This window comes from Populus alba, chromosome 8 (assembly GCF_005239225.2).
Source record: "Populus alba chromosome 8, ASM523922v2, whole genome shotgun sequence".
In the NCBI taxonomy this organism is placed as follows: Eukaryota; Viridiplantae; Streptophyta; class Magnoliopsida; order Malpighiales; family Salicaceae; genus Populus; species Populus alba.
Window position 1 is genome coordinate 14,260,608 of NC_133291.1, and position 71,862 is coordinate 14,332,469.

Sequence of the window (71,862 nt, forward strand, 5' to 3'; positions counted from 1 at the left end):
TGAGATCCGAGTAGAATCTTTCGGGTCAGGATTCGGGTTGCCTATTTCTCTCCATGTTAATCTCTCTAGCCTCTATGTCTCGTCTTTGATACGCTTCCCCTGGTTTCCGGGATCCTCCCGTCATTTTACAAAACTGGAGGCAGATCAGGAAATCAGGGAAAAATACGGGGGCGAATCAGTTAAATTTGTGGTGGTGTTATCAGTTATGTAATTCCGGGTTGATTTAAAATGGGTTGTATGGGTAATTAGGGAGTTGTCTAGGGTGGAGAAATGAAAAGGAGGAAGTTGGGGGGGGGTGGATGATGTAATATTTGGGAGTTAGGGATGTGAGACAAGGAATTAGTGAAAGTCTTTGTTAGGCCACCTAAACTTCCCTTCTGTACTTTAATGTTATGCGAAGAGATCAAAATGGAGTTGAATTAAAGTAAGGAAAATATATATTTAATAATTGATCTTTATTATTCTCTAAATAGTAATATATATTTACTGGGTTTAATTTTGTACTGCCCAAGAATATGCATTTTTCTGATTGGTTGATTTCCTGATTTACCTAGTTTTGTGAAGGAAGGGAAGATGATTAGATTTAAAGAAATTTCATTCTCAATAGGACAGATAAATGGGTTGTCGGAGGGATGTTCCAGGCAGTTTCCCTGAGCTTTCGGACAGGGTAATCTAGACCAGAGCCGGCAGCCGGCTTAAGCTAAGCTAAGTCCTAGCAAGATCCAAGACTGAGCAATGGCAAGAGACTCTCAATTATATTTTATAAAATGAAAACTATCTAAGATTTTATTTGGCACACAAAAATAAAAAATAAATAAAATATTTTTTAAAATTCTAATTCTAATTTTATTTAAAATCCTGTTTATTTTAAGCTGGCTATGTCTAGAACACCTATCTATAATGGTATGGCTATTGTCTCGGAAAAAAAATACGAGGCTTAGGTTATTGGATCAATTCTATCGATTCTTAGAGTGTGTTTGACAGTGTGGTAGTGGTTGTTTTTCAAATAGCTTTTCGTGCTGAAATACATGCCAATAATGTTTGTTTATTTTTTAAAAATCATTTTTAACATCAGCACATATCCAAAAAGTACAAACCGAATTCAATTTTAGCAAAAAAAAAAAAATTCAAAATTTCGGCAAACGCAGGTTCAAACTCACTACCAAACGGTCTATTAGTTTATTGAATATATTTTATTAAATTAATTAAAATTAATTATTTTTATTAAAATATTGTTCATTTTTTAAAGTATAATTTCTTTAATATTGACCCTACATTTGAACTTGGCTTGGACAAGTCACTAAAAATATTATTTTTACGAGATGCTAAACAAAATGTAAAAAAATTATCTTTAGATTATATCGAGTGGTTAAAATAATTATATATTAAATATATTAAAATACAAGTAGTTTTTTTAAATAATTTTTAACTATTAAAGTGTACATCAATTTAGCTTTTTTAAATAATAGCATCTTCACTGTATATGCTTTAATGGTGCAGCTGCATGGATGTTTCTTGCTTTCTTTCTTTTTTCCTGGCAAGACAGTTGCGAGAGTATAGTTTAAGATTTGATCCAGTTTAAAATTCAGATTCGTCGAGTTAATTATTATTTTTAAAAAAAATCAAAATGATATTGTTTTAGTAAAATAAAAATAAAAATTAACGGATTTGTAATTGAGTCAACTTATCGGGCCAGCCGGATTACATATTTTTTTTTAACCCGGCTTGATTTCAGTTCTGAGTTGATCAAGTCTAGAATCGACTCATCAAACCGAATCGAGTTTCAAAACTATGCACGAAAGTGAATAAGTGGTGGTTGAAGTGTTTTTTTCCTAGAAATTATCTCTCCGGGCTGGACTGCATTTTCTGTGGAGGAAAGGTGGTGGAGCTGTGGTCCTACGTATCGGTGCTCAAGTGCTGCGTAACGTTAGCCAGAAGACATAGAAATCTCGTCCAGTTTTGGCATTGTGGGCTTTCCACTAAACAGAGATGGAATATAATTGATGAAGGAGAAAATGATGGAAAAGCTAAGCCAAAAATCATCAAGGAATATCTTGATTTCTCAAGGTTGAATCCATTAATTATCCCATGGGTGCACTAATTAGGGTTTTGGGAAGCTTGTGTCTCTAAAATCACACGAAGGAGAAAGGAATTTCTAAGTCCTCTCATTTGTTGCTGGAGAACAAATCCCTCTTGGAAAATGAATAATTTTGTGGAAATGGATTGTTTTTTATTTTTGTTGTGTGGTTCAAAAACATGTTCTGTTGTTTAGTGTACAGTAAAAATAATTTAATAATATGCATACATTCACTGGTTTTCTTTTAATTTCAACCTAATAATTATTATGAGAACTTGTTTTTTTTTTTAAAAAAATATTTTTGAATTATTTTATTTATTTATTTTAAATTAATACTTTTCAATATTTTCATATTATTTTGATTGGCTGATGTTAAAAATAATTTTTTAAAAATAAAAAAAATATTATTTTAATGTATTTCAAAATAAAAAATACTTTAAAAAATAACTAAAAATACATTTCACACCTAGGCCATCTCTCTAGATTCTGCTGCCTCTGTCGACTTGTCAACTTACAAGCTTCAAGTTGGTGACTTTGTTCATGCTTTCTTTTCCTAGATAATGTTTGCAGTGTTGGTCCTGTTGGATAGCTACATCGTGGAGGGCTTCTATCCTTGTTTTGATCGTCCACCGAGAAGGTTTTGCTCATGGCGTTGCCTCCTGGTATTGGTGCCATCTCGGGCACCGTGTTCATGGTGTCAATAGAAAGCAGCCCTAACCGGAGCCTCCTTCAATGCTAGGAAAGTGGGAAAAAGGCTATCATTTTGGGTAGTCTGAAGCTACTTTAACACAAACAGTCTCGATCTTTATCATGTGTAGCAACAAGAGGGTAAACAAATAGAAAGTTTCATAGTACTATCTTCATTACATACCCATCTATACGTATCATATTGGATTTGTCCTGTCAGAAATTTGTGCAAATAATGCACTTTGAATTCGATAATCCATCAATAAAATCAAATCACAGATAATCTCACTACAAAAATATCAGACATTTATCTTATCCATGAAGATTTTCAAGTGTTCAGCTTCCATAAACCTCTAGAACACCAGGGATTTGTTATTCTTACAACTTTCTGCTTTGCTTGCTGGGGTTCTCCAATTGCAGTCCCTTGATAACCCTCTCGTGCTTTTATGATATCAGCTTTAACTATGTGATGATCAGAAGTTCCTTTGGAGGAGATCACTGAGTATGATCCTGGAACAAACTTGTATGGTGAGTAGGGTGATGCCAGCATGTAATCCACTCTTGTGCCATACTTGCATGTCCCTTGTACATCTATTTCAACAAAATTCATGACACGCAAACTTTATGAACATCTCGAAAGAGAAAAGGGAAAAAGAAGTACAGAAAACTGGTAAATTTTGGCAAAAAAAACCAAGACAAGACTGTTCAATTACTTTGGCCTTTTGCAACGATGACTACTGGCTCGCATTCCCCTGCATAGTCTTTTGCATCTACGTATCCTTTTCCCTTCAGAAAATTTGTCACTTCGATTCTTGGTGTTGGCTTTCCTATGTCCTCGTAGTACTGGAAAATCCATCATGGCGGGTTAGAAGGTGTAGAAAACGCTAGCATTAATGCAGATTTTCAAGATATTTTTTGTTGAAAATTATACCTTGACAATGTCCATCCATCTCTCGGATGAGTAATCTGATCCATCAAGAGAGTTGATACCTCCTGCCAATATGTGAGGAGTCATGTCGTTTGATTTTATCATTGCTCCTATCTGTTTCATTCTCCAGTTTTCATCCAAGTGGTCTAATTGGGTGCAGTAAAAGTCTACTTCTCCTGCCCATGGCACATGGATTGTGGCCTTCAGCACATTCCTGCATTTGAAACACAAGGTTTTGCGCGTTGCGCTTTGAGTTTGAGATTCTCGAGGAAGAGTGTTTGCAAATATATTTCTAGAAAATCAAGCTGATGCTTGTACAGAGCAGTAATTCATCTGTTTAAGTGATGACAACTTGTCCTAGAACATTCAGACAGATGAGATCTTCTAACTTAGCTGTTCATAAGAGAAGCATACAACTTCGAATATGGTCCATGATCAATGCCTGTCCATCAGAAATCGCAGACATCTGCCTTTATAAAAAATGAACTTACTAGTTCCAGAAAAATTAATCTGCATGTTTAGTATAACAGCGAAAAAAGCAGTACCTGAAATCTTCATCATTGGCAATCTTCTGAACTTTCCACCTTTTGATTGGCCACTTTGACAAGATCGCATTTCCATATCCCGGTGCCCAGCTCTCTGCAAACACGTATTTCATCCCCAAGGAAGTAGCCAAATCTGATAGAGGACTCATGCCTTTCTCTTCATCTGCCTTGACATCTTGCAGGGCCAAGATATCAGAATCCACTTCTTTTAAGACTTCCATAATGCTTCTGCTGCTTTTCCAGCCTTCTTCACTTATGAACTGAGTCATATTAGCCGGCAAGCACACAGGAGACCTCATCACAACATTGCTTCTATAGTTTCTGCTAGCAACAATGTTAGAAGACCCCCCGCTTTCATCCTCCATAAAGCCAAGCAATTTACTATTTGCTAATGAAATCTCATTATCAGGAAGATTAATCGAAACCTTTAGTTTTGATCTTGAAACCTTCTTTTCTGCCGGGAATTTCTCTGGATTTTTCAGGCTATCATGCAAGGGAGATTGCTTGAGTATGCTCTTGGGATAATAGCTTACGGAGTTTCCTTGAGCATCGTATTCCACCGGACTCTTGTATGCCATATAGCCGTCATGTTCTTGACTGATCATGATTGATTCCTCAGCCTTGGGAACTGCAGGTGCAAGAGAGAACATGGCAACATTGAATGTGGCAATTCGAATTGGTCTATCAGAGCTAGAATTACCATGCTTTCCATTTAGATGAATTGAAGATTTACGAAAGCCTGGACGCCATTTACATCGATCTTTGGAGCTTATTTTTCCAAACCTTTTGATAATAACTTTTGGCCTTGGACGCCTCCATATCAGCAACCGTATCCTTGCACAGAGCTGCCGCAACTTCCTGCCTATCAGACCCAACATGTAAGATGCTTCTTGCACAGATCCTTTTTAAAAATTTGCAACGCAACAAGTTTCAGGCTTTTAGCACTGTGTCACAGCATAATTAGATACGAGACTAACTCTGGAGCTAGAAGGGAGAGGTAGCAGGGAACACAGGCTTGTAGCGTAACTAACAATGTGGTAGTGAGGAAGTAGTTGTAGAGGCAAAAAAGTGCTTCCTAGTCCTAGTTTCAACTGCTCCAAAGGAGTGGGGTAGTTTTTGACAAATTAGCAATGTTGTTGATCTTCTTTTGAAACCCTCCAAAAAGCAAACCAACTGCTACCATTGAAACGAAGATATAATTGGAGGGCACAAGATATAAAGTAATAAGATGCAAGACTTTCTTCAAGTCTCCAACACAATAATGACAAAAGTGGCTTCCGAATGGCTTTGCGTACCAGTGCAGCTGAAATTAGATTTTCTTTAGCAAGTCTGATGAAGTTTCAAAGGATTTAATCCAAATTTGTTGACTAAGAAGTACGAGTTAAGAGATGAAGCAATCACACATGGAGTTTTCCTCTATGCTGATTCCTTCAAGAGGATTTTGTCCACAGTTGGATATGAAGGCCCAACCACAAATGGGCATTAGTCAAGATCAAACAGGTATATGAGTGCGACTACTGTTCTTGGGTTCTTGTATCATAAGTTTTTCGTGTCAAATGACGTTTTTTTTTTTTAAAAAAAAAATAATTTTATTTTATAAAAATTAATATTTTATTATGTTTTTATATCATTTTAATATGAAAAAAATATTTTTATATTATTTTAATATATTTTCAAACAAAAATACTCTTTAAAATCAACCATTACCGCACTCTTAAACATCCTTTATTCTTCATACTTTGTCAAAGAAAACAATCACAGCCTTTACAGGCATGAACGTGTGGAATCAAACTGCCGTCCGAAGTGGAGAGTCAATGTTCAATGAAGGCTGGTTTTTCCTGTGGCTTTCGTGTCTTATTGTTCATTTCCCTTTTCTCCTTGAAAGCTTGTGGATAATGGATTCTTCGAACATCCAAGAGACGTGTAGTGGTAAAAGGAGTGTGGATTAAGAACACACCAAATTAGTGCCTTTTGCATTTCCAACCATACCAGACCACCATGATGAACAGATTCACTTAATAACATGTTTTAACGCAGATTAAAACCTGAAAGGATGAATTGCTATTTCACTGGTAACAGAGACAAAACAAGACAACATGTCCACTTCGTCCAGAACTTGAAATAAAAAGGGTCATATTTAATGCTGTCAGCTAATCATGGTTATTACTCAAGCTCCAGCATTTTATTACAATAGTAACCCTCAAGGGTTTAACTTACAAACCATTTCCCCAGACAACGTAAAAGATTCTTCCAAAGCGTAAACTAACAAATCTTTCTCCACATTGGGCTATTTCCCAGCAACCCGTGCAATGTCATAACATCACCCACATTTCATACCAGTTTCATGACATCAATTTGCTCTATAAGAATGTAAGAAATAACATCTATCATTTCGCCGTTCATTCCTCAGTAAACAAGGTATCCAAAGGGCTAGAAGTTGACTCTGCATTTCTGGTCTCATCAAAGAATCCATTAGATGCATTTTCCCTCCTAGATTTCCTTTCCTGGATTATAGATTCTTCTGTTTCTGTGCAATATTTCCCCTGTTTCACAGGTCTCTCAGCTACAATAAACTTATGTCCATCTCGGCTTCTTTCAGAAAAGCCTGCCCAAACTGCAGACAACCACGGGTGAGAACTAGGACAATTGTATACAAAAGTTTGAATCTTAGTTGTTTTTTGATTTTTTGTTTGTGAAGGGAAAATATCTACTTCTCTATACTAATTTAGTTCTTGGTGCTATTAGGTTGTCAATACCATTCACTACATGATAATGGTGACATATGCAGCTGAAAGAAAAAAACAAAGGCATGTGGAATGAAGACGCAAAAGATATTTGTCCATGATGTAATTTGTATTTAAGAAAAAGTTAAATGCGAAAAAGAAATGACAGAACAGAATGTACAGGAAAAAGAGACTTCTCAAATTCTATAACTTGGAATGGATAGGTTCAATGTATGACATGAAACTTTTGACACAAATTACTTGCTAGATGATGATCGTTTTATGGTTCATTGGTTTATCCTCTTGGGGTGTTCCTTAACATATAAGACCTAAGAGATTCAAGAAATCTTTATCAGAAGCAACTACCATGATGTAAGCCTACAGAACATTTTCAAGAGTACATTTTACTTTAAGTGTGGAATTTCTTAACCATCAATAACGGTGATTAATGCATTTAAATAATCACTTCTGCCTTCAACGACCATCTGAATCCCTACACAAAGATTATTCTCAAACGAAGGGAGCACTATGCTCCAGAGTGTTAAAATTGCAATTACAGTATTCTAACATCTGAGCAATTTTTACTTGTTAAAGGAGACTAAAATCTTGCAAGAAATAAAAAGGGAAAGAAATGTTGTGCATTGATTTCTTCCAAGAGAGCCTGAAAACATTCAAAAAGAAAAATAAAGTACGAAGAGAGTAGCAAAATGTCATAAATTTATACTACACAAAAAAACAGAGTCATCAAGCAGGCCTAAAACCTAAAAAAACAATCCAAGTGCAAGCATCAATTTCATGCATACCTCCAAAATGATGCAGAACAATAGAAGCTGCAACAGTAACATTTAATGAAGCCGTACCACACCCATACTGTGGAATGTAAACAAAAAAATCGCATATCTCACATTCCTTTGTCGAAAGCCCAGTTCCCTGCAACCAAAGCCCTATTCAGAAACCAGAACCACACCATCCATTTCCATAAAAAGCAAGCAACTTTTCCATAGAAACAAAGAACAAAAAAAGACCCACAATCATGAATTCAATGATTACCTCGTTACCAAGTAAGAAAGCAGTACTTCTCTTAAAAGGGTGTTCATTGACAGGCAAAGCAGAATCCGTAATCTCCACGCCGCAAATATCACAATCTTTCTCCTAATTAAACAACATAAAACCCTAAACATCAGATATTCGCGATAAAAATCTGGAAAAGAAACAAGATTTGGAAGAGAGACAAAACTTTGAGGAAGTTGCGGGCATCAGAGAGAGAGTGGAAGTGGCGAAAAGGGAGGTGTGAAGTGGAGCCATGGCTGCCAAAAGAATTGAAGTCTCTGCGGCCAACAAGTATAAGCTCTTTGACGCCAAATGCAGTGGCACTTCTTGCTAGTGTACCCACGTTGTGTCTCTTTGCTATGTTGTGTACCACTACATAGCTTTCTCTTACCATTTCTCCTCCTCTTCTCTGCTTCTCAGGTTCGTGAAGGTTTTTAGGGTTTTGCAATTTTTGCCGGTGCTTGAAACGACAACGTTTGCAACATTACTATTTCATTTCTTTTACCGAGTGATATTCATTAATAACTTTCATGAGTATTTGAGTTAGTTTATTTATATTTTAATTAATTTTATAAAATTTAAAATTTAAAATTATATAGATTTTTAATGATTTTTAAAAAAATTAGCTTAACCTGAATATTAATTAAGTGTTAACTTGACTCAAAATTAGTTAAAGAATAAAATAAAATAATTTGATAAAATAATTTGTAATTCGGTTAATTTGAATGATTTTAATGTTCAATTTTTTTCTAATTAAAATTAAAATTCAAAATTATTAAGTTTGAGTGAGACCCAATTAAATTAATAACAACTTTTTTTTATTTAAAATAATATCAAATTAAAAAACAAATCTTCAAATCTATATTCTAAGCATAGTATAAAGAAAAATATGTATAAAGGTAAACTAGACATTATCTTTATTTTTATAATGTTTGTATAAATTTATATTTATTTAATCAAACCAAATATAAATCAATCTCATTCTCGTCATTTCATAACATTAATTTATGATGCTGACTTTTCTCTTCCATCTTGCACAACAATTAAACTCAACATAGAACCTATTTGATAGTGTTATGTTAGGTGAGAGATAATTGAGACTGTGTTTTGCTTTAATTGAAATTTTAAAAATATTTAATTAATTAATACATATCATAAATTTATATAAATCTAATCTCTTTAAATCTATCTTTTCAAACAATAAATGCAACTGTAAAAATTATTACAACAACAATAATTAGGGGTTAGAAAAAAATTAAAAACCAATTAAATTAAGAAAATCAGGAAAAAAAAATAACAAAAAAAATCAAACTGTAAAAAAAATTGATTAAAATTTTTCAAAAACTGATTAGTTTAGTTTAGTTTTAGTTTTATAAACTTGAAACCGAAAAAACCAAACCCAAACTGAAAATCCACAAGAAAAAAAACCGAGTCAAACAAAAAAAAACTGAGTCAAACTTATTTGAACTGGTTTTTGTTAAAAAAACCAAATCAAATTAAAACCGATTACTTTAAACTGGTTTTATTTTTTTAAAAATAATTTAATTTAATTATTTTTTAAATAAAAATCAAATCAAACAAAAAATAATCACCTCTAATAATAATAATAATAATAATAATAATAATAATAATGAAGTGATGGACTACTCTAGTGATAATGAATAGAAGAAGCGCAACCAAAAGGTAGCCGCAAAGCAGGCCCATCACTGTCCGGTTGGATTGCCTCTCTGTCTCAGGCCATCGGAGCACCTCCACTGGCAGCAACTCTTTGCCTCAAAGCTCAATTCCATTTACTCAAGCTGAAATAGCGACTCTGTTACTCGTCTGACATTGAGACATTGGCAAATGGATAATTCATATCTTCCAGACTGCCAACTGATAGAAAAGCAGTCAGCAGACGCAACACGAAGGAGATGTAGAAGCCATTTTTCACCTTTATGAAGGAAGAACAAAGTTCACCATTCCCATCAACTTCTCTGGTTTTTCAAGTTAAACATCCCTAGGAAGGCATTTCATTTCAAGCTTTCCTGAAGTGATTCATACAAGGTAATATTCAGATTTTGATATGAAATTTTTTATTATTTAATTTTATGCTATCAAGTATAATTTTTAACTTGATTATTGGATTAAACTATTACTGTTACAAGAGTTTCTGTATATATTATTTTATATTGAATTAAAATTTTAAGTTAATCGAAATTTAAAAAATGATTATTTTATATTGTCAAAATTACTAAACAAATCTTATCAACTCTGATTGTCTAGACTTTCATCTACTATTTGGACTATATCTAGAGTTATAGAAGAAATTCTGCTAAGATTATAATTGAGTTGGAAAGTATACATTCATGAATTTCTGGTGATATATGATAGGTCTGCTAATTTATACGGACAAGAAAGAACAACGTGGTTGAAGTCAAGATTAAATTTGTCAGGAATGTGTTAAAATTAGAGAAATATTATTTCCTTGTATATTATGGATTCTAGTCAATACAAGAATTCCTTAATGATCTTGGAAGTATGTGTGGCAGATATTGATTTACCTATTCTACAAGAATTTTATGTCAAATAAAGATATTTATAGCAGTAACTATGGTTGTTAAAATCGCAAGTTAACTCGTAAAATTATACGATTTTACGAGTTAACTTATATATAACGTGTAAAATCGGGTTAAAAACTCGAAAACCATTAAACTCAGTCAACTCGGTAAATTCAGACTGAGTTGACGAGTTTGACAAAAGTAAAAAAAATTAATTGACTCCCCTCCTCGTCCATCACTCACTCCCCATTCCCATTCTCTCCTTTGCCTTTTATCAAAACTCAAGTTCTCAAATCCCAACCCTAGTTGTGGATAGTTCCACAACTTTCACTCTTTCTCTCTCTCAAGACACTCTTTTCTTTTCTTTACTTCATTTGCCTATGTTTTTCCTCAGGTCTCTACTCACCATCTTTTATGCTCTTGTGTCTCGTCTCTCTGTATCAGGTTAGTTTTTTTTCTTGGCATACTTGTAACTTGATTCTTGAAGACTTGTTTTTGGAGATGAGTTTGCTGTAAATTACTTAATTACTACCATTGTTCTTCCTGGATTTAGTTTCCTGGCATTGCTTTTCATTTGCTAAGTTTTGTTTTCTTTTATTTCAATGTTGGGTTCTCTGAGGTTGTTTTGCTGCAATTTAATTTCCTTCCATTGTTTGAATTATTGTAGGTGAGGAGGAGAGCTAAATAGTCTAGAAGTTGAGTTGTTTATGTGTTGGATTTTCATCAAAGCATGTCATGTTCTTGTTATACTATTTTCTTTTAAGTAAAGTGTCAGCTTAATGATTATTATGAGCACTTGGAAGTTGGAACAATAGCTCTTAGTTGTAACTTCTATGTTACAAAAACACTTGAAAATAAAATTTTGCTTTTATCTTTCATTTACCTATTTGAGAGGGAACTTTTTCAGTTGCAAAAATAAATAGAGCAATCATATATTGTGAACTCTTTAATTTTATGTTGTTTTTTTTTTTTCCTTTTGATGATTAAGTTGTATGATTTGCGTTGTTTTTTTTTCCCCACCCTTTTGATGATTAAACTGTATGATTATGTTTGGATTATAGAACAAAAGAAAGGAATAACATGTTTGAAGTGGTGCTATATAAAGGATATGTATTGCGTAGAATGATTATGAATATAAAGATACGCTTGATTTATTCCTTGTTTAGATATTAGTTCTATGGTGGTTTTACAAATATCAAATCATGGGCTGTATTTATTTCTTGTTTAGATATTAATTAAAACTCTAGGACTGGAATATGCAACATTCATCTTGAGATTGCAGATATCCTAATTTGCAAAAATAAAATATTATGGAAATATAAAGCATATAAATCACAGCCACACAAGGTAGAAATAGATCAAGTTAAACTCGAAATGAGATTCTCATTTACAGATTTCAAGTTCTTAGTTACATGTATCCTTCTACATCATTTCACTTTATTTCGATCAATATCCTCAGTGATTCAGTTATTTAAGAATTTCAAGGATTCATGTTTATGGAATTAATAATTAGAGTAACTAGCATTTATCTATAATTCTTCAAGAGATGACAACTTGGATACAGAGCATGAAATGAGTTATAGATATTGCTAAGTAGAAAACACCTGGGTCAGAGGCCTTCAACACTACATTTGCCAACACAATCAAAATGATTCTAACTACTATACCATCTTTCTGTGACTCCAATTATTTTGTTTAGCCATAGCTACACATACATTTCACTGATCCTTTCTAGTTCTTGTCATTTCTATTTGAATTTCAACTCCCTTGTATTCATCATTTGCTCTTTTAGCATCTTGAATTCTTTGGGTGAGTTTATTTTCCATGATTGTTAATATATAATTAGTTTAAATATTTTACTTATAATTTTACGATCCGAGTTTATTCTGTGTAGTGTCAAAAAAGCGTTTTTGACAATCTTGGCAGCAACTATTATCCATAGTTTGCAAGATTTTCATTTCCATTATGTATTGTATGTGGTGGGAAAGAGGCTTTAGATTCTTTCATAGTTTTTTTCTTTCTTATTTTTTGCAGGATTTCCTTATTCAAAAGAAAAATTATGAGAGGCTATTTAAAGAAGATATCTACGTCACTTTCCTTTCTATTTTTTAGAGTATACTTTTAGTTAAACAAGAAAAGAAACTTCAACATTCAAGACAATATTTTTCAAGCATGGAAAGAGGTTTAATGGACAACACAAAGGGATACTCTTTTATCTACAAGTTTCATATTCGTCTACAAGGGATCCAATGCAAGGAGATATAGTTTTGGTGTTGTTTTGACAACTTGTATAATCTGAATATTTTTTAAGATTTATTTATTATTTTAATTAATATTTGAGATAATTATATTTCAGTTTTAGAGTTTTTTATTTCTATTAGGTTTGTTTTGGTCCAAAATCAATGTTTAAGCTTATTTTAGGCATTAGACTTATGTTTAACTGAGTTTTTAGTTAAGACCTAGTGGTTTGCAGTCCAATATAAAACCAATAGAATTATTATCTTAAGACTATATTATATATTTTTTTATTGCAAGTTTAGATAGCCTTAGAAATTAAAAAAATTTAATTTTTCTTGAGCAAATCTTTTTTTTGCTAGGATAGAGTAAATTCAACTTATCAAGATATAACCGATCTTGTGGCATTCCCAGTCATTCAATATATCTGATTCTTAATTACAAGTTCACTTCATATCAAAGTTCAATCAAACCTGATTATTCAGCTTTCTTTAAGAAATTATCATGTTTATTGTAGGTTGCGTTACTATGTAATCACAAGTTTCCCTTCAATATGGGAAAAGCAATACTGAAGCATAAACATTGCACTGTAAGCCAATTTGAATGTCTTAAACTCTTTCAATAGGTATGACTCGGACGCATTATTCAACTCAAATGAGACCCGCAATTGTTGCTCAAAACACTCAGCTCAGCTCCATAACAAATTAAGAGCGAGCATATCGTACAGGAATACGCTGCTGTATGGGACCTCTACACGAGGGGCAGTCCTTCATCCCTTGTTTCTCATGGAGCTCATTGCATGTTGTGCAAACCACCTGATGAGCACATGGGAGAAATACTACAGCCATCTCTTCCGAGAGGCACATCACACATTCCCTTTCTCGTTTCACACCTCCTGTCTCAGAGTAGTCATGGAAATCGTTGGCCACTTCTGAGATCCATGGAGTCCTTGACTCCTTTTGAGCAGGATTACTTTTTATATCTGCAAGTCTGCTAGCATAGCTTCCATCAATGCCCCTACGAAGTGCTGCAATTTTTGAAGAATCAGTCTTCAGTCTCAATTGGGAGATTTCTTTTTCAAGCTTCTGAATATCATCCTTGTACTTCTGTAAATTGGTTTCTGCTTTCAATTTGATCATGCCCTCCTTGGATTTAGCTGAAGCCTCGATATTTTCTATTTCTTTTCTTAATAAACTGGCCTGCATAAGCAGTTCTTCCTTTGCCTTCTCTTCCTGTCGCCATCTAGCCTGTGATATTTTTCACTTTCAATGAGAAAGGGCCTAGTAATAAGCATGCACGAATAGAATGTGATGTGTCGAACCAATTTGCCAAGCACACTATATACTTTCCAAAAATTACATATTAAAACTCCACAATCGAATACAGATGTTTAACATTACACCATCAAGCTTCTGGGAATTATGCTTCAGGGGTAAGATGGTCAGGCAAAGACAAACAAAAATGCTCCCTAAAACACAGACAAACAAAGGATACCGAAATGACAAATAAATAAGACCTCAGTTTAAAGAAAGGGTTTGCAAACCAATTTGAAGGTAAGAACATCTGGAGGAGAATCCAGCGGGACAGTGCTGCCAGAAATAGAGGGATGAGAGACAAAGAAATACAGTTGGAAAGAATCTGTAAACAAAATTTTGATCACCATACACAGTAACCCTGACATTTTTTGGTTAACAAAAATCAACAGGAAGTCTACAAAGGATCAATGTATGAAGTCCATCTTAACATATATTTACAGCTCTAGTGCCAAAGCATGCAGGTGCCAGCAGAGAAGTGTCGTTCATTCTGTCAGCAGCAGTAGCATATATTCTAGCATAAATCATTACCTCTACATGTGCGCTTACCACATCAACTAGCCTTCTAATAGAAGTAGCCTGATAGTGTATGTCGTACACATGCCAATGAACAGAACTGCATGTAAGACATTACGCATGCGCATGAAAATGTAGTAAAGATTCTCAGACCAGGTATCAACCTAATTGAGCACTGTTCACCATTCCATCCATAATTCTTTTTTTCTGAGCAGTGAAACAACCTATATCTCAACCAGCTAAGCTATGAACCGCATGGTAAGTTACAATGTTTGGAAACGGTCAAAAAGTTGGCAATGAGAAACCTGTCACTGGCTGCACCACTCAATGATTGATCAAACCCCCCCATGCTACGTAAAATTCAAATGATTAGCAGACGATTGTTATAATATATCCAGCGTGTAGCCTCTGAAAAAAGATGGAGGAAAAGGAAATTGGAGCCAAATTCTCAGAAGCATACCTCATACTGTTCCTGTATTTGTCTAGCCTGCTCAAGATCCTGTAGTAGCTCTAAAACCTTGTGTCTTTCGGTTGCAAACTCTTCCTGGAGCAGAGCTTTTTGCTTTTCCCACGACTGAAACTTCATTAGTGTTTTCTTCTCCCTCTTCGATACTTCCTGACAGCTTGCAGCTGACTCAACTGCACGTAACTTAGCGGCCTCCATTTCTTGCCTCAAAGCAGCATTCTCCACCTCGAGCCTCTGGACAGCAGAATTGGCTATCTCCACCTGCCCGCTTGCCTTGCACAAAGCATTTTCCATTTCAGTAAGCTTCTTCATGGTGCTTTCCTCCAGAGTTTGCTTCTCTTTCTTATGCCTTTCAACCTCTTCCTTCTCTTGTCTTAGTGACTTAAGTTCAGCCTTGTCCTTACCCAGCCTTCGAGCAGCCTGCATAACCTTTTGATTTGCCCATTCTGTCCATTCTTGGAGCTGATTTTGTAGTTCCCGTGCCCTTGGAATAAGCTTCATAATCATCTCATCCTTCTTGTCACGGGGGACCCACTGTGTTAGAGACTTGTCATACAATATCCCAGCATAACTAGACATAGGTGCCTCAGCACTGCAGCTAGTAGGCACTAAAGTTGAGTTGCTTTTTGCAGGCAGTGAAAGAGAGAGCTCGGTATCAGCTGCTGCTGATGCAGGTGGGGTGTTGACTGTAGGTAGAACTGGAAGGACACTTACTGGGGGTAATGCGGATGAGATATCAGTCTTAGGGATCGAAGCGCTTGTACTAGAAGATACTGAATTAAATGTTACATGGGAAGAGGGATTACTAGGAAGATTCAGGTTCCTGTTATCTTGAGGCACATCAACTCCCATTGCCTTGCTTAATCTTAATGAAGCATTCTTTATATTAACAGAAGTAGAGTCTGAAACAGATTTCAATTTTTTATCCAAGATTAAACCACCCAAGCCGCTTAGTTTCCCTGCTCTCGAAGCTTTAGACCCATACGTCCGATAACTCTTCTCCAAATGAACTGACTTCTGTCTAAGTATATATTCTCTCTTATTAACACCAGAATGGACCTTCCTACTGACGATAAACTTTTCTTCCAGTATAGTAGATTGAGATGATCCTGCAATGTTGGAGGATTTATCATCGACTGTAGAATTCAATCCCTCTTTATCTGATACTGGTCCATTGAGAACAACACAGTTCTTAGGTTTTGTATTTTTGAGAACTCCTATCACATTGGTGCTTGTCTCTGATTGAGAACAAGGATTTGGAAGGTTTAGTTCAGAACATTTAGCTTCTGGTTTCAACTGGGGTTGAGTAGAAACAGGTGTGGTCCCATTTGAAGCACCATCAGTAGCAAAGCTGCTCAAGGGATCGCCATCCATTGCACAAGCATGAGAAACATTCATGTCACAAATCAACAAGCACCACATTGCATCTCCAGTGCTGAAGAAAGGCCTGACTTCCCGAAGTACACAAACCAATTCTGCCAACACATACCTCCCCAGCTGTTGTAAATCCTCAAAACAGTGCTCTCTTGAAGGTTCAATATCATGACCATTCCTAAGAAGTGCTAAAGTATTATCCACTATATTTGACACGGTGTATTTACACCCATAACAGAGACCAGACCTCAAAATAGCCTTCGTAGCCTCTTCCTCAGTATAACCACAAGCAACAATTTTCTTAATTGCACCCTTAAATATTGCATCCAAATTGCTCAAAACAAGTTCTTCTAGCTGAGATTCTGTAAGATCACTCCAATCAGCATCATGGGATTCCTCTGACTCTACTTCCCCTCTAGGCTGGCTTGGCCCTACCTCAGATGAACCTAAGGCACTAGACAATCCAAGGTCAAGTTTTAACCCATCAGAATGGTATTGGTTTACACCACACAGGTCACAGGCACTGGACTGCCCATGACCTGGGGCGGTTTCAAATTTCTCAGCAGAGAATTCATAACCTGGACACTCATTCTGAGCTGGAGACATAATCTTACTCGGGTCACCCAAAGGTGGATCTGCACGGAACTTCCTCTTATTCCTGCTTCCCTTTTCTTGGATGGACGCCATTGGCAAAACTTGAATGGGACAACTACTACTACTTGCTTTAGCAACCATTGACGCCATTTTAATCTGTAAACAAACAAAACCAATATCGTTATATCAGTCAAACCTTACCGATCATCTATCCGTCAACCGGCGATGCACCCCCCCCCCCCCCATTTAATGTATCAAAATCAACAGAAAGGACATTCAAATAATCATAAAAAAAGCAGCTAAATCAAGAATCAATACAAATGAAGCAATCAAAAATCATTTCTTCACCATTTTATCTCACTAACAAACAATAACCCAAATCAAGAATCGCAAAATCAATCAATAAAAAAGAATTCCCAGATACAAAAACGAAGAAGAAGAATAAGTAATCAAAAACCAATGAATTAAAAATAATCCCAGTCGACAAAAACATGATACTCAACACCAACCATATAAATTTGAGCAGGGAATGGAACAAAACAGCTTAAAATAAAGGAGATTTATCGATTGAGGCAAACACAAATGATATAAATAGATAGATAGATAAAACATCTATAAAAGAAATAAAGATTTGAGACAAGAATGGAATGATCGAGGCGTACCAGAACTGTGAGCTAACATAAAAATCAAAAGGGTATTAAAAATTGGAGACCAATCTCAAAGCATCACAGAAATGGCAGAAATATATGTAGTTATTTCTCCTCTATTTTTTTTTAGTTTTTCATAATTGCATTTGTTGCAAATTTATGTAGTCCTAGAGTTTCTTTTTGTATTTGTTTTTTTTTTTTTTTTTTTCCATTTTCTCTATTACTAATTTTAACCATACCAACTAACCATGGTTAGCTGTATATAATTAGAGTGTTTTTATGTAGTTTTTGATGAGCATTATTAAAATCAACTTGGTATAATGGGTCGGGACTTGACTCAAGTTAGATTAAAAAATTAGATGAAAAATAACATTTTTTAAATTTAAAAGGAATAATAATTTGATTAAAATCTAATTAAATTTAAAAAAACTAAAACAATTTTATTTTATTTTTTATTTTTTAAATTGAGATAACATTATCATGATTGATTCATGTTAATTAATTAGTGTGACTTGAATCATAAATTTTTTTAATAAATTTGGTTTTGATATGTATGAAATAATACTATAATCTTTTGATAAATGATAAGATAAAAAAAACAATAAAATTACCCTATTTGAGTTTAAGTTTTATCATTAATTTTTTTAAAAGATAATATAATATATGTTCAATTGATACAATTTTTTTTTATTTAAATGCAACATAAATATGATAAGATTATTCTAAATATGTGTTGGTGAAGACAACATAAATTAAGTAGATATTTTTAAATATATAATATTTCTTTTAGAGTGTGGTTGGCCTAACTTTAAATCTATTTTTATTAAAAATAATAATTAGTTGTGGTTAAGTTAAAATTTACTCAATCTCTTAATTTAACAAGGGCACCTACTTATTCTTAAAAAAAAAAAAAAAGAAGAAGAAATTAATCCAAACATGGCACCTACTCACAAATTGTTGTCTTTTATCTATTTTTTATTTTATTTATTATCCTTCCAAATATTCATGCAAGGAAAAGAAAACGGAAATGTCCTATCAAAACGAAAATGTATTTTTAACTCTCGAGAAAAAATAAAAATTAGGAGATTGAATGCATTTCTTTCTTCTTTCTAATTGCTGGTAGCAATTCCATCCACGCATCAAGTTTATTGATAACTTATTGGAGTCACACAAAGAAACACCATCTCCTTGATTGTGATGTATGTTAAATCATAGTCATTAAGCACTTGATCCAAAAAAGCTGAGGATTTGTTATTTTTTTTAATTAATATAGGTGTCCGAACTAGCTTGTACGCCGAACTCGTGATCATTAAGAAGCAAACTCAAAGCCTTAATAGTTGAGTTGCCTCTTAGGGTTGAAGATTTGTTATCTTATTTAGGTTGGATTTGTAGTTAAACCAAATAAAATATTATCTCGGTTAAGTTTTAAAAACTTGGTTAATTCAATAAATTTTAACAGGTCAATAAATTTTATTCTAAATATGTGTTGGTGAAGACAACATAAATTAAGTAGATATTTTTAAATATATAATATTTCTTTTAGAGTGTGGTTGGCCTAACTTTAAATCTATTTTTATTAAAAATAATAATTAGTTGTGGTTAAGTTAAAATTTACTCAATCTCTTAATTTAACAAGGGCACCTACTTATTCTTAAAAAAAAAAAAAAAGAAGAAGAAATTAATCCAAACATGGCACCTACTCACAAATTGTTGTCTTTTATCTATTTTTTATTTTATTTATTATCCTTCCAAATATTCATGCAAGGAAAAGAAAACGGAAATGTCCTATCAAAACGAAAATGTATTTTTAACTCTCGAGAAAAAATAAAAATTAGGAGATTGAATGCATTTCTTTCTTCTTTCTAATTGCTGGTAGCAATTCCATCCACGCATCAAGTTTATTGATAACTTATTGGAGTCACACAAAGAAACACCATCTCCTTGATTGTGATGTATGTTAAATCATAGTCATTAAGCACGATTTGATTAAGAGGATTGATCCAAAAAAAGCTGAGGATTTGTTATTTTTTTTAATTAATATAGGTGTCCGAACTAGCTTGTACGTATCTTAACTAATTCTATAAATCCTGAAGTTAATAACCATGTAAGTCTCTAATAGCTCTAAGAGGATTCGAACTCGTGATCATTAAGAAGCAAACTCAAAGCCTTAATAGTTGAGTTGCCTCTTAGGGTTGAAGATTTGTTATCTTATTTAGGTTGGATTTGTAGTTAAACCAAATAAAATATTATCTCGGTTAAGTTTTAAAAACTTGGTTAATTCAATAAATTTTAACAGGTCAATAAATTTTATTCTAAATATGTGTTGGTGAAGACAACATAAATTAAGTAGATATTTTTAAATATATAATATTTCTTTTAGAGTGTGGTTGGCCTAACTTTAAATCTATTTTTATTAAAAATAATAATTAGTTGTGGTTAAGTTAAAATTTACTCAATCTCTTAATTTAACAAGGGCACCTACTTATTCTTAAAAAAAAAAAAAAGAAGAAGAAATTAATCCAAACATGGCACCTACTCACAAATTGTTGTCTTTTATCTATTTTTTATTTTATTTATTATCCTTCCAAATATTCATGCAAGGAAAAGAAAACGGAAATGTCCTATCAAAACGAAAATGTATTTTTAACTCTCGAGAAAAAATAAAAATTAGGAGATTGAATGCATTTCTTTCTTCTTTCTAATTGCTGGTAGCAATTCCATCCACGCATCAAGTTTATTGATAACTTATTGGAGTCACACAAAGAAACATCATCTCCTTGATTGTGATGTATGTTAAATCATAGTCATTAAGCACGATTTGATTAAGAGGATTGATCCAAAAAAAGCTGAGGATTTGTTATTTTTTTTAATTAATATAGGTGTCCGAACTAGCTTGTACGTATCTTAACTAATTCTATAAATCCTGAAGTTAATAACCATGTAAGTCTCTAATAGCTCTAAGAGGATTCGAACTCGTGATCATTAAGAAGCAAACTCAAAGCCTTAATAGTTGAGTTGCCTCTTAGGGTTGAAGATTTGTTATCTTATTTAGGTTGGATTTGTAGTTAAACCAAATAAAATATTATCTCGGTTAAGTTTTAAAAACTTGGTTAATTCAATAAATTTTAACAGGTCAATATATATAAAAAATAATAAAATAAACAAAACATAATCAATTTATTTTAAATAATTGTTCTAGTTCATGGTTTGACCTGGTAATCTAATAATACATGATCCTTTCTAGAATAGATTTTAAATTGAATCAGACAATTATGCATAGAATATTTGGCCAACATCATATTTTATTTTCATTACACTTGCTAGTATGTATTTGATAAAAAAAATTTGGTGTGTGTTTGATAATGTGGTGCACAATAATTTTTAAGAATGATTCTTAGTAAAAAAAAAAAACATTAAAAATGATATTTTTATTTTTATTTTTTTAAATTAACATATCAAAAACATAAAAGAAAACCTAAAAATACTTCAATTTAATGTTTTCTAGACAAAAAATAATTTAAAAAGTATTTTAAAAATAGTAAAAGCTACCACAATATTAAACAAACATTTAATTTGGAATTTAATTTTCAAACTTTGATTTGCATCTAAAATCATGGTTTAAAAAAAAAAACATCAAATGATACCCTTTTGAAAATCAAGTTCATAAAACTATAGTTCTAAATGGATAATGAAATAATCATAAACTTATTCTTCTTTATTTATATGGCAAATTTAACCATGACAACCAAAAGGCATAGAGTGTCCCTAATTCATATAGTTGGAGAAACCGAGAAAGCACCTATTAATCTTTAATCTTTGTTACCCGGGGAAAAGTTTTACCCAATGCAAACATGTTTTTAATAAAATTAATGTAATAATTTAGTAAAAATAGTGAGATAATTATAATTGTTAAATCTAGCCTGGTCTAACATATTGATGTGGAAACAGAAATTTACAATCTGATTTAATTTAAATTTTTAATTAAATTAAATAAGATATTAATTTAACAGAACTCGTTAAATCCAACTAAATTTTTGATAATCTAGCTAACCTAAACAAACTGAATCTACCTCACCTATAAAAATCAAAATAGGATCCTTTTAATAAAAACAATTGATGTAGATACCAGGTACTTTATCTATGTCAGCTTTTGAGAAATTATATTATTTTAATCTAAATATGGGTCAAATTCAAAGTTTTGATAAACACAAAATCTACACTCTTGACTCATAATTTAATTTAAATATAGCTAAAAGTATTTAGTTGCCTATTTTCTGAGAAACAACAAGCCCAAAGATTTATAGCTCAAGGAGGAAATTGTTTTTTTTTTTTTAAAAAAAAAATATTAGAAAACAACATGATACACGTGAAATGTTCCTTCCACTTTTCAGAACTTACGCTTTGTTTTTGTTCAGAAGGGAACATGATACACATTCCAACTATTTTTCCTTTTCTTTTTTCTTTTTTGCAATCTTTTTAGTTGAATTTGATAGTCGGAAGCATCGGAAAGCAAGTGAAAAATACATGGGAGTGTGAATTGGAAAATGAGACTGACTGATGAGACTTGGACCCTCCGCCCGCCGTAGCCCCTCCTTACTTGGTGGGGGTTATGCCCCCACCTTTCATAGGGTAGGTGGGAGTCTAATTTCAATATTTTTATTGGACTTTTAATCATGCTTTTAAAAACAGGTAGGACTGATAAGATTTTTTTTAAATAAAAAATTTAAGTGATTCGGTAAAACTCAGTTAGAAAGCAGGTAATAACATATTAACTATTTATTTATTTAATTAAAATAATATTATTTTGATTTATAAAAAAATTAAGGTTAACCTAAATCTTGGACTGGGTTCACCATTATGTTGAGTTAAATTTTTTTTTTGATCAGATAAAAAATTAACTTAATAATATGGTTAATTTGGGCCTAATCTAGTTAAAACTGGCTCTTAACTTAATAATATTTTTTTAAAAAAAAATTTTGGCTAAAAAATATTATTTTAATTTTGATTTTTTTTAATTTTTATTTAATCTGGATTTATTCTTCTAACCTGTGTTTTAAATATAATTCTTTTTCTATACCGGGTTGGACTTTACATTTAGGCCATGGATTTGTCTTTTTTTGGAAAATAAAATTGTAATGCTATTAGTCACTATAACAATCATTATAGGAATTAAAATGATGTAATTATACTTTGAATTTGATATGGAATTATAAGGGTAGCTTATCACCTCCATTAATTGTGTTTGACATAATTTATAAAGGAGCTGAAATTTTTAAGGAGGGTAATATTTAACTTTAAAAAAGAGGTTAAATTTTTTTATTTTTATTTTTATTTTTGTGCCTTTCTCTTCGATTTGTAAATTTAATATTGATTTTTTTCTTTTAAAATACTTATTTCAGACTACAAGTATAATATTATATATTTTTTTTTTTATAACAATTCTTAATTTAAATATTAATTTGATTTATATTAAAATTTAGTCACTTATTATTTTTAAATGGCTCACCCAAACAAATTTAGGCATTGAGGATAGCCGACCCCACAATGGCTGAGCTACCACAACAAGCACCAACATCTCCATTTCCACCACCTCGTCAGCAACCGCTTCACCAGAGCGATGCAGATGAGGATGATGACAACGTTAAGCAACTCAAACAATGCTCCTCTCTCTACCTATCCCTACAGGTATTATGTCCCGCTAAATTAAGAAAAAAGGAAAGGCTCTAAAACCCTAAACCCAGCAAGGGCATTTCTCAGTCACTGATTTGAATAAACTTTTTTTTTTTTTTTTCCTTTTGCTTATAATTTTCAGGATTGCCTTGTTAATTCCAATAGAAACTGGAAATCTTGCCAAAAGGGTATATGCTAAACTTTATTTGTTGTTCGGGGTTGCATCGTTGCTCATGAACAAGTGCTGACACTCGTCCTGCTTGTTAAAATGTTTCACAGAAATTCAAGCTTTGAAGGCATGCAATGAGAGGATGAAGAATGACAAGGGGAAGTGAAGATTCGTCACTCAGAAGCTCCAAAACCGTGGCTAACTCTCGGCTCACAATAAACTCTCCCTTGACTTCAGCATTCATAACTCTCCGATTGGCAATTTTTGTAATACATTGGATTACAGTAACCATTTGAGCTATTCAAGAATTTTGGAATGCTTCTCGTATTGGGATTCAATCGAAAAGAAATATAACATTTGCTTCCCTTGGTTCACAGTGGTATCATACAGTAGTTTATTGTTTCCAATAAATAGGCAAGTAAGAGATGAGAAAATACTTGTGTTGTGCAGCAGAGATAAATGGGCACTGGGAATTACGTGTTAATTATTTGGACTCCATACTTTATCAGCTTGTAGGCTTGCAAAAGAAGAGAAGAAATTGATAGAAGAAAAAACAGTTATTCTAATTAGCAAGTGTGTTTCTAGGATTGACTCTCTGCTGTTTCCTTTTTTATGCCACCAGTTAACATCTTAATTGGCTCTTCAAGTCCTTGTTGCTTCAAGACGATAGATGCAGATGCTCCTTGGCAATCAAAGTAATGCCTGCCCTTTCTTCTCTATTGAAGATGGTCATGGTGGACAATCTTCATGTTCATTCCGGTATGTTTGTCCAATCCTCGCCCCACATACGCAATTGAGAATCATTGTTTTTCTTAAAAAATCTCTCTCTCTCTCTCTCTCTCTCTCGCCCCTCCTCTCTCTGAGAAATCATCATAATTTGAGGCATTTTGGTGACTGTCAAAAACTGCTCTGAGTCTTTAGAAACCATGATTTCTGAGACGGACATAACCATTTGTTGAATAAAAACCCTTAGCTTGGAAGGGATGCGTAGGCAATTCCATCTCATTGCCCGCATGCCCAGGAAAAAGTAGATTATTTTGATGGAAAAAATGGAGATCCTTTTAAAAAGCCTTGTATCTAGAAATTTATTCACCAAGTTCCTAATAAAATAGGATGCCATATCATGTACTTTTACACAACAACCCCTCAGAGGAAGGGCCAACAAGGGCGACAATAGATAAAAGAAATGGAGGCTTGGGCTGGGATTTGATATTTCTCATATTTCACTCCTTATTTCACATATTGTTTTTTGTGCTTAGACTGGTTTTGGTGGCAGGCAAAGGGGCTGGGTTTACAGTAGAAATTGAAAGCCTTTATTAATTAACTCCAGAGAGGAGATCACTGAGAAGAAACAAACTTGATAGAGATGCTGTTGACACAATGGCGTTCGTCTGTTGGAGTCTTGTGACCCTCGCCCTTGAATACATGACCCAGATGCCCCCACAGGCTGCGCATGTGATCTCAGTTCTCCTCCCATCAGGGTCCGGCTGAAACTCAAAAGAAGAAGAAGAAGAAGAAGAAGAAGAAGAAGTTACAGATCGATTTATCGCAGCAGGAAGACCTTCATAGAAAGCAGGCCGAAGAAGAAGAAGAACTTACAGATCGATTTATCGCAGCAGGAAGACCTTCATAGAAAGCAGGCCAGCCACAACCAGAGTTGAATTTGGTGGTGGATTTGTAAAGAGGTGTCCCACAACCACCACAATTGTAAACTCCTTGCTCAAAAAACTTATCATATTCTCCACTGAATTTCGGCCTGCATGTTTGTGTTTATATTTATATATCATCAGATCAAAATCACTTGAAGGTAGTATGATGAGAAGAGAAGAGGGGAAAGAATCCATGACTCACTCTGTTCCCTTGTTACGAAGGATGTGAAACTGCTCGGGGGAGAGAACCGCCCTCCATTCTTCCTCGGTTTTCTGCACCGAACCTCCTCCTGCCATCACTGTTTTTTATTCTTATAATGGAGCTAATGCAGAAAAATATGCTGTTATGACTGTATATATCCTATCCTAGCTTGTATCATAGTAGTATTTTAAGAAAATAATCAAAAGTAAATATTATTAATTATTTTTTAATAAAACTTAAAAACAAGAATCAAGAATATATATATAAATTATCAATAATATTTTCTTGGAGCAGCTAGTAGTGTCTGTATGGTCATGGTCATGGAATGTACAAAGACTGAATATAGAACCAAATTCATTTTTATATTCAAGCCTCTCATTCCATCTCTGTACTCGTCACGGGCTTGGGTTTGGACCACCATACAATTTTGCTCTCAGCTACTCTCGTCGTACTGCAACTCCTCCTCACCAATCAGTTGGGAATTGCAGCTGGTAAAATGAAGTAGAAGTGCAGGGAAGTTGAACATGTGAAAGGCTTGTTCATTGTCATCTGTATATGAGCTTATGCTTAGCAAAGCAAGCCTCACTAACGAATTGAAACACAAGAGATTTCCTCAACTTTCAAAAATCTTATTGTTATTTTGAAAATGATCAAAGAAATAAACATGCGTATACACTTCAAAACTGCTAACTGAAGTATGTTCTGCAGTCCTGGTTGCATGTTTACCTCATAAGTGTTGGAAATCCGACCGGTGATATTTTGATCATTGTTCATTGAAGGTTAAACACACTAATATAATATTTAATGTGGTTCGGTAAATTACCTACATCCACGAGAGAGGTCCATATTATTAGAGATAGAAAAATGATACAAAACAAATACATGGAGAAGAAGGATTATATCCACTCAAACTTAACTCACAGCTCTCCTTACTGTACATGCAACTCTCTTTACTCTTCACTTTCTCTCTTGGTCTCTCACATTTTGCACTCTCACATTGCTCTTAAATAATTATGCCTTTTTTATAGGCATCAAATGGTAAGCTTCTCCAGCACACTTGTCAACTTTGGTGGGACAAGAAAGCCTTAAAACATGCCACCAATTGTGGCACTAATGGTGCTTCCACTTGTTTGGTGGTGGGGTATTGCCATAAAATGATAATATCCTAACAATCACCCCTTTTGCCATTTGTGTGGGCAATTGTCCTCTTGCTTCTTCAGCACAAGCTTGTATTCTGCAGCTTTTCCAAGTTTACCATTCTGAGAGCGTCTTCAACACAACATTCCCCTTCGAGCTTATCAACCATGCTTGGTTTGGAATGATTTTTCAAACCTCACACTAAGGCTTACAACTTAAACAGAAATTCCTAAGTGCGACAGTTATTGAGTATTTCAATGTGACCACGAGCTCACCACTCTTCCAAGAGTCTACTCATCTTAGAGTTACATCTGCCCTCTATTCCACCTTATGAACCACACCTTACTTCTTAATGCTCCACAAGTCACCCATTTATTGTCCAAGGCAAATGTCTTCTAGCTCATTAATCTTTAGCATGGGGGCAATATTAATGAAGTCAATCTTGCATTTGTCTTCATACTCATTATAGCCACTTCATTGGCTATCCATACACATGTCCACTCATATCTAGCCATCACATCGGCTCTAGGGTTGTACCTATAATTGGGCTCCTATTATGGCCTTCACACCTTCCATTTGAGGTGTCTCCGCCTGTTGTGCGGTGGTCTGAACTTGGGCTCATATTGTAGCCCTCACACCTTCTCTCGAGGTGTCTCCGCTCATCGTCAGGTGGCGGTTTAAACTTGGGCTCATATTGTGACCTTCACACCTTCTGTCTAAGGTGTCTCCGCTCGTCATGGAGCGGTCTCATCCTCTTTTATTTAGGATGATTTTAGTGGCTCTAAGATTCTTTACCACCATGTGGACTTAGGAGAGATCACCGCCACTAATCACATAGAGAGAGAAAGTTGCGGTACACTCCTTGCAATCATCCACCTCGATTTCTATGTTTAGAGCTTTTACGCCTTTTTGCTTGATAGCTTCATCTATATCAACTCCCTTTGGTGTCTTGGCCTTTCATCATAGGTGGTCGCCTTTTATCACAAACGTTTGCACCCCCTCAATTTGGTGCCTCCACAACAACACTCTTTCCATCCTTGCATGCATTGGAAATGTCTTCGCCTATTGCCTTTATCAAGAGCACAAGAGACTTCCTATTGTATAACTTTTCACACAGTCTCTGCTCTGAGCTTCATCTGAGAACTCTTATTCTCCTTGCACTTGTTGTCTCATTACAGTACCTCGTTGGATCCTACGGGTACTCCTGTACAATCTCCGTGTGCCCTCGTGCAATTTCTGTTCTCCAGATTTCTCCATATTCCTTGCTTATGTTTGACAGAAGCTCATCCTGTCACAACACCTATCCAAGTTGAAATAGGGTGCCAATCTTTATCCCCTTGCTGTATTTCTCTTCCATTATCAGAGTCTTCATCAATTCTCCCCTCGAGAAATTACATTCACCGAATCTAACTTCTTTGAAGAAATCACCACTCCATCAGATCCTTAATCATACGGAACCCAATTGTTTCCCTTGTGCCGTCATCTTGCTAGTCTTCACCAGTTTCATTACAAACTGTTACATATACAAAAATAGTACTATATGGATAATCCTTCAACTAAGCAAGTTCTCAGGAAAGATTAGAGGAGTTACAATGGTCCCGCTTAAAACCCAATCTCCTAGCCCGAACTTCTTAGGCCATATTTATCCATCGTACTGCCTTTCCGTATATACAAATACAACCATTTGTTAGCTCTGTTGCGGCTTTTCTTTACAAGTGATCTAGAGTATTTTTGTTTTATACATGATTTCACAACATCTAGCGAGACTACTAGTGCTTAGATTCGTCAAGATTGGTTTTCATTAATTTCCACTCTCCACCTCAAATCGTCCATATGATCGGGTGTCTAAAGTATCCCAATTTTACCTTCTTTCAAGGCAATTAAAATTTTCCCCACAAAACAATTTAGCACACATAATTGGGTAAATGTGTGTGACTTTTTCTTCTTCATCTCTATCGACCACCATCAAGACCTTCAGATGTTTCCTGATCGGACAATCTCTCTTAATAATTCTCCACCACCACTTTTGGTTCAAATCTCAATGATTGGACCGTACCATTGCATCCGTAACGATTAAATTAGCTGGAAACAAGTCTAAAATCATCCAAATCACATCTTAGATGGCTAAGATTTGATCAAAACAATTCTGGCCTGATCGACAACCTAGATTCAATCTCAAATCCGGTTGCACGTAGACTCTGCTACACAGAATCCTATCCCTCGGCTCACAGCTCGACACAATCTAGATGGGCTCGCGGATGATGACGTGGCAGGTAGGTCCCACCGTGCTGACGTGTCTGCTGACTGTGCGCTGACATGACATGCGAACTGTGCATGCTGCCGTCACAATTACATCATGATGACATCATCCTTATCCGGGTTAGTCACGTGGGTTAGGTCATCTGGTATTCATGTTGGGTTAGCCCATCTGGGCGAAGAAGATGCGTGGCGCGTGGACAGCTACCTCATCGCAGCGTGGGGGCACGTGCAGGCATGCTTAACGACCGATTTTGACGAGGTTTTCACCAGTGTGCTCGTCTCTTCCTCCTTTACACAATGGTATGGTAAAAACATAATTTTAACATCTTTGATTTTTGAGCAAAAATCGAACGCCACTTTAAACCAAATGCTCTAGTACCAATTGTTGGGGAATTCGACCGGTGATGTTCTGATCATTGCCCATTAGAGGCTAAACACAGTGACACAATATTTAATGTGGTTCGGAAAATTACCTACATCCACAAGAGAGGTCCATATTATTAGAGATAGAGAAAGGATACAAAACAAATACATGAAGGTGGAGGATTACATCCACTCAAACTCAACTCATAGCTCTCCTTGCTGCACATGCAGCTGCTGCAATGGCAGCAAGGCTGGTGCCATTGCAGCTCTTCACTTTCTCTCTTGGTCTCTCACATTTTGCACTCTCACATTGCTCTCAAATAATTATGCCTTTTTTAGAAGCATCAAATGGTAAGTTTCTCCAGCACACTTGTTAACTTTGGTGAGACAAGAAAGCCTTAAAACATGCCATCAATTGTGTCACTAATGGTGCTTCCACTTGTATGGTGGTGGGGTATTGCCACAAAATAGCAATATCCTAATAATAAAGGATCGATTATCTTTCACCATTTGCTTAAACAGGAGCTTCCAAACTATCATGTGGAATCTTTTTGGAAGGAAAGGCAATCACTAACATTAGCAATGCAATTCATGCAGAAAAGTTGAATAATTGGCAGCACTAATTCACATCACATCTTCAAATGCTTGATTCTTACCAAACACCAGATGATTTCTGTAGGCTGAGATGTTTCCTTAAAATGTCAGAGAAGTGTACAAATTGATGGTTTTTTGATCAATTGTTGCTTCTAGGATTTCAAATCAGGAGAAGAAAAGCATATAAAAACACTGTTGTTCTGAGAAAAAAACCTACTATGCTTATGGGATTGCATGTAAATAGTTAGTATGCCTTGGAATTGTATCCTTCTTATTAACTCAATAACGATATATATACAACCATGAAGAATGAACAAGAATACAAGATAAGCTTTCCTAATATCCTGATAATAGAGGATTAATTCAAATTCAAACACTAGAGTCCTAACAACATTTGTATTCCTGAAGACCAACACAGAATCCTAACTATACATCATTCCTGAAGACCAGTACTGTAATGTTGTGTATTGTTGGCTGACATCCCTCCTTAAGATGGATGGCCTTGAGTAAGTCCAATCTTGTCCTTGAGTAACTCAAACTGATAACAGGGAAGAAATTTTGTCAATGCATCAACGAGTTGATCATCAGAAGAGACATGACAAACTCGAAGAACTCCAGACTGAACTCTTTCACGGATAAAATAGAAATCAATGGAGACATGTTTCATCCTTGAATGAAAAACTGAATTTGAACTAAGTTGTGTTGCAACAATATTATCACAATAAATCACAGGAACTTGATTAACTGAATATTGAAGTTCATTCAATAATGAACATACCTAGTTGATTTCTAAAGTTGTGTCAACCACATAACGATATTTAGCATCCGTTGATGATCTAGCAATAGTTTATTGTTTCTTGGATGACCATGAGACAGGATTTCGACCAAGGTATAGAATGTAGGCACTGGTGGAGGAGAAGTCATCCTTGTTTCCCCCCCAATCTGCATCTGAAAACGCATGCAAATGAGTAGGTGATAGATGATGCAAAAGAAAACCCATGTTACTGGTGCCTGAGAGATAATGCAGTAGGCATTTGACAAGTTTTCAATGTTCTTCAGTCAGTTTGTGCATGAATTATGATAACTTTATTCACAGTGAAAGATAAATCTGGTTGGGTGAGTGATAAATATTAAAGACTTCCAACTGTGGCACGATATTCTGAGGGATCAAATAGCAACTTACCCATTGCAAGAGTGGGAGGAGGACCTGGTGGCAGTGGAGTAGCCACAGGCCGTGAGTTGTTCATGTTGGTACAATGCAAGAGATCTTGAATATATCTATGTTGAGAAAGTACCAACCCGCGAGGATGTGATTGAATTTCTACACCAAGGAAATAAGTCAGAGAACCTAGATCTTTTAGGGAGAATTGCTTGGCTAAATTTTGAACAAGTAGGTCGACTGCATGCTCATCATCACCGGTGATGATAATGTCATCCACATATACCAATAAATATAGAAGATGTCCATTATTTTTAAGAATGAATAAGGACGTATCATTCACTGAATTTGTGAAGCTGTTATTAATAAGAAAAGAGCGAAGTTCATGGTACCATGCACGTGGTGCTTGCTTTAGCCCATAAATAGCTTTACGTAGTTTGCAGACGAAATTTGGTCATTCTTTGTCTACAAAGGCAGGGGGTTGAATCATGTATATGTCTTCCTGTAGATGTCCCTGTAGAAAATCATTGTTGACATCCAATTGTCGCAGCCTCCACCCATTACTGACTGCAATGGATAGAACAAGATGAATTGTGGTTGGCTTGACAATTGGACTAAAGGTTTCGGTATAGTCAAGCCCCGGTTGCTTGGGATCAATCATGATGAGAAGGATGATGAAAAAAAAAACAATAAAGATGCTTTGATACCATGTAAATAGTTAGTATGCCTTGGAATTATATCCTTCTTATTAACTCAATGACGATATATATACAACCATGAAGAATGAACAAGATACAAGATAAGCTTTCTTAACAACCTGATAACAGAGGATTAATTCAAATTCAAACACTAGAGTCCTAACATCATTTGTATTCCTGAAGACCAGCACAGAATCCTAACTATACATCATTCCTGAAGACCAGCACTGTAATGTTGTATGTTGCTAGCTGACATTGCATTGCAACATCACAATCTTTGCATGAAACCACTCTGGCTTGGTTGAGTGGACAGGAAAGTATGTTTCTTATTAAAACATTGTTGTGACCATCATAGTTACATACAACATCACTATAATTACCGAGATGGCTTGTCTTTTCCAGATTGGATTCATCATGAGAAGACCAGCTGTGATTTTAGTTATGAGACTAAACTTGGTAATAGGATTTAGGAGATATACAGAACCATACCTGGAATAGATTTAACTTGAATTCCTTGCTGCTAGAGAGAATCTTGTAGAACAAAATGATACATGTCACCAAACCTCAACTAGAAAGCACATGGCATTGCATTCATTAGCTAACACAACTTTGCTTCATAAAAAAATCGAGCAGTTCATGGATCTTCCCCTGCGAAATCCCCATGATGGATCAATGAACAGAGCTTGTACTGATAAACATAAACTCTAAATCATTGTTCAATCCAAACACACATGTATCAAATGGATAGCTCCTGAACTCATAAATCCAGCTAAATACCAACATAGCTCAAAACACCAATTTAATGAAGATCAAAATTATAACAATTTGAATTGGAAAAGAAAATCTAGCAAGTAAATAAAACAATGAAAAGAATTATTCACAGCCTGAAAGAGAATCACAAATACATGTCTCTACTCTGAGCAGAATAGAGAGTTTTCTATTGAAATCAAGCGACAGAATACTGAGACCTTATCTTTGTTGTAGAGACTATACTAAATTTTCATCTACCATATCTGTTGAAGATCAAGCCAGCCTGCTAGTTTTTAGAAATGAAACAGAAAGTAAGAAAAGGAAAAGAAACTCCGAGGAGACAAATGATTGAAATGTGACAGTTAAAATCAATAGTAGGGCACCTAAAAGGTTGAATACCATAATTATTGTAATTAGCATATGCATCTTCCAAATAAAAGAGTTGTAATTAGAATATACATATTCAAGACAAGCTCACTGGATGTCATTCATGAAGATCCAGATACTTGGAAGGAGCAAGATGATTTGTCACAAGAATGCGATTCAACTGGGGACACCCCAAATTGTAAAACTCTTCAAGGTAGGGTAATACCACAACTGCATCTCCTCCTCCTCCTTAAGGTACCTTTCACTTAGCTGAACTCTCTATTTTTACTAGAGACAATCTTTCTAACGCTGGAAATATTGGATCTGTATCACTTTTTCCACCACTATAGTACTCATTGCCTATTATCTTCACACCATCCATTTCTTATATCTCAAGAATTTTAAGACGAGAAAGATTTCCTACTGTAGGAAGTTTCTTACACTTCCCGCAGCCTTTCAATTTCAGCACCACCAAATTATTAAGCATTGGCATCAAAAGCCATGGTGGGAATTCATCACCCTGATAATTCTCAATCTCTAAGGTTCGTATGTTTGGGTGAGGCTGGAGGCCTTCCAACACATCCTTGTAGTTGATGCTGGAGCTGCTGTTTTCTCTTTCTGAACTCCATCCAATACCAATGTGTTAATATTTGATTTTCCAAAGAGGTCTGCTCCCTTGGCTTCATCTTTGTCTCTTACATGCACCAGATTGACTATTTTCAATTCCCCTCCTAGTTCCTTCAAGCTTCCCAACTCATGATTTTTAGAGCCCTTATCATGACCCACTTCAAAGAATGGCAATGTTTGAAGACCCGTTAAGCATCCAACATCAGCTGGCGTATGACTAAAGTAAATATGTCTCAAGCTCTACAAATATTTTATTTTGTTGGGAAACTTTTTGAGTGGCCTGCATTCGCTGAATCTTAAGGTCTGCAAATGGTAGAGCTTTGTGATGGATTTTGGGAATGCTTTGATAAATGTTCGTGAAACATCCAGATACCTCAAATTAATGCTTCAGCCAGCAAATTGAATCTGACAGCTCTGTCATATAAGCATCATCTTTTCTTTCTTTTTCTTTTTAATATCATGGACACACTCATAACACAACCTATAAGTGTACAGTCACTTTTAAGAGTCAAACCACGAGAAAGAACTAAGAGTTACAACCTCAAGATTCCAGTTGATCGCACATTTATATATGAGTATGAGTAGGAGATGCATATGTAGGATTTAAACTAGGAATGTCCTCTCTCCCTAGTTATCTTTTTGTCATTTGATTGTTGATAGTTAAACTACTAGCTCAACATTATATAAGCACCCTCTAAGTTCAGGCTTTGGCAAACCTTTGAATTTCCAAGACATCTTGAGGACATCATCACTTGAGAATAATGTTCGCAATTTTCTAGCACCATCCTTTAGAAACACTTCTCATAAGAAATGAGATTTAGATGTCGGATACGAAATGTGCCGTCCATATATAGCTGAACCAGCCTCCTAAATCACTGTCTCCGATTTTAACTAAAGAAAGAGAAATAAATCATAAAGAAAAAGGGAGAAAAAACAAGAAAAGTTAACCATTGAAGTTCTTTTGGTAGAAAGGAAGTGGAAAGAGAGAGGAAGAAGGCATAGCTTGCAAGTTCAAGATTAGAAGTAGAGATACCATATTTAGAGTTTGAAGAAGAAGCAAGAACTTCCTAGCTAAAGAAGCAACATTGTTGGATAAAGTATATTTTCAACTTTGATGAGGGGGTGAACCTTAATGAGCACACCTTTACCTTTCTATTTTATCTTTTAAATTTTTGCTTAGATTGTTTGTTATGCATCATTTAAAACTATTTGCTAGTTTAGATGCCATGGATGTTTATTTGTTTTAATTATTATTTTAGATGTGTAGTTATGCCATGATTTTATATGTATATGTATCCTTAAGTTTTGCTTAAAGCTTATTTTAATGCTTAAGATTGTTATTGAAGTGATAAATGTCAATTTGAGATATATTTTAGCATGTTTTAATGTTTAAGATAATCAATAAAGTCATTATGGCAGAACATGTTGAAAAATGAAGTTGCTAATTTTTTATTGTTATTCTTAGACTAGTATTAGTGGCTGGTTAAGTTTATTTGAGCTAAAAACATGTTATTTATAGTTAAGAATAAGGGAGTTAATCAATAGAACAATGTTTGTATATAAGGAAATGCATTTCTAGTTTGCTATAGACAATATGATTTTGCTTCTTGTTTTGATTTTGCTTTTTGTTTCTTGTTTGTTTGGGATGGTTCAAGCAAGTTATGGTAGACATTTTTGAGTTATGGTTGCAAGATTTGGGTTGTTTTTTGAGCTCTTTATGCTATTTCTAGTTTCTACTCTTTCTGGGTTTAAGCATCAATTTCTGGATTTTAGTTTTGAATGTTCTTGAACCTAGATTTGGGTCTTTTTATGTCTTAATGTCTTAGCCTCCCTTATTGAGTTTTGAGCTATAACTCATACATGATCATTTTACACCTTTATTTGGTCCTTTTAAATCTTATTTTGGATCAATTGATCATTTAAAGCTTTCAAATGTTGGGTTTAGTTTTTTTACTGTTAGTGTTGATTTATCCATATTAGAGCTTATTGATGTTGTTTGATGCATAATTATGTCTTAGTTTTTTATGTTGCATCTCTCTCTATCTTTTTTTTTTTTTTTAAATGTAATTTGGTTTGGATTAATATTTTAGTTTCTGGGTTCATCGTTTGTTCTTTGTGTTCTTCAGCGAGATTCAAATGTTTCTCCTCTTTTGATCCTTGTTCTTTCTTTACTGATTTTAGGTCGTGTTTTTAGGCTTGGGCTTTGGGTTAGGAAGCCTTGACCACGTGGTTGGGTCGGATCCATTAGATTAAGGCTATGTTTGTTTGTCAAAATTTTACTAAAGGAAAAAAAAATGTTGTTTTTATTCTTAAGGCGTGTTTGCCAAACACGGCCTTAAGATATTTTTTTTCCTTTAATTTTTTAATAAGAGCATGTTTGGAAAATACACCCTATAGTTTTCTTTGTTGAATTTTTCTCTTGTTTTGCTAAACAAACCCCAAATGATTTTCAAAATGTTTTGAAAAAAATTCAAAGACCATTTTAAAATAACTTGTGGGTTCCTTGCATGTTTTCCAACCATTTCGTTTAATATTTGGGTTGTGAACTTACAATGTAAGATATCGACCTAGTATTAAATATACCTTCTTTTATTCAAAATTTCATAAAAATACATAAAAAATCCTTATTCAAAAAAATACAAAAATATGTTTTTTTCTTCATACCGTTAAATTCTAAAAGTTTTTGTACTTTTTTTCTACATAAAATAAATTATATTTTTTATCATACTTTGAAAAATACAAAAATTAATTAATAAGTATTATAACAAGTTTGTGATTATTCATTAAGATTTGACCAAAATTTCAAAAACACCACATAACTAATTTGTTTAATTAATATTTAGGGTATGAATTTTACAATGTGATGCATATTCTAGGTATTTAAATGAATTGATAAAAATAAAATGTTAGGAGCTAACATAGACATTAATATTTAGAGATATAGAATTACACTATAAAGTATATCTCTAAATATTAAAGATACAAAATATAAATAAATACATTTAATACATACAAATGTATGTTGTCCAATGACAATTTATGCCATAAGTGTATGTACTTATTTAATCATATTTATTAATGATCATTTTATATGTAGTTATATGTAATTAATGAAATACAAGTCTAAATCATTTAAAAGATTCAAAGATTTTAGAAATAAGTTGAAAACAAACTAAAAAAAGTATCAAAATACTTTGATCAAATCGAGGTGGTGAATACTTGAGTCAAGTATTATAGGACTATCTAAAAGATAATAAAATTTTCTCACAATGAATACCTCCTGGAACACCAGAGCTTAATGGAGTTTCTGAAATGAAAAATCATACCCTATTGGATATGGTACGCTCAATGATAAGCTATGCAAACCTTTCATCTTTTTTCTAAGGCTATGCTTTACAAATTGTTGCTTACCTTTTAATAGGGTTCCATTAAAATTTGTTAATTAAACTCTATATGAGATATGAAATTATAAGAGGCCAAACACATCATACTTAAAGATTTGAGGATGTGATACTTATGTAAAGTGTATTGTATTTGAAAAGTTAAAAGCTAAGTCAAATAAATGTAAGTTTATGAGATATTAAAAAAAATAAATTGGATATTATTTCTATCATCCTGTTGAGCAAAAGATATTTGTCTTAAAATATGTTACATTTCTAGAGAAAGAATGTGTTCTTGAAATAACCAATTAAAGGAAAATAAAACTTAAAAATGTTTAAGAATTATAAGTTGACATTCAAATAGAACCATAAATCGAGACCATAACATTGGATGTTTATTTTAAGACTCAAGAAATACAATAACTCCATAAATTTAGTTTGACATGTTATACACCAATGGGATATCAACTTCTCATGAAAATTGGTGATGATAAGTAGTTCATACTTGATAAACCTACCAACTATATGGAAGCAATATCTAATGTTGAATATAAGAAATGGTTTGGGGCTAATAAATCTGAAATGAATTCCATGTGTACCAATTAGATATGGACTTTGGTTGATCTACCTGAAATGATAAAACTCATTGGATGTAAATAGGTCTTTAAAAGAAATACTAACATGAAAGACAATGTACAAAACATATAAAGCTAGACTAGTTGCCAAAGTTTACAGACAAAAACAAAGGGTTGAAACTTTTTCACTGGCAGGTATGTTAAAATCCGTAAGAATTTTGATTGTTATAGCTACATACCATGATTATAAGATTTGACAAATGATTATCAAAACAACATTCCTAGATGAAAGTTTTCACAAAGATGTTTATATGACATAAATTTAAGATTTTGAATCTAAAAATTTTACCAACAAAGTACGCAAGCTATAAAAATCCATTTATAGGCTTACACAAGCTTCAAAGAGCTGGAATTTCTATTTTAATGAGATAATCAAATAATTATAAAAATTAGAAAAACCTTATGTTTTATATATATATATATATATATATATATATATATATAAAAGAGTTAATGAGAGTAGAGTTGTTTTTCTTAATATATATGTAGATGAGATAGCATTGATAGGAAATAACATTCATTTACTATAGTCAGTAAGGATCTAGTTGTCCAATAATTTATCCATGAAGAATGTGGGAAAAACAACTTATATATTAAGAATAAAAATTTATAAAGATATATCTAGAAGTTTACTTGGATTGTCTCAATCCATGTACATAGACAAGATGCTAAAACAATTTATCATGAAAGAATTCAAAAGAGGATACTTACCTATTTCATAAGGTATACGTTTCTCTAAAGATATATGTTCTAAGACACAAATAGAGAGAGAGAGAGAGAGAGAGAGGATGGAAATGATTCCCTATGTTTTGGTTATAGGATCCATTATGCATATGATATTATGTACAAGTTCAGATATATCTTATGCTTTGATTATAATGAGTAGATATCAATTTAATCTAGGTGAGAGTTACTAAAAGATAGTTAAAAATATTCTAAAGTACTTAAGAATGAATAATATTATCTTTCTGATCTATGAAGGACATGAACTAGATGCTAGTTTTCAATCAATTATTGATAATAAAAAATCTTAGTCAATATATATTTTTACTCTAAATGGTAATGCTGTGAGTTTGAAGAGTTTCAAGTAAGAGACCATAACAGATTCTACAACTTAATCTACATATATCTATGTGTTTAAGGCAACAAAAAAAGTTGTTGGATAAAAAAGCTCATAACTGAACTAGGTATGATTCTTAACATTGTTGATCTAGTAGCCTTATTTTGTGAGAATAATAAAGCCATTACATAAGCAAAGAAATCAAGGTCTCATCAAAGATTCAAGCATGTATTTAGACAATTCCATTTGATTAGATAAATCATAGAAATAAAATATGTAAAGATAAAATGAGCACACACAGAAAAGAATCATGCAAATCCTCTCACTAAGGTATTGTCCAACTAGAAGCATGATTGTCATATGGAGAGATATGATATTAATTAAATACATGAGCGATTAACTTTAGTATAGGTGGAAGATTGTTAGTGAATATGTCTTGTAACCAATAAGTTAGTTACACGTAATACTAATTTATTTATGAATTTAAAGTAACGATAGAGTTTATGAGACAAAAATGTTTTGCAAAAAAAATTATAAAGTTATTAAAAGTATAAGATTCAAAGTATTGTTTTTTAAATATTTATAGTCAATATTTTATTAAGACTAGATATTAATTAAAGTTGTTAAAGCTAATACATATTATATTTCTTCTTTTATGAAAGGAAACAATTGCTTTTATAAGCTGAGGTATGAGAAATACATGAAACTAATATGCAAGTGTTTGTTAGATTATATATACACTAAATTGACTCATATGAGAATTTTTTATGAAGAGATCACTTCTATTTATGGAAACCCTCACATGACAATTATGTAAATGATCTTTAGACTTGAGATAACTAAGTTATCTTATATAAAGAGTATTATGCTTTAATCTAGACTCCATGTTGTCCTAATCAAAGGTAATAAATAAATTGATATTGAGTATAATATAAACTAAATTAAGGTATTTGTGAATTTGAGAAAATATTTTATATGTTCTCAAAGTAGTATTGATTGTGAAATCATTAAATAAGATGGAATGATATTTGAAAAGAATTTCAAATTTTATTTAAATAATCAATGATTATAGTATTGAGAACAAAAATGATTTAACAAAGAAAATATATTTTATGCTTTAATGCATAAATCAGAACATTCTTAATGAAGAAATAATAATTACACTGAGAAATTAATCATTGAAATTTTAGAAGATCATAACAAGTTATGATCAATAAAGGTATTTGAATAATCAATAGAGGACTCATCACCTTGGTGAATTAGGGAAAATATTCTATATGTTGTCAAATAGTAATAATTGTGAAATCCTTGATAAAAGTGAAATAAGATTTGAAAAGAATTTCAAATCTTATTTAGATAATTAATGACTATGATGTTGAGAACAAAAATGATTTAACAAAGAAGACATACTCTATGCTATAATGTCTAACTAGAAACATTCTTGATGAAGAGATAATAATTACATTGAGAAACTGGTCACTGAAATGTTAAGTCAAACTATTTATGACTTTTCTAATATTTAGAGTATCATAACAGATTGCTAGATATTGTATTTGATCTTCAAATATAAATCAATTAATTATTGAATTGATAATAAATTAATTTATTTAATCATATTTTATTTAGGATTGTGATTTATATTTGGATGAATTTATTAGGGAACCTAATGAGCCACACTCATAATAACTACTAGTCAGAAATTAAAATATGATGATTAATTAAGTGTGACTTAATTATAAATAAATTTTAGAAATTAAAGACTATAATGTAATTTGTACTTGGAATTACAATTCTAGACTTAAAAAAATCAAGTAAGGACTTGATTGAATAAATTTATAAAATTATTATGAAATAGTATATGTCATATTATTTAAGAGGAAAATGATTTTTTTTTAATCATTTATAAGATTTTCAAGTTTTTCTATAAATAGAATGTTATGTTTCTTATTTTATATACAGAAAAAACTATTTTAGTTACAAAAACATCTACAACACAAAAAAAGTTAGCACTTAAGGGTATAACAACCCCCTTTTCCTAAAAGAATTTAAGAGATTTCTTATTAATGGTTTGTGTGGATTACCAATAGAGGCCAGGTACTTAAAAAATTTATGGTTTGTGATAACCTAACCTTGAAATAATTATTCAAAGCCAAAAAAAATATGTAATCTTTAAGTAATCTTTGTTTAAATCCTAAATGATTTTAGATTTGTCTAACATGATTCTTGAAATTTTTAAAAAATTTTAAATTTATCGTTTCCGCTGTATATATGTCTTTCAAGAAACCTAACATTAATGATGATTCAATGGCTTCTTCTACAACTCACATCATTTGTTGTTGCTTCCAAAACTAGTTAACCTGCTTCATTTCATGACTTAAAAAGGCCTTCACCTCATTCACATTCTATACATAAAGGTCTTTCCATAAATTCCATTCAACTTTCTTTTTTTGTTTTTATAAATAAGCATTTTATGAAAAAAAAAATGCAATAATTATTTATTGAGATTACTACTTTTAAGTCATGGAATTTGGATAAGATAATTTCCTAGTTATTCCTACAGCTGGTATTGATTGTCATCATGCTTTGCTCAAGTTTACTACACTATACCCATTATATATTCAACATTTAGAATTGTCTCTTATAAGGAGCTAGCTCGAAGGCATTTTTCTTGATTCTTTGAATTCTTACTCTTGATTACTTTTTGCATTGGCCAAATGGAAAGTTATTAATATGTATAGATTATGTGATATTCAGGTTATTAAAAGAACTAATTGAGTAATGAATTCACTATACACTTAAATATAATGCACCATGGATAAAAATAATGTAATTATCATTTTGCTCTTCCAACAAAAGAACAATAAGCTTAGTATTTGATCTTTTTCACTGGAGTCATTAGTCATTATAGGATTTAGCGAATAATTGGATCGTTTTATTTTTTAAATGCATAGTATAAAAATTATATTACCCCTAAAAGCAAGATATTTTAAAAGATTAATCAGGGTAATTAGGTATTTTTACTCTTTTATATGCATAATGTAAAGACTATATTACCTATAAGCAAAATTATTAAAAAGTTGATAGGGAGCTACTATCCTTTTAGAAGCATCGTGTAATGACTATATAATCTTTAAAAACAAAATTTATCAAGCTTGCATCTAGCGGCTTTTTGTATTTTTAAATTAGTTTTTTAGTGATTAACAAGTTGACTTGAGGACAAATTTGATCTTTTAACAATCATGAATATTATTTTAAAAAACTATTGGCAAGTATTACATCATTTCACACCCAAAAGCCACCTTCTAGGGTGGCATTTGAAGTGTCTCACAACGATTTTTTTCTTTTGTTGGTGCATACAGAGAAGTAGTAGTTGGGCTCTAATGAATTTTTTTTCCTCTTTGTTTTCTTTCTCCTCTCCTTGCCAAAATATAAAAGATATCTTTCATTTATTTTTTGTATCCAATTAAGTCTTTATTCTTTTAATTGATTTTTTTTTTAATTTTGCCCCTCATCATTTAGTTTTATTTAATCTTTATATCAAATTTGATCATTATTTTTTTTATTGTTATTTGTTTTTTTTTCTTTTCATAATTAAATATCTTTTTAAGTTTTAAGCCTCAATATTTGATTTTAAATTATTTAACTATTTTTTTTTGTTTTGGATTTTTTTTATGTTTATTTTTCAATTATTTTTAACTCTGATGGACAAGTTTATCCAGTGTAACATAGAGATTGTTCTTAACTACACCTTTAGCCTCAACATTTTTAACATTTTTATGTCGAAGCTTTTCAGCCTCTGCCAAATTTTTTATCTCTGTTCGTAACCTTGATGTTAAAGGGAGGGTCGGTCTTGAATCTCTGGTTCTGTAATATAGCTGCGATTCATTTGTGAAAGGTAAAGAATATTTAGCAAAGAGTTTCCTGTTTAATTGCCCAATAGCATGTGTGACAAGAAATACCACAGCATTGGCCCGGCACTGCGTCACAAGTGAAGTAAAAGTTTTTGAACACTGAAAAAAAATAAAATTTAGGTACTGCTAATATATTTTTTTTAAAAAACAAAAGATTTAAACTATGAATTTAAACTATGTTGTATATTTAACCATAATTTTTTAAATTATCAAGACGATAACACATTAAATGATATTTTTAACAATATATTAGATTTATCTAAATTAATTCAGATTGACATGTGAAACTAACATGGATAAACTTGCAAAAAAAATAATAATTGAAAAGTTTAATCCCTAATTAATTCAATATTAAAGAGTGAAATTAGTAAGAAAAAAACACAAGTAAACTCTAGTTAACAATCCAAACTCACTACTCAAGTCATGCACATCACTAAATTCAATAATTTTTTTATCTCAAAGATTATTTTTCATTTAATTGTATGGTAATAAAGTGCATGCTATTTTTTTTTATGAAATATTTTAAACAAAAAATAGTCAAAACAAGTGAGTGGGCCCAAGATAGCAAAAAAAGCCTAATTTTTTATGCTAAATAAGAAAAATAGATACTTTTTTATTTGAAGTAAAAAAAATAGATCATTGATAAAAAATGTTAAAATTGTATTTTTTTTTTTAAAAAAAAAGTTAAATCATTGATAAAAAAGAAGTGTGAAATTGTTTTTTTTTTTTTTTTTTAAATTGAGGGACCAAAAATAAATTGAACAACAAAAAAGAAAAAAAAAATAACAGCTCAGACGTTATGGTTTAACCCGTTAAACCTGTGATTCGGGTCATGAACTCAACTAGATTTAATACATTTGTTTTTTTTTTTTAATTTATTTTTTACCTAAATATAAAAAATAATAAAAGAAAAAAGATATAAAAAAAATTGCTTAAGCACGCATGCTTAAGCCTTTCATTCTATCTTTTCAAGGGGGCAAACAACCTTTATATATATATAATTAGATGATATGTTGTCTACTTGAGGTAAATAATATGTAATTTGTCTGCTTAGATTTCAGTTGCTATTATGGTGGCTAGAAAATCATGACAAAATATTTTTGTCCTAAAACCTCATTTATCCTAAAAATGTTTTATAAACACCTTTAGAACATCTAGAAACTAATTTATCAATATAAGAAACCCAAAAAAGGATCCAAAACACAAAATCAAACTAGGTAATTTTTTTTTTCTTAACTATGATTTATTTTTTAGGTAATATAGAGGTTCTAAATAACTATCATCAAATTCTTCTCATCAAATGGAATCTGCGAACACCTGGATCAATTATTTTAGTGGTCGTAATTAGTGTTAACGATGACTTTCTTTATTTATGTTAGAATGAGACTAAGCTCTCTCTTCTCTTACAAGCCAGGAACTGAAAAATAATAAAAATAAAGTTTTGTATCAAAATTTAATTTCAAAGAACATAAGGGATTGAAAAGGTATAATTTAAAAAATTAAAGGACTAAATTGATCTTTTCATGACAATTTTGAACCACCACCTATTTTCAACACTTTTTTTCATCTTGGTCCTCTGTCTTTTCATTTTGGCCTTGGTTGGAAAATAAAAAGCAATTGTCCTTCAGTTTTTCGGTTGAAGAACTGAGTCGGGGAGAAAAAAACCTTTGAGAATCAAAATGAAAGAAAATACAAAAACATCACCCTCCAGTGCATAGTAATTTATAAGAAAGTCAACAATACACATGTAAGTGCTTTCACCCCATGGTTTAGTGTTCTTTATAATATATATAATTTGAGCTTGTTCTTAACAGACCCAAGGCTTGACAATTTTTCAACTTCCTTTCATTTTCCTTCATAAAAAATGACTATTTTTTTGCTTCAGATTCTTCCAGCAACTTAAAGCCCGGGTTCTTTTTTGCCATTTTGTATTTGGACTTTCTCGACCATCAAATAGCAAAGATTTTTTCTTTTTCTTTTTCTTCCCCTACTGTACTGTGATTCGTGAGCTCTGTGGTGAACTTGTCACCAAGTAATGGGTTGCCACTCACTAACTCCATTGAAATGAATTGCCGACATCAATCCAATCTTTCTCCAAGAGGTGGGGGCATGTGACTTGAAACCTTTGTCACTTACTGAAGAAACAAGAACACAAGCACGAGAGAGTCACATCCTGTGAAAAACAACCCCATGTCTCGGGCATTAATTGGATCAGACAGCTAACCCAATACCATTGCAGGAACTTCGACGTCCAGAGACAACATCAAATCTTTGAAGTAATTGAACATAGTCTATAGATTTCACTGGATCTGTTTATTGTCTGTAAGCGGATACCAACCGTGGTAGCTGCAATAACAATATTAGATATCATGTAGGATATGCATTATTTATACATTTACTTTATATCTTTACATGCCTACTCTTCACAGTGATATCAGGAAGATCTAGGATTACAGCTGAGGCGTTGAGCTTCCAAGCAGAAACCTGATGAAAAATTCTTGATACAGCATGAAGAAAAAGGAATCTTCATGGAATTCATGATTACCAGCCTGAACATCCCGGAATCTCTCCAAAGTTTGATTTCCAACTCCCCTTAAGTTTAGATTAGAAGGGGGAGAGTTACAGCGAAAAGAGGAGCATTTTTCTCACCAAGTCACGTGTAGTTAGTAACCATGTTTTAGCAGACAAATTGGTAAAGAGCTTGCAGCCTGGAGATCCTTGAGCATGCAGACCAAATTGCCTTCCATATTGGCAAAGGGTGCCACTAACACCCATCCTGATACAAGCCAAAAAAAAAGATCATTGAGACTTCAAGGAATAGATTCCTTAGAACCAAATTTGAGGCAAATGAGGAACAGGCAGCATCAAATGTATTAAACAAGTGAAACTACATAGAAATAAAATGAATGTGAAGCAGCTTTCTAGATCACCCAGTCAATAATATAGTTGTAGCTCAATTGCACATGACAGTATATAGACCCACCAGCTCCGAGGGCTTCTGGTGAGATGGAGATGGAACAACAATAGCTGGGCTTCGACTCATGGAAAGTTGCAGATCTGTGAATTCACTTCTTATTGCGCGGTAAATTTCTGGTCCGGAAGTGGTGGAGCCGTCAGAAGATCCTCTTCCTGCCCGTGAACTTGCAGGGTTCCCATTTGCTCCAGTGGTTCCATCTGTATCCCCAGCACCTGTCTGTATTAATAAGAAGAGACATCAAGATCGGGAAATCATCAGCCAGTGACAGGTACCTCAGAAAAATAGCTCCACTACTACTTTGAGATTCTATGAATAGGATGCCCAGCTTAACCTTACTGAGCTTCCAAAAGACAAGCACCACTTACTAATCTTAACCCAAACACATCAACAGCACACCCCAAACACAAGCAGTTGCATTCTTCAGGTGGTACAAAGCTTATTCTTCAAAAACTGAATGTTGCGACAATAAAGACAAGCCTCTCTCGAGTACGACATCCTAACACTAACTCTACTGATAGACATTAGTTTAAAACGAAAACACGAGATTCAACCTAGAGCATTGGAAAAAGATATATAAATATTAAACTGCAAAGCCAGAGGATATATTTTTTTTCCGAATCAAACTTACATTAGACAAGCCCTTAATGTGAACAATAATGATTGTAATATCATCTGTCCTGCTTTCATGTTCCAACCATATTTTGTATGACTCCCCAGTAATGGCAGCACAAGCATCTCGGGGGTCTGTGCATCTTGCCACCTATCAATAGAAAGAGACAGTAAAATATCAAGGACAGAAATAGCAGGAATGAGAGTAAAAAAACAGAGATAAAAAGTCTACAACCAACTTGACTAGAATTTCATCACGGGAGAAAGTGATAATCAATTCAAAATTCCAATGGAATCCTTCGTCTTCTTCTTTTTTTTTCCCTCTGTTTCTTCCTTGGCAAGAATTATTTTTTTACATGATATCAGTGGACATATATTACCCCCAGTAGCTTCTGGCAAGTGGCATGCAATGTTTTTGCTATTTCAACAAATAACATCATTAAGTTATGTTCCTTGCAATAAAATTTTAAATGGCAATTAATTAAATTTTGGTTGCTTGTTTTAAAAATTCAAAAGCATAGCAATAGCCATGTTTTACCTTAACAAGATATCATTTCTACTACGCTGAATTTAATTCCAACAAAAAAAAAAAGCAGCATTTTAAGAAGATTGAAAATTTTATTAGAACATGCAGCTAACATCAACATGCACCTTTTTCATTTCAAGAAGTTATTAAATAAATACAGTAATTGTTAAATCTGATCAAATGTCTGACTATGGCTCAATATAATTGTTTTACGGTTTCTAGAGGAAAAGCAAATTTTAGTACACTAAATTCGCCAGTGAGCAGCTAAGAAATGTTACTGGTAATTCTTCTATTGCAGCACTTGATGGTATAGTTCGATGAACTAGGCCAATGAACCCCTATTTGGCACTGCAGTGCAGAGGCAACACCAAACACGTCTACAGACAGTACAGTGAAAAAAATTACGAAGAACAACTATTTTCATAATTATGTATTCAATAAAATTTGATACCAATCAAGAAAGACGGTAATTTCCTTTAGTCTATTTTGATCGGTTTCTATCATAAGCAGGCACTCTTTCCTCATTCAAATGAGAAAGTCTGGATGCAGATCAAACTCAATAGTTGATACTGACTTAAATATCTGTACAACTCCGTGTAAATTCCACTTCATTTCCATGAAATTATAAACTTTAATGAAAAGGAAAAAAAAAAAAAAAACTATAAATTATTACTGGAGAACCAAAAGCAGCAAGCAATCAGAGGCCTAACTATATGAAGGCAATCGAAAGGCAACCACTAAATCATAAATGCAACACATAGAAAAGAAAAATACAGAAGGGTCATAATGCCATACCATATCCACAACAGTCTGGCTTGAGAGGAACTCAAAAACTCCATCACTTGCAACAACGAAGAACAAATGATTAGGAGTAAGGCGAACCATAGACACCTCTGGAACAGAAATGACACCGATTGTCTCAGCTGTACTATCCCCTACACTCCTCGAAAATGCTGTTCCTGGATACCACCCGTTTTGCACCCACAATCTTGGAGGATCACTCCCGTGACTTTCCTCATTTCCCCACACCTGTATATCCGGATCCTTAACCCCTTCGACTTGATCAACAGTCAAAATCCTAGCCCCAGAAAGCTTAACTCTCTCGTACTCATCTTTCCTAAACGGTGTTTGATCACTAGACAAATCCTCTGCTACAATCCTATTCCCATTTTTAACAGCGATAACTGCTCTCGAATCGCCCACATTAGCAACATAAATTGTATCTCCAATCACAAGAACTGTTATCGCTGTTGTACCACTGAATGAATCATCAATCTCACTACTACGTAACTCATTGTTTGCCGTTGACAATGCCGAATTATAAGCTTTAACAGGGTCATCCAACAACGTGGAATCATCTTCTAATATTTTAACTAAGTTATCCTTAACAAACGTGGAACATTCAGTACCGAAATGACCATGGCCATCAAACACACCAAAGAAATGTACATTCGGGTTACCTTGAACTTGTGTTCTAATGCAGAAACTATCCTGGTTTTCCTTATCTGGCGAGTCAGGATAGTAACCTCTCTGTGTCAAGACAGAGTACTGCAATTCATAGTTACGTGAAGGGACAGGAACAATATCTAGTGATCTTTGTGTAAGTATATGCTTGCTGGTGGTATTCATATATGAGCCCATTTCATCGTAGTCCCTTGAATTACTCTCTGTTGACGATAGGTACCTGCTACAATTCTTGCCAAGAACACAACCCATATTACAAACGTGTAACCAAATAGCTAAAAAGAACAAATTTTGAACCGCACGCTTAGTGTTTGCAAAAAAAATCCAAAGAAGAAAAAAAGGGGGCCTAAAAATTGCAGGGATGCAATTTCTGGTGGAAATAGCGAAATGGGGATCTTATAAATTCAACAACGAAGCACTGTAACAAGTGATTTTGTGGGAAAGCCATGTTCTTGACAAAGGAAATTGAGAAACAAACCCTAAAAGGCAAAAGCTAAGAAAATGTCTCCAAAAACCTCTCGGTTTTTAAAGGGGAAATTATATTCTCAAAATGACGATGAAAGATTTGAATCTGGGTTATACCCAAGAAAACGTTTTACAAGAGAATTAGAATAAACCTCCAAAGAAGAAGGGAATTATCAGTTGAAAGAAGAAGCAAAAGAAATGCTAAGGCAGACCCTAAGCAGAAGCAAAAGTTCAAAACTTTTTTCAGTCTATCAATGATCACACGATGACGGTGGATGGTTTCCAAAAGAACGAGAAATGCAACTGTTTAGTTTAGGGGCGCTCCACAAGATCGCTGCTCAAGAAGATGAAAGAACCAAAGCAAGCAAGCGTGCAAGTACTATCGTTGAAGACACAGGAAAATTAAAGAAAGACAACATGAGAAAGAGCAGGAAGAGGACAATGAAGCGTCGAGGATGACGCAAACGAGAGAGAGGTTGTGTGCATGGATGGGTTTTCTTTTTGTGCTCAGACAAAAGTCCATCTTCCAAGAAAACAAACAACTCTACACAGACAGTAAAGTGATAAGAACGAAGTTACATGTTTTTCCCTTTTTTTTAATGAATCCCAGATGAGTGTTTTGGATTGTCGAGATCCAAGAGAGATTATTGAGGTAATCTATTTGAGATTTTTGCCGTTGGAATAAGGATAATTAAATTTAACTAGGCACACCCTTGTACATTGCCACTACCACTCCATAATTAAATTTAACTCAAGTATGATTGATATTATGATTTTTTTTTTTAGGTTATCGTTTTAAAAAACAAGTTTAAGCAAAAATATATATTATAATTTTTTAACTAAAATTCAGGAGAGAATTTTCAGAAACCAATAAAAATATACGGTGGTGAATAAGATTTAATCAAATCAAATTAATATAATTTGAGTGAATGCTAATTAGATTTGTATTTGAAAGGCTAGAAATATGTTAGGAGGTAATACCTATTTTTTTAATTAAAATATGTCAAGAATGAAATTTAAGAACAATTTAAATTGAGGTTTTTTGTTGGGATTTCAAGGGTACTTTCAAAGCATGTATCAAGATTATTTTATTTTTAAATCATCTTGAAATTAAACATCTCAAATCGAGCCAATAAATTAAAAAAAAAAACAGATTATTTCAATACTGATTCTAAAACTTAGATTTATAAAATTTAAGAAATAAAACATGTCCCTATCATTGCACCGCTCTTTTTTTTTTTTGTTTTTAATAATTTGGGATGTTCAAATCAGCTTACACATACAACGACTAATTCTCGAACCCACTGAACACCCTGTAAGTCTAGTGGGCTGATAAAGCACCGTGAGGATGACAAACATGCACAAAAAGGATTAAACATGGGTGTAGAAAAAGAGAATAAGTCTCTTTCCCTGCTAGGCCAGAAGCTCGAGTGCATCACACCTCACTTTCTTGAATCCAATAACTGAGTGAGAAAAAAAAAAAAAAAAAAAAAACTAACCAGTAAAAACTACCAATTGAGTAAGGCTTTCTTGATATATCTCACCATTAGGACAGAAGTCACTGTGATTGTAAGGAAATTGTAAACAGTGATGGAGTTGTAAATATGGCAAGTTGAAGTTAGCATTGATTGGCTAAAGATTACGTCTCCAGAGATTTCGTTGTTTGTTTGGATCATAAGTATATGGCTTTTACCGTTAATTAACTATCCTGACATTATTTTTTAGAAGAGTTGGATGATTAGTTTTCACGTTATTAATTACTTTCCCTGTGCTTGTCTTTATATTTTTGCAATTTCACTCTCACAGGTTTTCTATTTTCTTGATTTTTTGTCTTGAATTTTCTTTTTTCACTTTCCATGCTTTCATATATATATATATATATATAAAAAGTGTCAAAGAAAATTTAAATATTAAATTAAAAGTTGATGATGCAAAGTAAAACTTTAGTCTATAATTTTTTTTAAAAAAAATCAAATTTAACACGTAAAAAAGTTGGTTTTCAGTTTATCCCTTCTATATTATAACATCTCATATTAAAAAGCAATAGAAAAAGTAATATATTGATATGTATTTGGTTTTATGGTAGTTTTTACTGTTATAGTTCAAAAAAAAAATTATAAAAAAATATAAATTATGATATATGTTAATTAAATAAATATTTTCAAATCTATAATTAAAAAAAAAATACCGTGACACGGAAATAAAGTAACTTAATAGATTAATTGAGTAAAATAGGTAATTGCTTTATTTTTGCTACTCTTAATATTCAACTATCATGGCAAGTAATTCAATATTCAATCAGTTTAGCATTTTTGCACGCCAGGCTACTTTGGATGCATCATTTTATTTATTATTTTTATTTTTCCATTCAGAAGAAACCAGGAAAACTCATCAAGTGGGAATCTCTGAACATTAAGCTAGAACAAAGCAATAGTTCCTTCTAATTGGACGAAGAAGAAGAAGAAAGAGGTAGGAAAGTCATAAAACGAGAGGCGGCCTTTACTTTCTTGGAGGTCAAAGTCTGAGAGTATGCCCTAGATTGCTTGCTTGTTCCACTAATTTGTCCTAAATCTGTTTGGAAGTTCCTGCATAGTGTGAGAAGATAAAAGATAGACAGAAACCCACCACCCAAGAAAACTACTCTTCATCGCCGAGAGAAGCTTGGCAGAAGGTGCAAGGTAGGGATGTTTCGAGACTGTTTCCAAGCAACATTCCTTCCTAAAGTGCTTTTTTCATAAAGGTTGAATTGGCAACAAAAATCTAGATGTTATGCATGTGGGCACCCAAATGAAATGACCCTTTCTAGATCTCTTTATCAACTTTATTCTATCACCCACATTGTGATCCTCGTTGTTGTTATTGTTGTTGTTTTGTGATGAGAATCTAGATGTTACAAGAGAAATTTTTAGTCATAGCTAATTTATTGGTTGTATTTAGCACTGATTTTATTCATGTAAAATATATTTATTGTTAATAAATGGTTTTTTTTCTTTAATACTTATTTATATTTGATTAATGAATTTAGAATAAAGATAAAGTTCATGAGATAAAGATGTTTTACAAATAAAATTATAAAGTTTTTATAATTATAAAATTCATGTTGAGTTATCAAAATATTATTCTTAAATGTTATTGGTAAATGATTTAACAAAGCAGACATACTTCATGTTGTAATGTCTAATTAGAAACATTCTTGATAAATGGATAATAACTACATTAAAAGGTTAAGTCAAATCACTTATGACTTTTCTAATATTTAGGGGATCATGATAGGTTACCAGATACCGTACTTGATTTTTAAATAGAAATCAATTAATTGTTGAATTGATAATAAATTAGATTGTTTAATTTATTTAATCCTATTTTATTTAAGATTATGATTTATATTTGAGCAATATTATTAGGAAACTTAATGAGTCACATACATAAGAACCATTTGTTATAAATTAAAATGGGATAATTAATCAAGTGTGACTTGATTGTAAATAAGTTTTATAAATTGAGAACTAGAATGTGATTAATATAATTCTAAGACTTAGAAAAAAAAATCAAGTTTTAAGGGGCAAATTAATATCTTATCATTTATAGGTTTTCAAATTATAGGGGTTTTCCTGTAAATAAAATGATATGCCTCTTATTTCACAACTAAAAAAAACTATGTTAGTTACAAAAGCTCCCGAGACATAAAAGAAAAGAGTTGGTACTCAAACATATAATAATCATTCTCTTTCAAAAAGATTTATGAGATTTTTCACTGCATGGATTATCATTAGAGGCCTGACACTTGGATGGTTTGTGATTTACGACAACTCAACCTTGAAACAATTATTCAAAGCAAAAAAAAAAATAATCTAATCTTTAGGAAATATTTGTATGAAACCTAAACAACTTTAAATCTATCTAATAGGATTTTCAAAACTTCTAAAAAGTTTTAAATTTATTGTTTCTGTTGTACATATATCTTTCAGAAAACCTAACAAAAATAACCTAAAAAGAAAAGAGAAATAAAATGAACTACCAACCATCAAAATAATTGTCAAGGACCTTCTTAAGTTTGTATGAGTCTCTATGTTCAAATTGGGCACATGTGTACAAGGATTCACATACAATGATGAATATCACCTTCAATTTAAAAGCTTGAAATATTATGTGCTGACTTTATCTTATATATAAGCACTTTAGTTTTTTCTATTCATTTTCAATATAGAATATCTACCACTCAAATGTACACCTTACAAATTTCTCCTCACTTGCAAGTTTGACCCATTCAAACACAATTCTCAAGTCCTTTTACAACATAAGTATTTAACAATTTGATTTTGATATGTGAAGCTTGGAGTTTAGTTTTTCTGCTAAACTATGGGGAAGCAAACAAGGTAATAAGAGCCCAACCACAATTTACACTCTTCCCGAGCCAAACCATTAATTTCAATACCATTTGTTAAGGAGTTTTATTTGTTTTATAGAGATACATGTGTTTTTGCGTTCATATTAGCCTACATGTATAGAAACTTATATACAATAATGGACACCACCTCATATACAAAAAAACCTAGATTAATGAATTATGTGTCTATCTTATATATAAGCATCTTTTTAAAAAAAATAATTTAATATGAAATACTTATCACTCACATGTGCACCCAATAACAATGATGTCCTTTAGCATTGCCTCCATACATACATACATACATACATACATACATACATATATATATATATATATTGATTGTTGTGAATGCTAATTTGAATCTAAATGATATGTTTAAACTCAATTCAAAAGTAACTTATATTTATGAAGTCTAATCCAGTATTGTATTTACCATGTTTTTTTTTATATATATAAAAAAACCTCTTCTATTTTAAACCAACTAATTTTGAAAAATAAAACAAAAATTTTAGATGCACAACAACAATCTTAATTACTTGACTCAAGATGAAATTTCACCATTTAAAAACCCTTTAATATTGAACAATATTAATGAAAGCTATTTTATATCTGTTGATATAGAGAGTTTTCTTTCTCATAAAAACTCCGTACTTTCTTTTCTTTCTAGCATATCTTGTATAATTAAATCTCTATAAATTAATATAAATGAGATCATGAGAATTTATTAATTAATCGAGATATTATTTAAACTTCAATTTCAAATCAAGATTAAACAAAAATATTATTTAATCAAGGTTATTAATTTATCGAGATTATATTATATTTACAAAAAAACAAGTTAAACAAAGCTGCAATTTTAATCTTTTGTTTCCAGATTTTAAAGCACCAAGAGTAAATGATGGTAAGATTCATTTTACTAGTTATTTATGCTACTCTTATTTCTTTTGTCCCCTGCATCTCAAGTTTTTCTACAAGTTTATTACTATTATCATTGCCATATGGTAGATGATGGAAATTCAACTCAAAGTTGCATCCAAATTGCGAATTCAAGTGAGACTTGATCAACGATGATCACCTTAACCAAAAGTGTGATTAAACAACTACATATTTTAATTTTCAATGCATTGATTAAACTCCTCCAAGATATGTTATAGTCGAGTTATCCAATAAAAAAAATATTATTGTCTAATGATTATCCTATAACCAGGCCTTTACCCATTGAAGTTTCTTAACCCACTTCATAAAACAAAGTTTCTTAACTAAGAAATTATTCCCTTGATCTTATGAGTGAAAGGTAATTGATGCCTACTAGCTAGCAATTTTAAAGCAAGATCTTGAAACTATATTGATAAACTCATATTTAATGGGCAAACAACCCCCCCGGAAAACCACTTCCTTTGAGCTCAGTCAAAGAAAGGACCCAACTCCCTTGGGTTTAGCCAAGGAGAACAACTTAGTTCCATGAGCACACCTACATTTTAGATCTTACTTTCCCTACATTCTTAGCTGTATAAAAGTCTTCTAAGAGCCCACCATATTTCCATCAATATTAATACATATGTTTGAGATATTTTTCCTCATTAAAACTATTAGAAAAATATTACACTGTAGCCTCTTCTTTCTATAAAAAAGACTCATGGGTTATAAATACACCACGAACCTATTAACCAAATAAAATTTATAATCTTTATTCTCTACTACATATTTATTTTTATAGTATCTTTTTGTAATATTATTGTATTTTCTCTCAAAACGTTATGGACTTAATCATTGAAGAGTCTCCAAATTCACAAAAGACAACCTTTTATAGGTATTAAACACCCGTCTCCAGCCACCTTGACTAAAAAGAATGGATAAGATTGCTAAAACCAAGAGATTATCAATTATCCAAGACATAAGTCTTGCCCCCAAGCTACTTGGATTTTTTGAGACTTCATCATTGGCACCGTCTATGAAAAACTAATCAAAAAGTCATTAGTTTCTTTCTAATGACATTTCCATGTCATTTCATGGAACACAACCATGACACACCTAAGTTAGAACACTTGATGGTCTATTTGTTACTACGAGCACTTCTTCTCATTCAGACTTCTTAGGCTATGTGAGGATTTTGTGTATAGTAGTTTAAAATAATTTAGAGGATAAATGTTATTTTTTGTTTGACTATTAGATATATTGGTGTGAAGCTGCTTTTAGATTATTTCTAATGGGTTTTATATTTGATAAACACAGTAGGCAATTAATTTCTTCTAAAGGTATCATGCCTCTCAACAAACCCGGTAGACAATTCAAAACTCACCACTCTCATCATGGCTAATCTAGCAGGACCAATCAGCTTTGAGTTTAATAAGTTTCTAAATATTTGTAGCTTTTAAAGAGGACACAACTGATCCTAAAATTTAACTTGCTATATTGGTATGCAATTTTTTTTTTGTCTAAACTTTTCCTTGTTTTCTATGTCTCTCTCTATGTCAATAGCATTCTTCAAGCATGGATTTGTACTTGAAATCTTGAATAGGTCTATTTGATGAGAATGATTAACTTTGTGAATGAATTTTACTAAGAGGTGCCATTTGAATTTTAGTTGATAATGAATAAAATTAACATATAACCTTGTTTTTAGCATGCTATTGTTAAGTTCTTATATTCCAGTTTAGTTTGTGAGCATGAATATAATTGGTTCCATATTGTAGTTAGGATTAGGGTAGTGTGATGCAAAAAGTGCATAGAATACAACTTGCTAGACTTGGTTGTTGAAAGAAAGTATCTACTGCATTAATCTTGTTTATATATATATTTAAGTAATTTTATTTCCCTATATATGTCTGAAAATGCCTTGTGTTTACCAAACTATATATATCTTGCATTCCATGCAAGAATTTGATTCTAGACGCTTGAATAAGAGAAATCATTACTTAAAATAACTTTGTGTATGCATTTTTTTATCTTATTATTGTGAATTATTTAAATGAATTGTGAAATTTGTTGTAGTAAATTTTGTTTTGGAGATGAGTCTTTGTTATGGCTGTGGTTTATTGTGATAAGGAATAATAAGATAAAAAAATTTTGCAATCTTTGATGGAATTACCCTAGAAAATTATGTCAAGAGACTAAATGCCGATGAACTTGAAAGTTTGATGAGATACTTTTCGTTGATGGTTTTTCTTGGCAATGCAATTACTTATGAACTTTTATCTAAATGCTGACGGAATATTTCAATTTTTTTTTAATTTTCTGGTAGTATTATGATTATTTAAAGAAAAAAACTCATGAAACACTGTCATTTCAAGATTTTTTTTTTTATTTTAAAAAAGATAAAAATAACATTTTTTTTATATAAAAAAACAATTAAAAAAAAAAAACTTAACTTGAGTTAGGTTTGGAGTCACAAGTTCACCGATCAAGCTACGCTAAATCTTTAACTATGAGTAAAACTAACCTGCTCAAAGACAAGCATCAAGGACTTCTTATCTTATATCAACCTCACAAAAGCTGCTTATTGAGAATCGAAAAGAAACGAGGGAGGGTCCCTAAGCTTCTCTTTTCTCATTTCGTTGACAATTCACTTGTACATTAATATTGGCTTTCAAGTCGTCGTTCTCCACGAGGGTTCCATGAAACAGTGATAGGAGATCAAATTCCATTTTACTTGGTTATAATTGTTTTCTAAAATATTTTTTATGTTAAAATATATTAAAATTATATTTTTTTTATTTTTTAAATTTATATTTTAAAATTAGCACATCAAAATTATTCATAACATATAAATTTTTTTAATTTTTTACCAAAAAAATAATTTTTTTTGAAAACACAGTTTGCTTTCAAATTGACACGTGAGCTTACAAATTCTTCACGTATATAAACAGTGGTGCTGAGTATTTTTGTTGAGTTTTCTAGTCATCCATTACATTTCATGAGACTATTCGTTATTTTTCCTTAAAAAAGAATCGTGTCACGGAGATTTATCCTTGTATTTTTTTTAAGTATAAAAAATATTAAATTGATGTTTTTATATGTTTTGTTTTCCTATAATCTTGATATTGTGATACCAAAAACAATATTCTAAAAAAAATAATATTATTTTAATATATTTTTAATTAAAAAATACTTTTACAAAACTTCATATATTAAATTGCTAAATACTAACATAAGCTAATACCAAGGTTGAGTTTTTAAATTGCAATTAAGCCCAATTAAATGATGTGAACAATGTCAAAATCCTTGTTTCTTTCGGACTACTAATTAAGAATATGTTGGACATTATAATAATTTTTATTGATGTTATTTAATTAAAGAAAAAACTATAAATTATAATATTTTATAATCAAGGTTTTTGAAGAGAGTTTTCAATGTACCCATGCAAAATATCATGTGTCAAATTAACTAAATTATAACTTCATTTTATCACGGAATATCTATGCCTCGTTCATCTCATTGCATACCTCTTTGTTTGTTTTTATATTTTAAAAATGTTTTTTTTTTAAATTTAAAATTTTTTATTTTTTTATTTGATTCATATTAATATTTTTTTGTATTTTTAGATTATTTTAATATATTTTTAAATAAAAAAATATTTTGAAAAGAAATCATGATAGACAATTAAAATCTGATTTGAGAATATGCAAAAAAAAAAAAAAAAAGAATAAAAAAAGAAAAAAAGAAAGGCAGAATGCTCCATTTTGCGTCTGTCGTGTTTATTGTACTGGGCCTTGCTTTTGTTTCTTTTTTATCAACGAAGCCTTTCATTCAATCATCGAAGAAAAAATCGAACATGCTAATAAGAAGCCCGGGCTGCTTTTTAAAAAGAACACAAAGGCCTCGAAATAGAACCCTAAAGTTGTCGACTCTTAAAGCGTAAGACAATATATCCTCCATGCCCTTGGGAACTAGGCTGTTCAGGCAAGCCAGCCCCCATTCATTATCTAAACCGACCGAGTTTTATTCTATATTATTTTGAAATTGATACGATGAGTTGACCATCGACTTTATAAAATAATTTTTTAAAAAAATTTATGACATTATTTTAAACAAAATAATTGACTCAAGTTAATCCAATAATATACAAGTTGAGTTTATAATCTAATAAACTAGATCATAAATCATAATAATATAATAAACTAGATCATAAATCATATGAGACTCAAATCATCTTGCAACTTGTTTTTTTTATTAATGTTTTTGTTCGAGTTAGTTTATATATATCTTGATTAATTTTACAGAGCTTGAAGGGACAAATTAACTAATTATCTTGCAACTTTGATACACACTGTGCATGCATGTAAATGTAAGTGCACATGCATTAAATAGAGATCTTGAACGGGCAGTAATAGAGAGCTACGGCGAGCTAGTAATTTCTGGATAACCTCAATCTAGGAATTACCAAACTTATCTTGATGTGTAAAAATGCCATGTAAAGGGTATACAGCGGGCATGGTCATGAGGTGAGGCATGGACGTAATATTGGGATATAAATTGCAGTAATATACATGCTTTAAGCTCCATATATACTTGATTTATGTGGCAAATGATTCTTGGCCGAGTCAGTAAAAGTGAGAGTGAACAACTCACATTAATCTGGCCACTCATGTTCACGTGTTTGTAGATTCTGTGTATTGTAATGCGACAAAGCTGTTAGATTGCATCATATCTAAGTGTGGTGGCTTCCACGCCAGATGCAACTCAGCTATCTTCGTAAACACAGCGCATTTACACCTCCATGTACAATGCTCTAACCCCATGCAAATCGTCAAGGCTACATGATGATTCAGTGCTTGATTCCCTTCGTCTTTGTTTCTGTATTTTTCGCGGTTTTAGAAATATTTGGTCGATCGATATACGTGCGTAGATCGTAATCTTGGTATGTACTGAATTAATTAAACAATATATATAGATAATTGATCGTGCATCATGAGGGGAACAACAAGATTTTATAACTTAAAAAGTGTTGATTTGTTCTTTGAAAGACTAGAAACATAGGAGACAATTGATTGATCAAGGGGGGAGGAGGGAAAAGAACAGAAAAAACAAATATTTAAGTGAAAGAGAAAGCTCCATATAAACCTGAAAAACATTGAGCACCTTTTCACTCCCCCACTACTACACAAGCTCAAAAATCTTTAGGCGTGGCAAGCCTAAGTGGGGTGCATTATCATGATAGAGCCCAAGTTTTCACCCCTCTTCTTGATGCCTCCACATCCATCCTCTCATCTCTAGATAAATATTCTCCCATCCCCACTTTTATCTATGATCTTTCTACACAGGTCAAAAGCCCACAATCCCTCAATTAACCAATCACATCTCTCCACATCATCACCCGTCCTAAAAAATTCAGCTAAACCCTCCCTCTAAACCCTAACTCTCTTAATCTTTAACCTCCCCTTCCCACAATATGTCTTATCTACGTACCATGCACCGGCACCGATGTTCTGGTGGAGCTATTTCCGGCGGGCCGTGAACGTTTGAAACACGATGCTTCCAGCGGCTGGAAACTCATCGGCAGCACAACTCCGGCATTTCAATCCAAGTGGCTCGAGGGCATGGGCGACACGTGTCCATACCTCGTGGCTTGAGCATGTGGTCGCCACCGATACGGTGCCTGGCCGGAAAACTTGGACTGCCTTCCTCAAGGACCCAACAAGATGTTCGATATCATCATCATAGATGGAGCCCACACACTCAAAACTCGCGTAGCTAAAGCCATCTTCTGGGGTGACATGGATGGTAGAGTAGCGATCATTGTGAACCCCGTTCATGGAGTATCCACAAGGGTCAAATGCAAAATCACAAATCATAGCTCTTGGATTGATATCACCTATACCGGTAATCTTGGTCATTTCCTTGCCTGCTATGTCACCACTTTTGGTACCACCGGGAGGTTGAAAGAATTTACGAGCCAAAACACGGTCGAGTTCAGTCATACACACCTCTAGGGTGTAGATATCCTTGGGGATTACGTGAGATTGATCACTAGCCGTGAAGACATGCCAAGAATGAGTGGTCATTTTGGAAGGCATGACAGAGGCTTTTCTGTAGCAAAGGTTGGTTGGAAGGGTCTCCTCGAGGTAGATAACTTCTTCTTTGAAGCTGGTGTGGGGGAAAGGTTGTGCCTTGGGGAAGATAAAGCTACCTCTTGTGTACCTACAAGAGCATAAAGTGAGGCCAAGATTGCAAGCATAGTGTATCAATGGACGGATAGATTTGAGAAGCTGGGTGGTCCCACATGTCTTGATGATGATCTTGGTGGGGTACACAAAGAGGCTTGATTCTGATAACACGTAGGCATCAAAATATTGGTTAGCAACAGCAGATACCACAGTGCATTGGACAGCATTTAGCACTTGTTCCAATGACTCAAAACCAAGAAGCCTAAGACCCAGATTGTTGTCCACCATCACTGGGTCATCGCCAAAGAACTGAAGCTCCAACCGCTTCTCAAACCCTTCAAATCCAGACATAGCCATTGATATTATCAAATATTGGACTGCAACACACAGAGATAAAGAAGGAGGGGTTGAATATTGATCAAAGGAAGAGGTGTATAGCTAGCGAGTAGTAAAGAAAGAGAGAGTTTTGGTGTTGTGAAGGAGTACAGGTGAGAGAGAGAAGAGGGGATAGTGTTGGATTTATAGGTGGGTGAAAAGGAAGGAAATAGAGAGAGTGGGGTTAGCTAGGGGAAGATAGTGAGTGAAGGAGAGAAGGGGGGCATGCGGGTGAGGCAACCAAGAATCATGATTGCAGGCATAATGAAGTGAATAAGATGATGATATGATTTCCTATATATATATATATATAAACAAAACAATTAATTTATATTATTCGAAATAAATCTTACAGTAATATATGCTAGTAGTAATTTCAAATTTGAGTTGATCATCACAGACGACAAGAACAGGAGGACGGATTTTATGCCCACGCGCATGCATTTTTCTTTGTTTCTTTGTCAATGGTTCTGTCACTACACAACTCTTTAAGACTCTCTTGCCTCTGCCTAACTCTCTCTAGTTTCAGTACCAGCCAGCCAGCCAGCCACTATGTATCCTTTTGCATATATTTTTCCATGGCAGCACTCATTGTCAGGAGCACACAGATCATGCTGCCCATCTCACAATATTCAAACTAGGAATAAATCCTCTGAACACTCTTTTCCAGTATTCTACCTCAAAGCAAGCAAGCTTCTTCTTTTTTACTGTTTTTCCCCCCCATTTAACACCATTATCGAATTGGAACTAGAAGATTGATGTGACTGACTAACCATACTGGATCATTTAATTTGGCTTCACGTTATTTTTTTATGGAAGTTCATAGGTACTGCCCAAATTAACCTCGTTAAAAAACATTAAGAGTAATGTTTAGGAATAAAACTTCTGTTAATCGAAAGCTCAGGATAATTCTTACTCAATCAGTCTAAAATTATTTTCATCTAATCACCAGCAATGCTGATAATTGAGTCTGGAACCTGTGATTGCAATTCGGATCAGGCCAACTTAGTAGGGTTATCCAAGTGGTGTTCTTGTGTTAGAGTGTCTGGCAAATGCTTAGCATGCTTATTCAAGGATGTTGGGGGACTCGGTAGCTGGGGGGACGGCCGGAGCAGTGCCTGTGATCATGCAAGCAATCCCCATTCATGTTCATGATATCGACCAAAAAATTAAAAATCATGTTAATGATTCGTTTCCCTTGCAAGAGGGACCATTCAATATATATATATTTTTAGTCCCATTTACTGAACTTATACAGGACCGAATAATTGATCTCTTTCTGCTAATTTTTGTTGTTGTTTTTGTAATCTTGACATGTATTTATCAGCACTAATTCAGATTAATTAAGAATTACTTGAAATATATGTGTGTGTGGTGGCATCATCTAATCAATAGGTCATGCATTGATCAGAAGAGTTTTTTGAATTAATGGGACCAGGTCAAAATTCAACATTCACAATGAAAAATCACCGTCCTCGGTCATTCAAGAACAAGAAGCTTTTATGAAGCATATATAAGAGACATAATTATAGACCGGACTCCATGTTTTTTTAATGCATGACAACAATTATTAGCATTTTTCAATGGAAAAAGTTAAACTTATGAGCTCTGAAGTGCTGAACCTAAGGCCATGTTTTTTTTTTTTTTTTTTTTTTTGTATTTTAAAGGTGTTTTTTAAAAAAATTAAAATTTTTTAATTTTTTTCTTTGCTTTAAATTAATTTTTTTTGTGGTTTTAGATCATTTTAATGCGTTGATGTCAAAAATCATTTTTTAAAAATAAAAAAAATATTATTTTGATATATTTTCAAGTGAAAAACACTTTAAAAAATAATCACAACCACACTTTCAAATAGGCTCTGATAGCTCTCGCCACTAAAGTAGAACAAGAGAATAGACTAAAAACAGAGAAAACAAAATAAACACATAATACAAGAAAACACAAACTAGGTAGCTTAAGGGCTAGCATAGTACACTCCTGATTTGTTTTTTTTTTTTTTTAGTCACTAGACTTCTAGCTGCGCTACAAGGTTAAATTATTATTTTTATATAAAAAATAATGTTCAAAAAGATTAAAATTCTTTTTATAAAAATAACCGAGTTAATTCAAGTTAACCCATAACTCTAATTATAAAATTTGAATAACCCGATAGAAAAGAAAACAAATAAAACTACAAAGTTGCTTTTTAAAAATAAAATAAAAACAATATCGAATGATGAAATTGAGAAAGAAAATAAGTAAAGAAAAACGATGTCAACCCGTGTTATTTTTCCAGACATGTAACTCAAGTTATTAAATTGAAAACACCTGGAAAAACCACGAAGTTCAATCCCTAATCAATCAAATATTGTAAAATAAAATTAAAAAAAAAAACAATACAAAATGATTAAAAAAATAGCAATTAAAAAAAATAAGGATCAACATTAAAAAAAATAAAAAAATAAAGGACAACTAAATTCTTTTGATTTAAGGGTGAAATTGAACCAATCTAATGCTGAAGGATGGAATTAGAAAAAAAAAAAGTATACAAAAAAATAGCAATTAAAAGAATGGCAATCAACATGGAAATGAAAAATAAATTAGATGAAAACTATAGTCTTTTTAATTGAAGGGTAAAATTAAAAATAAAAATCAATTTAACAAAAGGACAGTTTAAAGAATAAGGACTAAAAACAAAATTAGAGGACAAATATAAATTTTTTATTGAAATGTGAAATTGAAAAGAGAATCAATTTAACAAAATGATAAAAAAATAATCAAAAGAATGATGATCAAATTAGAAAAAAAAATTACCTATCACAAATTAAGATCGAAATATAAAATTGAAAACAAATCAAGATTTTACAAAAAGGCAAAAAAAAAAAAAAAAGAAATCGAAAGAATAAGGATCACAGTTGAAGTCTTAATAAATAAAGGGAGAACTCTAAAACTATGCATAACCAACAAAAATTTCAAAGGAAAAAGTAGAAAAAAGGGAAAGAGAAAGAAAGTTTCACTGTTGTCTAATCATTACACCAACACCACCTCAATTGGAAGATGACAATGTGACATTTCTAACAACATAACAAAAAAAAGTTTTTGGTTGCTAGGAGATGCAGCATATGCCACCTTAAGGGAACAAGCACTCCTCACACGTGTGTTGCACGTTCCAACCACTTTTCTTGTTTTAATTATATTTTATATTTATTTAATTACTAAATTTCCCCAAAGCCAATCTAATAATAACAAAAAAAACAAGAATTTAGAAAATAAAAAAGTCCATGAGTGCTAGTTAATTGTTTTTTTGCTTTGAAGGGTAATTGAATCATTCCATTATGCTTTAGAAATATGAAAGTCTGAAAAAACCCATGTACGCTAATTTTGATTTTTTTTATTTGAAGGGTAATTAAGTCATTCAACTGTGTTTTATATACATGAAAAGACTTAATTGTCTCCAATCAATTTAATAATAAAAGGAAATGAGTTGTTTTGAGAAAAGCAAAATCATTAATGCATTGTCCAATCCACAATGTACTGAATCTTGTGCTAGATTTTTCTCATACCATTCAGGTTTTGTTAATAGTAGCATGGTATTGATATGAAAACAACCTTTATTGCTAGCTAATATGCAGATACATAGTTATAAAACTCGGCCTGGTCCAAGATTCAAGTCACAAGTTAGGTGAGTTCACCCGGGTTGACTTAGGTCAATCCAAAACTATGTCATTTTAATATTTTTTAAAAATATATATGAAAAAAACAAATGAGGTCTCATTTCGGTTTTGACCAAGTTGATTGGGTCGCCGGTCACCTTCTATCAAGTTTGATATAAAACCCAACTCGAACTAGATTTTAGGTTGGCAGGTTATTGGATTGACCCGCCTAGTTGGGCCAAGTTTAATAACATAGATAGAAACCACTTTGTCCTTTTTTTCTCAAAGAGAACAAAGGGTGTTAATTATTTAAAAAAAAAAAAGGAAAAAAAGAAGCAATAGACGTGCCCAAAAAATCATTAATATTTTATGGAAAATATAATAATTGTGCACAACAAAACAAAGTTTGTGATGATGTCCTAAAAAACTCAAATAGCTTAGAAGCAATGCTTATGTGTTGGATAATCGATTAATCTTTTGATTCAAGCACTTTGTTATACTCTTCCTAGCCAAAGTGGCTGGTAACCAATACCTGGTGCCTGATAGGGCAAGGTGGCTAATGACTGGTACCTGAAAAAGGTCTCTTTCGGTTGATTTAGGGACTCTCTAATGCTTAAATGTGTAGTTTTTTTTTAGAAAAATACATCATGATATTTTAGAGAGAAACTCTAAACATAGAGTTGTCATGAATGGAAATTGCAAACCTTTTTTCTTTAAAGTATTCATAGAGTCTTTATATCTCATGAATCTTATTCTTTTGTGGAGATGAGGAGTTGGAGTGTTATGTTGCCTTGACAACATTAAAAAGAGATAAATATCCTTTACACATAATTAATAAGAGATAAGTAATATGTCTTTTTAAAGACTTTTAAATACCTAGAGGTATAAAGAGATGAGTACCTTTGACCTTAACATTTTATGTTAAGGTTCACGATAAAAAAAAAAGAAAAAAAATGCAAAGTCTTATGGCCTAATAAAGGGCCTAAAAAGATCATTAGTTTTACATTCATCTAGGGTTGACAAGATGCCGAGCCTTGGGATGTCGGATCTGGCAACCTGTTAGACCTACATGTACTTGGGCTCAGAGTGTAATTGAGCCTAGGGATGTTGAGTCATCACTATATCTTTGGTCTTTTTTAAACATGGATTTTAGACAAAAATAACATGTATAAAATATGTTGATCCATCAGTAGCCCCCCAAGTCCTTGCATATTTAAGATGTAAATATTTTGAAAGGTTATTAGTTTTAACTGAAGTCTCTTTACCTTAGTTGTTTATGCTATTAATGAGAGACTTTTTACCTTTTTCGCGTGAGATTTTTTGTCTTTGCAAAACTGCTGGGATTTTATTTTGGTCATGTATCTCGTTTTAATTTGAATAAGATGACCCGGTGGCTTATTTTCATTAAACAAAGGTGTCCCTTAGGAAACAAAAAAAGCAGTGTACATTCAATACAACAATTGAATAGACTGCTAGATAACTAAGATGATATTAAAGATTATTCATCCAACAGTGAGGGTGAAAAGTTGTTTCCTTTATAACCTTAATTATTCTTGCTTCTATTTTTTTATTTTACTTTTAATTTTTGTAATTTCTGAAAAGCAGTTTTTTTGAAACACCCTAAACTAGTTTTGTTTTAATCTAGGAATAAACTATCATTATAGGTATTTTCCTCCAAAAGCTTTTTTTTTTCTTTAGTTAGAATAGAAATAGGACAAACTTCTAAAAAGAGTTAAATCTATGGATAGAAACAAGAACGTTATTACCTTTGATAACGAGTTCAAATTTAAACTTGAGACTAGAGTATAAAGCAAGGGAAAAATGTCCATCAGACTGGGTCCAGAATTAGAGGGAGTGGAATCTCAGTATTCACCTCTAATAGGGGGAGAGTAGTTCTCCCAATAAGAGAAGTTCTTTCTATGATGCTATTAGAAAACTTCATGTGAGAGAAAGGCTATCTTAGGCCTATGATGATGATGCCCCTAGCACTCAAGGGATGAAAGACATAAAGTTTGTTAACGATCAGCATGCATAAGAGTACACAACTCATAAATGTATCAATCAACCAACCTTGGGCTATGGATGCATACATTTAGGTACATCTTTCCTCTCCAAGGATGTGTGAGGGAAGTGTTTAGATACTATCAGTTAAGTCCAAGCCATAGCACCCTAACAGGTGAATAATTTTATTCATCTTCAATAAGTTTGGATAATCTTATCCATATTTGATAAGTTTTTTAAGCTTGTCATAATTGAGCCTACAATTAATATCTTTAGGACCAATTGTCATCTGGTCGCTAATACTAATGGTGGCAACAACATGCGTTAGTTTTTTTACTTTCGTTAACAGACCCGTATAAGCTATGAAAGGAACGTTGCAGGGAAAACCTGCTTATGTAAAAAATAAAATAAAGGGGTAGATGACTAATATTAAGGTATAATAAGCCAATTACCTTTATGGATGGGATGCAACAGATGTGGGATTGTTCCTACTATTGGAGGGTACCTCCCCCTGATGTTAATAGTAGAACTTGTTTGAGTTCGAATGAGGAGAAAATATGTATTGTATTGACAATGATCTTAACTAAGTATGAAGTGAATAGGATGGGTAAAGGGGACTACCAGGCCTTGTTGCAAAGTATACAACTTTTTTTTTTTTTTATTACACCTAAGTTCATTGCTGACTCTATTTTTGTACAAGATTTATAGCTGAAAGATAAGGAAAAACTACATCAAGGTCTATAGAGAAAAGTTTATAGAAAGGTTATCCATCTCTTAACTTAAATGGAGGTAAGACTAGAGAAGAGATAGAAGATAACCTTATCATTGTAAATGAACTCCCTATCCCTAAGGACACAATGGAAGGAACAAGAACTCCCATAGAAACTGAAATTAGGGGTAGTCGTACTTCTTTAGTTGAGGATCAAACAAATCTAACCACCCCTAAAGCGATTGCGGGCTCTACTGTCTATTTTAAAAGTAAAAGGGTCTTCACCCTTGTGAAGATCAATGTTCCATCCTCGAATATAGAGGCTCTTATGGTGGCATTCCTTTTACCTTGACTTACAACTTTATCTACATAGGTTGCAGCAGTTGGGCCTTTTACCCAGGCTGTTCCTAAGAAAGTTGAATTTGAGGATACTTTTATCAACATCACTCTTAATTAAAATCTTTTTAGTTTCCTTACCTTGACTGATAAAGAAAAATACCTCATAGAGCCTATTATCGGTGAAAGGTCAAGTCTTAGAAAGACTTGCCATGAGTTGGTGAGACTGCTAGAAAAGATTCTTATAATTTCATCAAACATCTTGATAATGTCTTATGAGAGTCTGGACAAATGTCCTTTAATGTAAGAAACTTTCTCGTTTCCTTTTTAGTTTGGTTTTATGACCATTATTCCTAACACTTGTTTTTTCATGACGTGCACTCACTCCAAGAGGCATTAGATGCCTAAGAAAAACCACATAAGGGGAGGACATTGCCAAACATAGGGCAAACTAGGATCCTTTCTAATGAATAAAGAAGGATAAAATTTTTGTGGAGGCTGAACAAAAAATCCTTAAGGTGGCTTATTCATCGATGAATGAACAAATACAAGACATTGTTCTTCAATAAGGCTCCACTGATCAACTCTTTCAAACCACTTACAACCAAGTGGGTGTCCTAAAACAAGAGACCCTTGAGGTGAAGACCACCCAAGACGATCTGAAGGCCGAGTTTCTCACTGCTAAGGAAGAAACCTAGAGTTGTTTGGTATAACTGAAGGCTTTAAAGAACTCTTTAGGGGAGTTCCATGAAATTTTTGGAGAGTTTGCAACTTTGTATGAGATGGTTAGGGACACCATCTTTTTTTGTCATGTCCAACATGTATTTCTTCAATCAATCAAGGGGAATGCATATGGACTTCAGTGTTGCCTTTCATTCGATCTTGTGCCTCGTTTTGCAGATGTGTTCCCACTTAGGGTTGTTGCTACCCAACATGGGGAATATCTAGCTAATGAGCATGGGCTAGATATCTAAGCCTCAACTCCCCATCTCCTCTTATGTAAAGAACTTTAGTCTTGTGGGGTTTATTTATGTAATATTTTTCATTATAAATTTGAATTTTACTTTTCATTTCTACATTGACTTGTGCAGTCTATATAGATCTAATGTCCATAGTAAAAAATGATCTCGGACCTTTAGGAAATGTTGAAATTTTATATGGATCCAACACCTATACTTAGAAAAATATTGAGGCAATTCCCTAAACAATAGTAAAAAAAATTGTGTAAGGTCCATAAGCCCATTAAGAAATTGTCAAATGTTTTTTTATAAATCCAACACCTATACTTAGAAAAATATTTATCAAGTTTTAGCAGGAATCGAGCTTTGAATTTTACTTAACCTTAGTAGGATTTGGCCTTTGCCTGGAACCAAAAAGAGATATGGGTTGCAAGTGTATCTTTATATTCCCAACAAAGCATTAAGATGCCTCTAGGATCATATGAAGATCATGTTATTGCACTGTAGAGATAACGTAAAATTATTAAGAGTTGTTGAGGTCTTATTAATCCAATCTTTGGGGAGTGTGCAATCACACTAAAAATTCCATATTGAATCCTTCCAAGGTAAGTTATGTAATCACATTAAGGAGATTGAGTTGTGCTCTTCCAAGATAATTTGTGCAATTACACTAGGGAGATTGATCTTGGAAGGTTGTGGGTTGTTACCCTGGAAAGACCATGTCAATCCCTTTCAAGATAAGTTGTGTAATCGTAATATGAAGATTGAGTCAATCCTATTCTTTGTGAGTTTGGGGCTAATTCTCTATGGAGATCGTATCAATCCCTATTACTTAAGAGTGTATAATAACACTAGGAAGATTATGTCAATCTCTTCTAATATAAGTTGTGCAATTTTACTAAAGGACACAATAAAAAAAATATAATACTAGAATATAAGATAATAATTTATTCTACAATATTAACTAATCCCGCAAACCTTTTCTTGAAATAAAATAATCTTTGAAAATATGAATATGATCTCAAGATACCTTGGACACACAAGAAAACATATGTGGAACACATAGAAAAGTAAAATAAGATTTTCAGCATAAAAATATTCTTTTCAATTTAACACTTCATTTACTCTAGGAATAATGTAACATAGGTCTTCTTTTGTCAGATTTCTTACTGATACCATGATTTCCATTACAATCATCACTTGCTTTTTAAATTCAACCACATCCGTTAAATCATCATTTACATTTTAATTCATCCACATGTAACATCTCAATTCAAGCTCTTCTATATTATTTTTTGTTCTTCTTTATTACTCATATCATTCATGGATAATTTGTGTAAATCTTCATTCTCAATTATTCATTATACCATTTCATGTCGCATCTATATATTTTCATATTCAATAATTTATTATTCCCATTTATGGTCTATATATTTATTTTTCAATATCATCCATTCCTAAATATTTATTTGGCCTGTTTATTGCCCATCCATATATTATTCATCCATACATATTCATTTGGTGAGTTTATGGCGTATCTATATATTATTAATTCATAATTATTTGTTCGGCCATTTATGCTTATCCATACATTATTCACTAAAAAATATTCATTTGGCCCTTTCTTTAATAATCTATATGTTTTTCATTCTAAGCTTGCCATTGCAACTAAATCAAATTTTATATATTATATTTTGCCATCGTGGTCAATTTAATTTTCACATATTATAATTCATCGTTGTGGTCCATTTAATTTAAGTATCATCATTGTAATTTATTCCTATTTTTCATATTAAACTTTGTCGTTGTAGTTTATTTAACTTTCACATGATAAATTTCTGCCACGAAAACATATTCCTTCCCATATTATTTTTTTCCTTTCCCCTTATGCATGCTTTCATTTATCATTAATTTCTTGCTCCATAGTCAATAATATCTCATTTTGCCCCATTGACAATATACGCATACTATATTTTCTTGCCCTGTAGATAATATAAATATTTTATCCTATACTAATCATCTATATATATATATATTATATGGATTAATAATATATCTCATAATACAATAACATACCATGAGATTTCTCTTATAAATTTAGCCTAGTCCAACAGTTGAATTGAAAATTATATTTAATATTGTAAAACTGGACAATAAATAATTTTATATCAAAATTTAAATTTGCGTACCATTTTATTAGTTTTTCTTATCTAAAATTAAAGTTAGTTTACTTGGGATATTCATCCCAAATGACAACAATTTTATTCCTTTTAATTTATAATTATTTTCAGTTGAGAATTTCCTAGTTTACACTAGTTCATAATTTTTTTCCAGCCTCAATATTTATTATGCTCATTTACATAATAATTATAACTTATCCATACTTTTTTTTTTATTTATCCATTCGTCTATAACTTTGGTTAATGCTTTAATCAACTTATTGGATTCAATTAATCCATTTTCATATTCAAACTCATCCTCTTAATTGTTCATAATCACTAATTCTATTATAAATTTGTAACTCATACTTCAGGCCTAATAACCTTTGTGTCTGGATTAACATTTAAAATACTAGACTTGTCGTTGTGACTGATCTAAAATTTCACACATTAATTCCAACATTATTGTTAATTTAGATTTCATATATTATTCCTCATACTCTTTATATGTATCTCACCTATCATTTATTTTTTTCCCGATAGCAATATTTACACCACATTTTATTTTAACACTACTCTTCGTTCCTGCGACTGACATAAATACTTTCCAGACCATAGCTCTCACTCATGCAGTCGAATAAATATATACTTGATCAGTAGCCCCGCTCATATGACAAACTCATAAACATCTAATCAATGGCCTACACTCATGTGGCTTACTCATAAATATCTGATTAGTATCCCCCACTCATGAGGTCGGCTCATAAATATCTTATCGTTAGCCCCCCCACTCATTTGGTCACCTCATAAATATTGTGTTGTGAGGTCCACCGTAGTGGATGATTACAATTTATATCCAATTATTTTTGTCATCGTGGTTAATTTATATTTATGAAATAATTACCATCATTATGGTCAATTTCTATTTACAAAATGGTTACTGTCATTGCGGTCAATTTTGATTATATATTGGATGTCGTAGTTGTGGTTGATTATAATTGCTTATTAATTACCACCATTGCAATTTATTGCAATTATCTACCAATTACCACCATTATGACTTATTTCAATTATATAATGATTATTTTCATTGTAGTTTATTATGAATCACATGTAAAATATTATTACATTTGCAGTTAATTACACAACACATATTTTTTTAATTGTATGCAACAAAATTAAATATTCATTCTAATTATAACAACAAAAGCATTTTAAATGTTAAAAAGAGCATGGGAGTGCAATCTCTTACCTTGAGCTCATGCTACATAAGCTCTTGAGAAGTCCAATTCCACTTTGGATCCTCTTTTACAACTCCATAAACAATAAAAATTATTGTTCATATCATTAATAAATATTTAACACTAGATTCTTCATATATCCTAATATTTCAAATTTTATATTTTATACATCACAATTCAACAATTAATATTTACCTTATTAATTTAGAGTTTCAATATAGAATTTTCTGTTTTTCATAATTTCAATCCACCACTCACTCATTTATTTCTTCCCATGTCTTTACTATAAAATTTAACATCTAAATGTTTGTTACTTATTTTTGTAGTTTATTTTAATGTACACACATTATTTAAATGTCTAAATGATTAATTGTTTTTGTCAATAAATTTAAATGTACAAATCATCAATTTTCTATCGATGAATTACATGTCTATATTTTATCAAACACGTGGTCGGTATTAATTTAAACTCTTATAAACTTAGTATTTGAACATTCTCATCCATCCTAATTCAATTCAACAATAACACAATCACACATTAATTTTAACTCATTTAAAAGAGTCATAATCAACTTAAATCTATAAATCAACA

General features: G+C 32.5%; 6 protein-coding genes, 1 long non-coding RNA gene and 1 pseudogene across 8 annotated transcripts; 2 read left to right on the plus strand and 6 right to left on the minus strand.

The window, feature by feature from the left end:
- Positions 1 to 2,908: 2,908 nt before the first annotated feature.
- On the minus strand, positions 2,909 to 5,488 carry LOC118061127 (uncharacterized). Of its 2 annotated transcripts, XM_073410788.1 has the most exons (5): positions 4,938 to 5,488; positions 4,238 to 4,865; positions 3,696 to 3,906; positions 3,478 to 3,607; positions 2,909 to 3,355 (listed from the first exon to the last, which is right to left on the minus strand). In XM_073410788.1, the coding sequence occupies exons 1-5, from the start codon at positions 5,113 to 5,115 to the stop codon at positions 3,093 to 3,095; spliced, it is 1,410 nt and encodes a 469-aa protein (XP_073266889.1). In that variant the 5' UTR covers positions 5,116 to 5,488; the 3' UTR covers positions 2,909 to 3,092. The 2 variants fall into 2 exon arrangements, with proteins under 2 accessions (XP_073266889.1, XP_034930413.1); XM_035074522.2 differs by having other exon boundaries at positions 4,238 to 5,487.
- A 909-nt stretch (positions 5,489 to 6,397) lies between these two features.
- Positions 6,398 to 8,475, minus strand: LOC118061128 (uncharacterized). The gene is made up of 4 exons (XM_035074523.2): positions 8,198 to 8,475; positions 8,011 to 8,112; positions 7,764 to 7,890; positions 6,398 to 6,851 (listed from the first exon to the last, which is right to left on the minus strand). The coding sequence occupies exons 1-4, from the start codon at positions 8,402 to 8,404 to the stop codon at positions 6,637 to 6,639; spliced, it is 651 nt and encodes a 216-aa protein (XP_034930414.1). The 5' UTR covers positions 8,405 to 8,475; the 3' UTR covers positions 6,398 to 6,636.
- Positions 8,476 to 10,622: 2,147 nt separating this feature from the next.
- Positions 10,623 to 12,927, plus strand: LOC118061144 (uncharacterized). The gene is made up of 2 exons (XR_004689543.2): positions 10,623 to 10,994; positions 12,585 to 12,927. It is a non-coding gene; the product is annotated as an uncharacterized lncRNA (long non-coding RNA).
- A 427-nt stretch (positions 12,928 to 13,354) lies between these two features.
- On the minus strand, positions 13,355 to 17,866 carry LOC118061141 (putative E3 ubiquitin-protein ligase RF298). Its single transcript, XM_035074542.2, has 3 exons — positions 17,711 to 17,866; positions 15,075 to 17,204; positions 13,355 to 14,032 (listed from the first exon to the last, which is right to left on the minus strand). The coding sequence occupies exons 2-3, from the start codon at positions 17,196 to 17,198 to the stop codon at positions 13,490 to 13,492; spliced, it is 2,667 nt and encodes an 888-aa protein (XP_034930433.1). The 5' UTR covers positions 17,199 to 17,204; positions 17,711 to 17,866; the 3' UTR covers positions 13,355 to 13,489.
- A 5,340-nt stretch (positions 17,867 to 23,206) lies between these two features.
- LOC118061143 (uncharacterized) lies at positions 23,207 to 23,908 on the plus strand. Its single transcript, XM_035074544.2, has 3 exons — positions 23,207 to 23,380; positions 23,508 to 23,553; positions 23,645 to 23,908. Exons 1-3 carry the CDS (start codon positions 23,240 to 23,242, stop codon positions 23,698 to 23,700), a joined length of 243 nt encoding a protein of 80 aa, XP_034930435.1. The 5' UTR covers positions 23,207 to 23,239; the 3' UTR covers positions 23,701 to 23,908.
- Positions 23,909 to 24,593: 685 nt separating this feature from the next.
- On the minus strand, positions 24,594 to 25,602 carry LOC118061142 (peptide methionine sulfoxide reductase B5-like; annotated as a pseudogene).
- An 18,992-nt stretch (positions 25,603 to 44,594) lies between these two features.
- On the minus strand, positions 44,595 to 49,034 carry LOC118061115 (probable protein phosphatase 2C 35). Its single transcript, XM_035074515.2, has 4 exons — positions 47,232 to 49,034; positions 45,930 to 46,061; positions 45,308 to 45,517; positions 44,595 to 45,100 (listed from the first exon to the last, which is right to left on the minus strand). The coding sequence occupies exons 1-4, from the start codon at positions 48,150 to 48,152 to the stop codon at positions 45,089 to 45,091; spliced, it is 1,275 nt and encodes a 424-aa protein (XP_034930406.1). The 5' UTR covers positions 48,153 to 49,034; the 3' UTR covers positions 44,595 to 45,088.
- Positions 49,035 to 58,717: 9,683 nt separating this feature from the next.
- On the minus strand, positions 58,718 to 60,505 carry LOC118061114 (S-adenosylmethionine decarboxylase proenzyme 4). Its single transcript, XM_035074514.2, has one exon. It carries the CDS (start codon positions 60,213 to 60,215, stop codon positions 59,190 to 59,192), a length of 1,026 nt encoding a protein of 341 aa, XP_034930405.1. The 5' UTR covers positions 60,216 to 60,505; the 3' UTR covers positions 58,718 to 59,189.
- Between the last annotated feature and the right edge of the window lie 11,357 nt (positions 60,506 to 71,862).

Excerpts from the sequence above, each read along its gene's own strand:
- LOC118061127 (XM_035074522.2), bottom strand. The coding sequence starts at position 5,115 with ATGTTGGGTCTGATAGGCAGGAAGTTGCGGCAGCTCTGTGCAAGGATA. Across the intron at positions 3,907-4,237 it reads GCCAATGATGAAGATTTCAG|GAATGTGCTGAAGGCCACAA; the intron begins GTACTGCTTTTT and ends TTTCAAATGCAG. Across the intron at positions 3,356-3,477 it reads CATCGTTGCAAAAGGCCAAA|ATGTACAAGGGACATGCAAG; the intron begins GTAATTGAACAG and ends TTGTTGAAATAG.
- LOC118061128 (XM_035074523.2), bottom strand. The coding sequence starts at position 8,404 with ATGGTAAGAGAAAGCTATGTAGTGGTACACAACATAGCAAAGAGACAC. Across the intron at positions 7,891-8,010 it reads CTTTCTTACTTGGTAACGAG|GGAACTGGGCTTTCGACAAA; the intron begins GTAATCATTGAA and ends CTTTGGTTGCAG. Across the intron at positions 6,852-7,763 it reads TGTTCTGCATCATTTTGGAG|TTTGGGCAGGCTTTTCTGAA; the intron begins GTATGCATGAAA and ends GGTTGTCTGCAG.
- LOC118061141 (XM_035074542.2), bottom strand. The coding sequence starts at position 17,198 with ATGGCGTCAATGGTTGCTAAAGCAAGTAGTAGTAGTTGTCCCATTCAA. Across the intron at positions 14,033-15,074 it reads AAATACAGGAACAGTATGAG|GCTAGATGGCGACAGGAAGA; the intron begins GTATGCTTCTGA and ends AAAATATCACAG.
- LOC118061143 (XM_035074544.2), top strand. The coding sequence starts at position 23,240 with ATGGCTGAGCTACCACAACAAGCACCAACATCTCCATTTCCACCACCT. Across the intron at positions 23,381-23,507 it reads CTCTCTACCTATCCCTACAG|GATTGCCTTGTTAATTCCAA; the intron begins GTATTATGTCCC and ends TATAATTTTCAG. Across the intron at positions 23,554-23,644 it reads CTGGAAATCTTGCCAAAAGG|AAATTCAAGCTTTGAAGGCA; the intron begins GTATATGCTAAA and ends AATGTTTCACAG.
- LOC118061115 (XM_035074515.2), bottom strand. The coding sequence starts at position 48,152 with ATGGGTTGTGTTCTTGGCAAGAATTGTAGCAGGTACCTATCGTCAACA. Across the intron at positions 46,062-47,231 it reads GCCAGACTGTTGTGGATATG|GTGGCAAGATGCACAGACCC; the intron begins GTATGGCATTAT and ends TTCTATTGATAG. Across the intron at positions 45,518-45,929 it reads ACATTAAGGGCTTGTCTAAT|ACAGGTGCTGGGGATACAGA; the intron begins GTAAGTTTGATT and ends TTATTAATACAG.
- LOC118061114 (XM_035074514.2), bottom strand. The coding sequence starts at position 60,215 with ATGGCTATGTCTGGATTTGAAGGGTTTGAGAAGCGGTTGGAGCTTCAG.